The sequence below is a fragment of the Vulpes lagopus genome, chromosome 17 (genome assembly GCF_018345385.1).
Source record: "Vulpes lagopus strain Blue_001 chromosome 17, ASM1834538v1, whole genome shotgun sequence".
Classification (NCBI taxonomy): domain Eukaryota; kingdom Metazoa; phylum Chordata; class Mammalia; order Carnivora; family Canidae; genus Vulpes; species Vulpes lagopus.
Window position 1 is genome coordinate 37,546,706 of NC_054840.1, and position 72,089 is coordinate 37,618,794.

The 72,089-nt window shown below is 42.0% G+C and overlaps 1 long non-coding RNA gene across 2 annotated transcripts; it reads left to right on the forward strand.

The window, feature by feature from the left end:
- Positions 1 to 16,819: 16,819 nt before the first annotated feature.
- Positions 16,820 to 38,466, forward strand: LOC121477518. 2 transcript variants are annotated; one of them, XR_005984270.1, is made up of 8 exons: positions 16,820 to 17,019; positions 20,692 to 20,800; positions 23,693 to 23,867; positions 26,246 to 26,368; positions 27,948 to 27,989; positions 28,675 to 28,846; positions 34,261 to 34,380; positions 38,300 to 38,466. It is a non-coding gene; the product is annotated as an uncharacterized LOC121477518 (long non-coding RNA). The 2 variants fall into 2 exon arrangements; XR_005984271.1 differs by lacking the exons at positions 34,261 to 34,380; positions 38,300 to 38,466 and adding an exon at positions 29,394 to 29,697.
- Positions 38,467 to 72,089: the final 33,623 nt, after the last annotated feature.

A 72,089-nucleotide genomic window follows, 5' to 3' on the forward strand; every position in this document is an offset into this window, starting at 1 on the left:
GCCAACAGTTTACATCTACCAGCATCTTAGTGGAAGTATTTACAACAAGCTTTCCAGAGATCATGAAATAAATGAAAGACATTTTATACTCTGACTTTGGCAAAAGTTAACAGTGTGTAGTCCTGGATAGACAATGAGCCCTTGTGTGTGTGTGTGTGTGTGTCTTTTTACAGTCACTGGAATCCATGCCATTAAACCACACAGCATTTACAAAATGTAAAGTTAATACCATTTACATGAATAAGATTATTATATTTTTTATTACAAATGCATAAATGATCTTTATAGGTTTTTCTTCTTAAATAAGCTGACTTAAATATTAACAGAAATAAAGACCAAAATAAAGGATTAGTATAGATTATTTTCTCTTCAAATAAATTTCAAATATAGTAAATATCCCCAAATGATGTGTGTTGTGTGATGGGACTTAAATATTTCAGGAAGACATCCTGATATTATGTAGATATTTGTTGTGAATTCATCATTCCAAATGCAGTTAACCTTGGAAAACTCTTTTTATGGGGCAGGAAAATCTTTATCACTTATGTCACCAATAGGTATAATGGCATTGTGGTTAGAACCGAAAATTTTAGAACTAAATCCTTTGAGTTCATGCTTTGGATCTACCACTACGACATTTGTTAACTGAAACAACTTACTCCTATGCTTTTGAGTTCATTTTATACAATGGGACTAATGGAATTATCTATGAGGTAATACACCTAAAGCATTTAAAGCTGTGCTTGGAAAATAATAAATGTCCCATAAGAGTTAGCTATTATCATAATTATTTATTTCTAATAACAAAATATTAACTTGAAAATAATGAACAGAACACAGTAGTTCATAAATAATACTTAAGATTAGTTGAATTAGGAATTTTACAATATTTCTTTATTATGTTTATTTTAAAATATTAATTAGTACTATTAAGTTACTTTTCTAAAGCTGCTGTAACAAAGTACCAGAAACGGAGTGGCTTAAGCAACTGGATTTTTCGTGGTATCTCCTAGTTTAGGAAGCTAGGATTCAAGATCAAGTTGTTGCCAGGATTGGTTTCTTCTGAGGGCCATGAGGAAGAGTCTGGTCCATGATTTCCTCCTGGCTTCTGATGGTTTGTGAAAAATCTGTGGTATTCCTTAGCATATGGGAACATCATTCTGATCTCTGCCTTCATCTTTCTTTTTCTTTTTTTTTTTTTTTTGAGAAAGAGAGAACAGAGACAGAGACAGAGAACATGAGCAGGGCAGAGGGAGAGAGAATCTTAAGCAGGCTCCACTCTCAGTGCAGAGCTGGACTCAGGGCTCGATCTCAGGACCCTGAGAGATCACAACTTGAGTTGAAATCAAGAGTTGGTGGCTTCACTGACTGAGCCACCCAGGCGCCCCTGATCTTGCTTTCGTCTTAGCATGGGGTTCTCCCTGTATGCATGTCTATCTCCAGGTTCCCACCTTTATGAGGGAATAATCTCCAAGTGCTCTGGGTTAGGATGTCAACATATGGATTTTTACAGGACACAGTTTAACCTGTAACAACAGGGAATTTGTACAATTCCATTTTCACTGTGATAAACTACCTATTTTTCCAATGTGTGTACCCCATATTAATTTGTTAGTTACTCATAGGCTGCTTATCCAATTTGAAAACATTTTCTTCTTTTGAACTTGGCTGTTTGCTATGTTACTACTTACTAGTACCTCACCAACTAAGTAGAATAGGAGAAAATCAATCCGCTTTTGAGCCAATTGACTCTTCAGTAAATAGATTGAAAATTGCTAGTTAAAAATTGAATTTGAAAATCAGGTTTAAACAAATTACTCATGCCATGTTGTTCTGAAGATTATTAATAATCCAGCCTTGATTATAAATCATGAAGTATTTATTCAAGCTGACAAGCCATTTTTTTTAATTAGGCAGTAACTCCTTTGTGTACAGACACACTTTTAAACTTGATGTTTAAAACCACTGTTTGGGTTATCCTTGAATTTGTCAATGTTCTCCAAAGAAACAGAACCAACAGGAAGTGTATGTGTTGAGATTTATTTTTAAAGAATTCATTCACACAACTGCAGAGGCTGGCAAACGTGAAATCTGTGTGGCAGACTAATATTCCACAGACTCACAGGACTGTCGACGTTGCAGCCTTAAATTCAAAGGCAGAATTACCTTTTCCTTGGGGGCTTCAACCTTTTTCTCTGGAGACCTTCAACTGATTGAATGAGGCCCACCACTTATGAATGGGAAAGTTTTATAATAAGTTTTTTCCGTACTACCATAATGTTTTGCATAAATTTATGAGTGAGCACATCACATTAAACTGTAACCAACTATACACTTAGTGATTTAAATGCTAATGTCATCTAAAAAATAGTTTCACAATGATATCTAGGCTGGTGTTTGACCAAAAACATATGGTCATATGTTTGACCAAAAACACATATGGTCATATGGTTACCATAGCCTAGCCATGTTAACACATAAAATCAACCATCATAGTTCTCTATTATTATGTTCTGTTAAGACCCAAGAAAAGACATACTATGTGGTCCACAGACAGGAATACAAGTGTTGGTTTCACAGGTTAGTAAGTGATCATCATCCACCAAAAATGTCCATATCTAGTTTTATATTGTTCTCCCAAAAGTAAAAACAGAATATAACAGCATGTATTCAGAAGAAACAAAGGAAAGGAAAATAGTTAATAAATTTATCTAAATAATTAATACAATAGTATTTGACCATTAAATGTTATATTATGGTTTTGGGAAAAGAAATAACTGTTAATTAAACTGTCACAGGGTCTCCAGTAAAGTATTTCCATTAAATTAGATCAATGGAAAGTATGGAGGCAATACTTAGGTTCCATTTAATTCTCAATGTATGTCTCCTATTTTGATGAATTCAGGTTAATAGTTATCTGGCTAATTTGTTTATAAGCCTAAACTATCTTTATAAAATAGGCATACTACTTCTAGGCTAAATACTGTTTTTTATACCAGGAGGAAAGAAGTCACAGCTAGCCTCCTCTCCAGTAACTACCCTGCATGTGCTGAATCATGTGGTCCAAACATGGCAAACAGCTCTCCATTGCCAGATGAGTCCTACCTGAGGAATGGGGCCTCACATATTCCCATCTCACAGCCACTGCCTTTCGTCCTTCTGAAAATTAGCTCATAAACACTCATCAGCTATCCTCTGATTCCCCTAGAGTCCTAAATTCTTCTGTACTACCATAATGTTTTGCATAAATTTATGTACGAGTCAGCACATCACATTAAACTGTAACCAACTATACACTTATCTATCTTTTGCTGGGTTGTGTTGTTACAACCTAAGCTTGTGAACTATATTTCCCAGAGTCCTGTTACTTGAGTAGCTTTCATTATACACCTCTAAATAAAGGGTATTAAAAGCAGTTTGTTTTCAGCTGGCAAGATCAACAAAACTGTATTAACTCTCCAGCCCTATGTAAATACTCTAGTTCACAGGGATCTTGGTGGTCTCTATGTCCCACAATAGGTTTATGCTGGCCGTCTATATTGATATCATACTGACCTGACCCAGTGAGCAAAATGTAGCAAATGTTCTAGATACCTTGTCTAAACTCATACATGCCAGAGATGAGAAATGGATGCCCCAAAACATAAGGCCCTACTACTTTTGTAAAACATCTAGAAGTTTAATGCTCTGTGGGTGTGTTGAGGTATCTCTTCCAAGGTGAAGACCTTTGGGATTCATAGTGTGCTACTCTGACTTATATAAAAAGAAACCTAAAAGACTATCAGTTTTGAATGAAGACCAGATCAAATTATTGTTCTGCAATAGGTCTAGGCTACCAAACAAATTGATCCACCACTGGGGCCTTATGTCCCAGGAGGTCCAAAAGTGCTTTTAGTGTTTATTACACATGGAAATACTATTCAGAGCATTTGGCAAGTTTCTACAGAATCACATTGCAAAACTTTAGGATTTTGCAGCACAGCTTTTTCGCCCTCTGCAAATGTGTTCTCTGATAGCTCCAGCTTGCACCCTCGCAGAGACACGATATCCGAATATGCGCCATAAACATTCCATGTGCTCTGCTTTTCAGGAATGGAGAGATGCCTGAGCCACCAAATAATAAAGTTGAGTGAGGGTAGCAGCACGCTACCATCAGGTTGAAATTTTACATAAGAGATTTGGCTTAACAGGACCTGAAGACTTGCACCTCTCCTCCTGCTGCATCGCCTCCTCTCTTTCAACCCACACATGGCCACATGGGGACTTGCTTGTGACTTGTTGGTGAAGGAAGAAAAAAAAAGTCAAGCAATTTTAGAGACAACTCTGCATAGTATGCTGGCATCACCCAAAAATGGACAGCGATGGCATGACATCCTACTCTAGGGGACCCTTTTGGGGCCCTGATTTTCAGGAACATAAAGTACTGTGACAAAAGGAAGCCCTTTCAGTGGGCAGACCTTCAAGCAAGGCCCCAGGTGTTTATTTTCTCTGGCGGGGGAAGAGGCTATTCAAGGTACATATCCATATTGACTCAGAAGCCTAGGCTAAGAGATTGGCTGGGGAATCATGAACTTCAAAGGAATAGCATTGGAAAATGTGTGACAAAGAAGCCTGGGGAAGAGGTGTGTGGCTAGATTTCTCCCAAAGGCCACAGTATAGAGATATTTTCATCCTGTTGTAAATGCTAGAAAGAAATGCAGGAGGATAGGATGGAGTATGTAAAAAAGTTTAAATCTTTTTAGGCCTTGGAGGGCAGTCACAGATGTTTTTAGAAACTTATATAGAGCTCTTCTCCAAAAAACCCACACACTGTAATACTGTATGATTTCTAGAAGTTCAGGAACCTTCTAACGTAACTGTATCTATTAACTTCTTTGACTCAAGGTCAAAAAAATCTTTTAAATAATACAGATCTGAGAGGGAGGGGCAAGATGGCAGAAGATTAGGCTCCCCAAGTCACCTGTCCCCACCAAATTACCTAGAAAACCATCCAAACATCCTGAAAATCTACGAATTCGGCCTGAGATTTAAAGAGAGACCAGCTGGAACGCTACAGTGAGAAGAGTTCGCGCCTCTATCAAGGTAGGAAGACGGGGAAAAAGAAATAAAGACACAAAAGGCCTCCAAGGGGCAGGGGGGCCGCGAGGAGCCGGGCTGAGGCCGGGGCGAGTGTCCCCAGGACAGGAGAGCCCCGTCCCTGAGGAGCAGGAGCTGCACCAACCTTCCTGGGCGGAAAGGGGCCCGCAGGGAGGTGGAGCAGGACCCAGGAGGGCGGGGATGCGCTCGGGCTCCCTGGGACACTAACAGGCACCTGCGCCCCGGGAGATGCGCCGAGCTCCCTAAGGGCTGCAGCGCTCGGCGGGACCCGGAGCAGCTCGGAGGGGCTCGGGCGGCGGCTCCGCGGAGGGGGCTGCGCGGCTCCGGGAGCAGCTCAGCGGCGGCGGCTCGGGCAGAGGAAGAACCTCCGCGGAGGGGGCTGCGCGGCTCCAGGAACAGCTCGGAGGGGCTCGGGCGGCGGCTCCGCGGAGGGGGCTACGGGGCGGGAGCGCGAATCCAACAGCGCAGGCCCCGGAGCACAGGGCGCCGGGACACAGCCCAGGATCCGGCCTCCCCCTGGGACAGGCAGAGGCCGGGAGGGCCCAGGACAGCGAGGACGCTCCTGCCTGGAACTGAGCAGATCAGCGGCCCCGCCCGGGAGCCCCCAGGCCCTGCAGACGGAGAGCCCCGGAGCTACTGCGGGAGCTGACTCCAGGGTCCCAGAGCTGCCCCCGCCACTGTGGCTTCCTCCCGGGGCCTCACGGGGTAAACAGCCCCCACTGAGCCCTGCACCAGGCAGGGGCAGAGCAACTCCCCCAAATGATAACACCTGACAATCAGCACAGCAGGCCCCTCCCCCAGAAGACCAGCTAGACGGACCAGTTCCAGGGGAAGTCAAGGGACTTAAAGTACACAGAATCAGAAGATGCTCCCCCGTGGTTTTTTGTTTTGTTTTGTTTTGCTTTTTTGATTTGTTTGCTTCCTGCACCCTTTTATTTTTGCTTTCTTTGTTTTTCTTTCTCTTTTTCTTTTCTTTTTTTTCTTTCTATTTCCTTTTTTTTTTCTCTTTTTTTTTTCTCTCTATTTTCTTTCCTTCTTTCTCTCCTCTCTTTTTCTCCTTTTCCCAATACAACTTGTTTTTGGCCACTCTGCACTGAGCAAAATGACTAGAAGGAAAACCTCACCTCAAAAGAAAGAACCAGAAACAGTCCTCCCTCCCACAGAGTTACAAAATCTGGATTACAATTCAATGTCACAAAACCAATTCAGAAGCACTATTATACAGCTACTGGTCGCTCTAGAAAAAAGCATAAAGGACTCAAGAGACTTCATGACTGCAGAATTTAGATCTAATCAGGCAGAAATTAAAAATCAATGGAAAGAGATGCAATCCAAACTAGAAGTCCTAACGACGAGGGTTAACGAGGTGGAAGAACGAGTGAGTGACACAGAAGACAAGTTGATGGCAAAGAGGGAAACTGAGGAAAAAAGAGACAAACAATTAAAAGACCATGAGGACAGATTAAGGGAAATAAATGACAGCCTAAGGAAGAAAAACCTACGTTTAATTGGGGTACCCGAGGGCACCGAAAGGGACAGAGGTACAGAATATGTATTTGAACAAATCATAGCTGAAAACTTTCCTAATCTGGGAAGGGAAACAGGCATTCAGATCCAGGAAATAGAGAGATCCCCCCCCCTAAAATCAATAAAAACTGTTCAACACTTCGACATTTAATAGTAAAGCTTGCAAATTCCAAAGATAAAGAGAAGATCCTTAAAGCAGCAAGAGACAAGAAGTCCCTGACTTTTATGGGGAGGAGTATTAGGGTAACAGCGGACATCTCCACAGAGAACTGGCAGGCCAGAAAGGGCTGGCAGGATATATTCAGGGTCCTAAATGAGAAGAACATGCAACCAAGAATACTTTATCCAGCAAGGCTCTCATTCAGAATGGAAGGAGAGATAAAGAGCTTCCAAGACAGGCAGGAACTGAAAGAACACGTGACCTTCAATCCAGCTCTGCAAGAAAATTTAAGGGTGACTCTTAAAATTCCCCTTTAAGAAGAAGTCCAGTGGAACAATCCACAAAAACAAGGACTGAATAGATATCATGATGACACTAAACTCTTATCTTTCAATAGTAACTCTGAACGTGAACGGGCTTAATGACCCCATCAAAAGGCACAGGGTTTCAGAACGGATAAAAAAGCAGGACCTATCTATTTGCTGTCTACAAGAGACTCATTTTAGACAGAAGGACACCTACAGCCTGAAAATAAAAGGTTGGAGAACCATTTACCATTCAAATGGTCCTCAAAAGAAAGCAGGGGTAGCCATCCTTATATCAGATGAACTAAAATTTACCCCGAAGACTATAGTGAGAGATGAAGAGGGACACTATCTCATACTCAAAGGATCTATCCAACAAGAGGACTTAACAATCCTCAATATATATGCCCCGAATGTGCAAGCTGCCAAATATATCAATCAATTAATAACCAAAGTGAAGAAATACTTAGATAATAATACACTTATACTTGGTGACTTCAATCTAGCGCTTTCTACACTTGATAGGTGTTCTAAACACAACATCTCCAAAGAAATGAGAGCTTTAAATGGTACACTGGACCAGATGGATTTCACAGATATCTACAGAACTTTACATCCAAACTCAACTGAATACACATTCTTCTCAAGTGCACATGCAACTTTCTCCAGAATAGACCACATACTGGGTCACAAATCGGGTCTGAACCAATATCAAAAGATTGGGATCATCCCCTGCATATTCTCAGACCATAATGCCTTGAAATTAGAACTAAATCACAACAAGAAGTTTGTAAGGACCTCAAACACGTGGAGGTTAAGGACCATCCTACTAAAAGATGAGAGAGTCAACCAGTAAATTAAGGAAGAATTAAAAAGATTCATGGAAACTAATGAGAATGAAGATACAACCGTTCAAAATCTTTGGGATGGAGCAAAAGCAGTCCTAAGGGGGAAATACATCACAATACAAGCATACATTCAAAAACTGGAAAGAACTCAAATACAAAAGCTCACCTTACACATAAAGGAGCTAGAGAAAAAAACAGCAAATAGATCCTACACCCAGCAGAAGAAGAGAGTTAATAAAGATTCGAGCAGACTCAATGAAGTCGAGACCAGAAGAACTGTGGAACAGATCAACAGAACCAGGAGTTGGTTCTTTGAAAGAATTAATAAGATAGATAAACCATTAGCCAGCCTTATTAAAAAGAAGAGACAGAAGACTCAAATTAATAAAATCATGAATGAGAAAGGAGAGATCACTACCAACACCAAGGAAATACAAACGATTTTAAAAACATATTATGAGCAGCTCTACGCCAATAAATTAGGCAATCTAGAAGAAATGGACGCATTCCTGGAAAGCCACAAACTACCAAAACTGGAACAGGAAGAAATAGAAAACCTGAACAGGCCAATAACCAGGGAGGAAATTGAAGCAGTCATCAAAAACCTCCCAAGACGCAAAAGTCCAGGGCCAGATGGCTTCCCAGGGGAATTCTATCAAACGTTTAAAGAAGAAACCATACCTATTCTCCTAAAGCTGTTTGGAAAGATAGAAAGAGATGGAGTACTTCCAAATTCGTTCTATGAGGCCAGCATCACCTTAATTCCAAAACCAGACAAAGACCCCACCAAAAAGGAGAATTACAGACCAATATCCCTGATGAACATGGATGCAAAAATTCTCAACAAGATACTAGCCAAAAGGATCCAACAGTACATGAAGAAAATTATTCACCATGACCAAGTAGGATTTATTCGTGGGACACAAGGCTGGTTCAACACTCGTAAAACAATCAGTGTGATTCATCATATCACCAAGAGAAAAACCAAGAACCATATGATCCTCTCATTAGATGCAGAGAAAGCATTTGACAAAATACAGCATCCATTCCTGATCAAAACTCTTCAGAGTGTAGGGAGAGAGGGAACATTCCTCAACATCTTAAAAGCCATTTACGAAAAGCCCACAGCAAATATCATTATCAATGGGGAAGCACTGGGAGCCTTTCCCCTAAGATCAGGAACAAGACAGGGATGTCCACTCTCACCACTGCTATTCAACATAGTACTGGAAGTCCTAGCCTCAGCAATCAGACAACAAAAAGACATTAAAGGCATTCAAATTGGCAAAGAAGAAGTCAAACACTCCCTCTTCGCCGATGACATGATACTCTACATAGAAAACCCAAAAGACTCCACCCCAAGATTGCTAGAACTCATACAGCAATTTGGCAGCGTGGCAGGACACAAAATCAATACCCAGAAGTCAGTGGCATTTCTATACACTAACAATGAGACTGAAGAAAGAGAAATTAAGGAGTCAATCCCATTTACAATTGCACTCAAAAGCATAAGATACCTAGGAATAAACCTAACCAAAGAGGTGAAGGATCTATACCCTAAAAACTATAGAACACTTCTGAAAGAAATTGAGGAAGACACAAAGAGATGGAAAAATATTCCATGCTCATGGATTGGCAGAATTAATATTGTGAAAATGTCAATGTTACCCAGGGCAATTTACACGTTTCATGCAATCCCTATCAAAATACCATGGACTATCTTCAGAGAGTTAGAACAAATTATTTTAAGATTTGTGTGGAATCAGAAAAGACCCCGAATGGCCAGGGGAATTTTAAAAAAGAAAACCATAGCTGGGGGCATCACAATGCCAGATTTCAGGTTGTACTACAAAGCTGTGGTCATCAAGACAGCGTGGTACTGGCACAAAAACAGACACATAAAAAAAAAAAAAAAAACAGACACATAGATCAATGGAGCAGAACAGAGAACCCAGAAGTGGACCTGAACCTTATGGTCACTAATACTCGATAAAGGAGGAAAGACTATCCACTGGAAGAAAGACAGTCTCTTCAATAAATGGTGCTGGGAAAATTGGACATCCACATGCTGAAGAATGAAACTGGACCACTCTCTTTCACCATACACAAAGATAAACTCAAAATGGATGAAAGATCTAAATGTGAGACAAGATTCCCTCAAAATCCTAGAGGAGAACTCAGGCAACACCCTTTTTGAACTCGGCCACAGTAACTTCTTGCAAGATACATCCATGAAGGCAAAAGAAACAAAAGCAAAAACGAACTCTTGGGACTTCATCAAGGTAAGAAGCTTTTGCACAGCAAAGGATACAATCAACAAAACTAAAAGACAACCTACAGAATGGGAGAAGATATTTGCAAATGATGTACCAGATAAAGGGCTTGTTTCCAAGATCTAGAAAGAACTTATTAAACTCAACAGCAAAGAAACAAACAATCCAATCATGAAATGGGCAAAAGACATGAACAGAAATCTCAGAGGAAGACATGGACATGGCCAACATGCACATGAGAAAATGCTCTGCATCACTTGCCATCAGGGAAATACAAATCGAAACCACAATGAGATACCACCTTACACCAGTGAGAATGGGGAACATTAACAAGGCAGGAAACCACAAATGTTGGAGAGGATGCGGAGAAAGGGGAACCCTCCTGCACTGTTGGTGGGAATGTGAACTGGTGCAGCCACTCTGGAAAACTGTGTGGAGGTTCCTCCAAGAGTTAAAAATAGACCTGCCCTACGACCCAGCAATTGCACTGTTGGGGATTTACCCCAAAGGTACAGATGCAATGAAATGCCAGGACACCTGCACCCCGATGTTTCTAGCAGCAATGTCCACAATAGCCAAACTGTGGAAGGAGCCTCGGTGTCCATCGAAAGATGAATGGATAAAGAAGCTGTGGTCTATGTATACAATGGAATATTCCTCAGCCATTAGAAATGACAAATACCCACCATTTGCTTCAACGTGGATGGAACTGGAGGGTATTATGCTGAGTGAAATGAGTCAATCGGAGAAGGACAAACATTATATGTTCTCAATCATTTGGGGAATATAAATAATAGTGAAAGGGAATATAAGGGAAGGGAGAAGAAATGTGTGGGAAATATCAGAAAGAGAGACAGAACATAAAGACTGCTAACTCTGGGAAACGAACTGGGGTGGTGGAAGGGGAGGAGAGCGGGGGTGGGGGTGAATGGGTGATGGGCACTGAGGGGGGCACTTGACGGGATGCACTGGGTGTTATTCTGTATGTTGGCAAATTGAACACCAATAAAAAATTTATTATTAAAAATAATAATAATACAGATCTGTGAACAACTAGAAATCCACTAAATACAAGATTTCAAAAGGAAATTAAAATCATTGGGGCCTAGCCCCCAAGTAAGCAGGATACCTAAACATATCAGAATCTATTCTGTCTCCCACCCAGTGTATTTTACTCTTTTTGCCTTGCTCTTTAAATAAAAAACCATAAATTTTGTAAATGATCTTAGAGATCAACTAACATAACTTCCTTTGACTTAGGTTTTATTGATGAAAAATCAAACCCAAAAGACAATGTGAAGTACAATCATGACATGTTAGAAAAATCAGACATAAAAAATTATAAATGATATCTACACTGTACTTAATTTCTTTATGCCAGACACTTTTTTCTAAGTTTTTTATATACATTAAATCATTTGATTCTGATACCACCCTACTACCACCTACAAGGAAACTAAGGCTTGAGAAAGAAATTAACTTGCCATAAGCCACTTGGTTAGCATGTGATCAAAGTTCTAGATATGGGGTCTGACATAAATAGGAGTTAGGTGCATAATTAATAACAGGGTGGGTATTTTTTTCTTTTCTTGTTCTTTCTCAATAGAAGTATTTGATGGCAGAGGGACTAGAACTCCATTTTCCTAACTCCAGAGGGTTTTTTATACCCACAAGCTTGCCTTCCTTGATGTCTCTTCTCATCCCTCAACCTGACCACCATTAGACAATAATGCATGTATATTTGACTAAATGCAATTCACTCCTTTTGACTTAAAAATCAGAAGCTTCCCTTGAGTCCATTCCAGCTCACAGGTTCCCTTTTATCTCTTTGTATTTTTATCCTCCCCAATTTCACATTAGTAGAGAAATTCTTTTGATACTAGTTAAAATAGTTTTCTGTACCTTTCAATGATTATAAATGCTAATTTATACATTTTCATAAATTTATATTTATATAGCAAAATTATTATGGTCTATTTTTCTTTTTTCTCACTATTCACTCCCTTTATTTTTTTAAAAAAATTTTTTTTAAGTTTTTATTTATTTATTTATGATAGACATAGAGAGAGAGAGAGGCAGAGACACAGGAAGAGGGCGAAGCAGGCTCCATGCTGGGAGCCTGACATGGGACTTGATCCAGGGACTCCAGGATCACCAGGATCACGTCCTGGGCCAAAGGCAGGCGCTAAACTGCTGAGCCACCCAAGGATCCCCTATTCACTCCCTTTAACTGAGATCTAGCCACCCAACATATTTAGGTGCACTTGAATTGATATGAAAAATAAACTAATCCTCTCGAAGAAAATAAAGCAACTCTGTCTCTTTCATCAGTGATTCTAATATCTGTTATTATGGTTACTATTCATCACCATCACCCCTAACAGAATACTGCAACTGTTCCCCCAGGTCAGTAAAGAGCCTGCGCTTCCAGAAACTGCCAGCTTCCCTTTCCATGAAAGGGTTTAGCATTCTTAACCATTTTCTTATAATTCAAGTACTCCACCTCTTTGGGATCTCTTCTTTAGAGCATTATGGAAAAGAGGGAAAAACACTGCTCATATAAAGTCTTCCTAGACTCTAAAACATCAAGCTTCCAAATGTTTCTCTGACCTTAGAAGTTATAACCAGCTTACCTTGAGAAGAAAATAATGTTTATCATAAAGTCAAATAGATGAAATTTTATCAGCAATATGAATTAAGGAATTTCAATAGTATTCTGGGCTGAAAGCAATCAGAATGAGGAATAGCCAATTTTCTAGTTTTCTAAACAAAGTGTGGGTCTTGGTAGCAAGTAATTTAAGCAAGTAGCAAATAAGTTTTTCTAAGTTTACTGATTAACTCAGAAGCTTGACTGGGAGAAAGTTTTTGGTTGCCAAGTAGGCGAGAGAACTTTCTGCCATTACATCCAAAATGGGCTTTGAGGGAATCCATTTTCTACTGAGTATCACAGAATGGCTCGCCAAGTACATGTTGCTCTAGGACTTTGTAAGAAAATGATTATTGTGCCCAAGAATCTGAACATTTCTGAAATTTTATCTAGGTCTTCATCAGAAAAAAATAAAAGGTGTGTTTTTATAGCACCTTTACGCATTTCTATAATTAGAGGTAGTGTCTGATCAAGAAGCACCAGCACATTGCACCTTGGCTTACTAACATCGGCCTTAAGTTAGAAACTATCAACTGAGAGATGTTGCTCATCTAATTTTTAAAAATGGACTGTATATCCACTTTTTCAGCCCAGAAAAGTGTATAAAATGACACAATACCCTTTGTAATAAATTCCTCCAATTTTTCACTTTGCATTCCAGGGCTGCATATCTGGACTTTGGGAGTTCAATCATACTTTTTCCAATACAGACTGTGAGTATCTATGAACTCTTTCAAGCCAATCTCGGCACTCTGCCATGAGGCTCACTGACAGGTTACTTTAGGGACCCATAAGCAACAGAGTCAGGCTTACAAAGCAGTTACCAAAGCAGTATTCAACAGTTTTTGGGATTCAAAATGAAGTTATAAACACTAAAGATGTTATTCCCTAGAATCCCTTTTTCTTCCATTTCCAAAAATTGTAAAAAGATTTCCACTGCAGAATTTTCAGCAGTGTCTCTGGTGATTTTTTTGTTTTAAAGTCTACTGTAACACATCTATTCATCCATGTGTTTATTCTCGTTTGCTCTATCCCCAGTAGTGTACTTGCAAAAGCAGCAGCACACCAACTCCATGAGCTCCTTTCCATTTTCTGTCCGGGAACTTTTAACAGCAGGTATGAAAAATTTGAGCCTGAAAGATGTTGGGCGTAGAGAAAAGAAGCACGGACAGAGCTGTTTTCTGTGAACATGACTCACAGGTTGATTTTTCAGAGCAGCCAGATGTCCCCATGGGGCAGGACTACCTACATTTAAAAGATTCCTGTACAACGTCATCAGAATCACGTTGTTCTCATTTTCTCTTGAAGAGTACCTAAAGGAAAAAAAGAAGAAAAAATGTATATATATAGTATGGTTACCTACTGGAAAAGATTCTAATTCAAGAACATACCTCGTTCAACAAAAACGATCAGGACTTATGAAATACGGGTCTGTATCTAAAAATTGAGCAGAGTCCGCACTGGGTTCTAAGCACCAGGACAGGACACCAGGGACTTGGATCCCCACATCCTAAAGCCTGGAGATGCCTGGTACCTAGTAACGACACTGACTTCAGGCACAAGTGCAGTCGTCCAGCCCCGAGGATGCTCCCGCCGCGGGCTGCACGTGACCCGGGAAGCACGAGGGCCCACGTCGGGCCACCCACCCAGGTCGCCTGCCTGTTCCTTCAAGGAACCAGCGCTGCTGCTCAAGAGCGAACTTAAGGGAAAAGGTGTCTGCAGACACCGATGGCTCTTTGGGGAGCGCGGCCAGGCTTCGCGGAGGTCGAGGGGGCGCTCCGAGGTACTCCAGCAAGCAGGGGTCGCCCCAAGTTAGAAAAACGTCAGCCTCAGCCAGCAGGGGAAAGAGAAGGAGCTCGGGGCCGCGCGTGGGGCCGGGGCGGCGGCCAGTCCGGCCCTGGAGAGGCAGGGAGGGCCCCAGCCCCGGCCCCGGCCCGGCGCCCAAGGGCACCCGAGCCCGCGCCGGGAGAGGAGCCCCAGCCGGGAGAGGAGCCCCCGCGGCCGCGCAGCCCTGCCCCACGTCCCGCCGCCGCGTGTCCCGAGCGTCCCGGACCCCGCGGCCGCCCAGGCACCGCCCACACGCGGAGCGCGCTGTGATTGGCTCCCGCTCCCCTGGGGTCACGGGCCCGGATTCTTATTGGTCCCGGGCGCCGAGTGGGCCTCCCGCGAGATGTGCGCAGGCGCGGCGGTGGGGCCCGCCGGCTCCGTGCTGTCCCCGGGCGCCTCCGTGGGCGGGTCCCCGGGCGGAGGGTCAGCTCAGCTCGGCCCGGGGGTCCGGTGTGTCGGGAGCCTGGGCCCCGGGGCGCCGACCCCGCAGGTGCTGGGGGCCCCCGGGGCCGCTGGGAGGGGGTGCTGCTCCCTGCCTCTCCGCGTGCGCGGGCCCTGCGGGGGCCGGGGACCGCACACCTGCTCGGTGCGGGGGAGGGGGGGGCTGCGGGGGTGGGGCTGGGGGCGGTGATGGGGGCCTGCGAGGGGGGTGGGAGGCCTGGGAGTTGTGGGGGACCTGGGGGGGCGGGGGACCTGCGGGGGTGGGGCTGGGGGCGGTGATGGGGGCCTGCGAGGGGGGTGGGAGGCCTGGGAGTTGTGGGGGACCTGGGGGGGCGGTCGGCTGCGGGGGTGGGGCTGGGGGCGGTGATGGGGGCCTGCGAGGGGGGTGGGAGGCCTGGGAGTTGTGGGGGACCTGGGGGGGCGGTGGGCCTGCGAGGGGGGGCTGGGGGCGGTGATGGGGGCCTGCGAGGGGGGTGGGAGGCCTGGGAGTTGTGGGGGACCTGGGGGGGCGGGGGGCCTGCGGGGGTGGGGCTGGGGGCGGTGATGGGGGCCTGCGAGGGGGGTGGGAGGCCTGGGAGTTGTGGGGGACCTGGGGGGGCGGTGGGCTGCGGGGGTGGGGCTGGGGGCGGTGATGGGGGCCTGCGAGGGGGGTGGGAGGCCTGGGAGTTGTGGGGGACCTGGGGGGGCGGTGGGCCTGCGAGGGGGGGCTGGGGGCGGTGATGGGGGCCTGCGAGGGGGGTGGGAGGCCTGGGAGTTGTGGGGGACCTGGGGGGGGCGGGGGGCCTGCGGGGGTGGGGCTGGGGGCGGTGATGGGGGCCTGCGAGGGGGGTGGGAGGCCTGGGAGTTGTGGGGGACCTGGGGGGGCGGTGGGCCTGCGAGGGGGGGCTGGGGGCGGTGATGGGGGCCTGCGAGGGGGGTGGGAGGCCTGGGAGTTGTGGGGGACCTGGGGAGGCGGGGGGCCTGCGGGGGTGGGGCTGGGGGCGGTGATGGGGGCCTGCGAGGGGGGTGGGAGGCCTGGGAGTTGTGGGGGACCTGGGGGGGCGGTGGGCCTGCGAGGGGGGGCTGGGGGCGGTGATGGGGGCCTGCGAGGGGGGTGGGAGGCCTGGGAGTTGTGGGGGACCTGGGGGGGGCGGGGGGCCTGCGGGGGTGGGCTGGGGGCGGTGATGGGGGCCTGCGAGGGGGGTGGGAGGCCTGGGAGTTGTGGGGGACCTGGGGGGGGCGGGGGGGCCTGCGGGGGTGGGGCTGGGGGCGGTGATGGGGGCCTGCGAGGGGGGTGGGAGGCCTGGGAGTTGTGGGGGACCTGGGGGGGCGGTGGGCCTGCGAGGGGGGGCTGGGGGCGGTGATGGGGGCCTGCGAGGGGGGTGGGAGGCCTGGGAGTTGTGGGGGACCTGGGGGGGCGGTGGGCCTGCGAGGGGGGGCTGGGGGCGGTGATGGGGGCCTGCGAGGGGGGTGGGAGGCCTGGGAGTTGTGGGGGACCTGGGGGGGCGGGGGGCCTGCGGGGGTGGGCTGGGGGCGGTGATGGGGGCCTGCGAGGGGGGTGGGAGGCCTGGGAGTTGTGGGGGACCTGGGGGGGCGGGGGGCCTGCGGGGGTGGGGCTGGGGGCGGTGATGGGGGCCTGCGAGGGGGGTGGGAGGCCTGGGAGTTGTGGGGGACCTGGGGGGGCGGTGGGCTGCGGGGGCCCTGGGGGTTGGCGGGGGCCTGCGGGGCGGTGGGCTGCGGGGGTCCTTCCGCCCGTCGGCGGGGAGGGCGGTGATGGGAGTTGGAGGCCGCGGAAGTTCGCCGGAGCCCTCGGAGCCCTCGGAGCCCTGGGAGCCCTCACAGCAGCGGGTGAGGCGGTACCGCCCTGTCTGCCTTCTCTAGAGAGCTACAGTGTCCTGCGTTCCTTCTGCTCCAGGTGCTGTCCTGACGCCTCGGAACAGAGTTCAATTCCATGTATTTTTTTTGTTTGTTTTTAATGTGTTGTTCAACATGATGATTGTACCAGTTATTTTCTTTAAGACTTTATCTGCTTTTAGTCCGGTGTCCAGAGGAGCATAAACTTAGTTCCAACTCCTCCTGGAAAAGCCTAAATTTTGCTTTTGAGTTTCAGCCTAAACCTTTCTTTGTGGCTCTTACCCGACACTCCCCAAGATACAGGCGCCGTGATGAGTATGAGAGTTCTGTGAAAGAGTTTTACTTCAGTCTTGATTATCTGCTGTGGAAAAGCAGAATTGTTAGGACATGTTTCAAATATTTTTCAGCAAAAATAGCCTCACTCTTGGAGAGTAGAGGCGAGCTCATTTGTGTACTGTGATTACTTCATTCAGCGTTAGAATGGAAGATCCATCAAGAAACGTATGCATTTTAATTGAATTTTTCTTAATTTAAAAATTTTACTTATTCACGAGAGGCACAGAGAGAGAGGCAGAGACACAGGCAGAGGGAGAAGCAGGCTCCTGCAGGGAGCCCGACGTGGGACTCGATCCCGGGTCTCCAGGATCACTCCCTGAGCCACCAGTAGAAGCTCAACTGCTGAGCCACCCACGTGCCCCCCCCCCAATTTTTTTCATTACCACGTGGCTTATAACAAGCAAAGTCTCCTGGCATGCTATGACAATTTTTAAAACTTTCCTTAAGGAATGGTCACTTGTGATCTCATGTTTATGTCTTTGCTAGTGAGGAGCTGTTTCTCCAGTCTCTGGATAGTCTGTTCCTACTATTCATCTGATGCCTGGTTCTTAATCAGGGCAAGTTGTCCAATTTTTCATGGGAGCCTTTATAAATTATACATGTCTAAGTCCTACCTTCCTAGAGAATCTAATTCAGTACCTTTACTGTGGAACCCAAAGCCTTTGCATTATTTTGATAAGCATTTAGGGTTGAGGACCAGTGATGTAAGTTGGTGCAGGGAATTTGCCTCCTGCTCTTTCCTGCTAATCATGTGACTTTGAATCCATGTTTAATTTCGCATGTCACGTAAAGTAATTATTTTTTTTAATTTTTATTTATTTATGATAGTCACACACAGAGAGAGAGAGAGAGACATAGGCAGAGGGAGAAGCAGGCTCCATGCACCGGAGCCCGACGTTGGATTCGATCCCGGGTCTCCAGGATCATGCCCTGGGCCAAAGGCAGGCACTAAACCGCTGTGCCACCCAGGGATCCCACATAAAGTAATTATTAACGAGATACTTGGCCCGTGAGAGACCACTGGAATGGGACCTAAGATTGCTTATGAATGTACATGTTTCTTACCAAAGGAGTTAGTGAGAAAATAGGCTGAAGGAGAGAGTGGTAGTAAACCTGGGCTTGAAAGTGTAGGTACACGTGCTGCTGTGGTGTTCTGGTGGCTTCCCTGGACTATTGTCCAGTCAAGCCTCTGCAAAAGTTACCGCCGGCAGATACATAGGACCTACAGCAGTTTCATGGTCTACATTGAGCCAGTTGTGTTTAGATTTCCACGCTGTACCATTTTAGACATTTCAGGCTCCAACAGCCAGCAGACGCTTGTGTACCACAGATGATCTGTGAGCCACTAAATCACCCACAATACTTCAAAACTTATCCCATCAACACTCCTCCAACACAGATGCCAGGAGAAATATGTCTTAGGAAGACAGTGGTCAGCTGGGTTAAATGCTGCCAAGATACGGATTTGGCAACTCTCAGGCACTGGAGACTTGGGAAGGCCAGTTTTAGCAGAGGAGGGATAAACATCAGAAGGGATGAGGAGAAGGTAAATCATACAAAACACTTTGCAAAGTACTTTGCTAAGAGGTGCCAGGTTAAAATCAAATCCATTTATTCACGCATACAAAATACCAGGCACCGTTAGTGAGTTAGGAGGAAAAAATGGGGCTAGGCAGGGCTAGGTAGGGGGCCACAGAAGTAGGCTCACAAAAATCCCAAAAATGTTGAAGTGTAAGGAAGCCAGGGAATAAGCCAGACCAACCTGCCCTAAGGTAACCAACAAAATCATGGGACTCTAAAAAGGGAGTGGCTCAGGTTGTGATCCCAGGGTCCAGGATCCCACACTGGGCTCCCTGCAGGAGCCTGCTTCTTCCCCTGCCTGTCTCTGTCTCTCTCTCTCTCTGTGTGTGTGTGTCTCTCATGAATAAATAAAATCTTAAAAAAAAAAAAAAAAAGGGAGTAAGCCATTAAAGATGTTATCACTAGTCCCTACTCAATGGTGATATAAATGGAGATATTAAAAAGGATTAGGTTCCCTGAATTAGGCTTTCAGTGAAATATGAACCCTACAAGCCTTCAGTGGCAATCCTGTCAGGACCCCTCTCACTTCTGAGAGCTTCCTCTAACTTTGCTTAATAAACTTCTAACCCTTTACTCACTCTCCTGTGTCCACGAGATTCATTCTTTGACTCCTTGAGACAAGAACCAAGGTCTCCCATGTCATCAGGATATTGTGGGATACAACGATACACATGGTATATGTCCTACCCTCAAGGAGCAAAGTTACAAAACACTTAAGGCAGTGTTTTTTGGAGGGGCTGCCAGAACTCAAAGTAGAGGCCCTTTACCTTAAGACCCAAGACATGTGAAACCACTAAGAAAAGGGCGAGACATCAGGGCATCTGGGTGGCTCAGTCGGCAAAGTGCCTGACACTTGATTTTGGCTCAGGTCCATCCGGATCACAGGGTTAGGAGACTGAGCTCCTGAGTTTGGCTCCATGCTTAGCAGGGTATCTACCTAGGATTCCCTCCTCCTCCCTCGGCCCCTCCGCCCACCGCTCCCACACACACTCTAGAGAAAAGAAAAAGGAATAAATGAAAAGGGTCAAGCACATATAAGTCCTCAATGTGTCTATTAAGAGGTATAGCAACATTTACATGGCACATATACTGTATTAAACATAATTCAAGTCATTAAATCTTTACACTCTTGGCATTACTCCCATTTACAGATGAAACTGAGGCATAGAGACCTAGGTGCCAAAGGTCTCAGGGCTCATAAGCGGCCAAGCCAGTGTATGTATCTGTGCAGTCTGGATTGAGTCTCATTTCCCTGCGAGAGAGTGTGTGCTTGTGTGCAAATGTAATCACTGATGGCTTTTCCTAGCGATGCATCAAGCTGAGAGCTAAAGCCGGGAAGTATTCCAAGCTGAGGGGCAAGAGTGAAAAGGCATTAAAGGTGTAAGAAAGCTTGATACTTTGAAGATGAGTAAGTCCTAAATGTGCCTTGAGAGATGAGGGAAGGGAGTGGAAGCCAGAGAGGAGGGGACAGGCTAACTCGATCCAGGCCCCAAAGTCCTTAGACTCCTATTAGATAAAAGAGGTTTCATCCCAGGGCCAGTAAATGGGAAGTTTCTGAAAGACTTTAAGTAAGGGCAGGACTTGATCAGATTTGCATTTTCGAACCTTCTCTGTGACTGCAGGCCTAAGGGTGTGGGGGAGGAGGAGTGGAGAAACTGGATAGGAAAGGGTCCTTTTTCCAAAGAAGGCCTGGAAAGAAGTCAAGTGGTGATCTTGGAGACAGCAAGAGACAGTTTAGTGAGTTCAGGACGCTTTGGTAAAAGATTTGTGGTAAGAATCTTTGCATCCTCAAATATTCCTTTCTTTTCTTCTCTAGGTGATAAATAGCCAAGGATTTAAATGATGGAAAGTCGGAGCTGGAGAACTAGAAGCACTGAAAATGCTGACCACTTAAAGAAAGGGAATCGGTATCTTCAGGACATTAGGTCAGAAAACCAGAAATTAAAGGAAGAAAAGAGGCCTTTTTGGCTCAGAAACTCTGTAACTAAAACTCTGAAACTCCATTTTCCTGAAGCTAAGACTTTGTTTTGTATGTATTTGTCTGGAGGCAGGGATGGTAAACACTGAATGACATAAAAAGAAACCCTCATCTGATATGACATGGCACCTGTCAGGCAGGTCCCTTCCTGTGTCTCTGACCCTACCCCCCCCCCACCCCTACCCCCCTGCCCCACCCTGCCCTGCTGCTCCAAGGCCCCTGAGCTAAGAGACAGCTCTCACTCCTGCATCAGCACCTCCCTGGGGCTGCCTGTACTTCCTGGAGGACCTGGCAGGGTCCTTGACCAATTCACAGGGAATCCATATCCCTATCTATATGTGTAAAGGCTTCCTGGTGTGACATAGATACCAACATTGACTGGGTAGGTACTTAACTCTGTGAACTTACACTACCAAAATTATGTTGATAACTTAAAAATAATTTAGAATTCTTAGGAGGAGTCTCCTTCATTATATATTGAATTTTTGGATTACTGCATTTAAATGCACATGTATAGCATAGCAGATTACATTTTAATATAACTTTCAAACAATTATTATCAAAGCTGTGTTTCTGATAACATTTTAAAGTGCTTATAAAGTTCATGTTTTATGAGGCTGCAAATGTGTATTTTGAAATTTCCTTGTGATTTTTTTTTAATGTTCACTTTTAACATGGATTTAGGTTGATGAAACTGACATTGTCAAATTTTACACATTATATGGTTTTAAGGCAGGTATGAAACAATGCACATATGCTTGGTAATAAGTGGATTTTCTTGTATTGATTACTTAAAACACCCTTTACAAGTGTTTTGGGATGAGTCCAGCAAAGAAGCTAATGCGTCAAAAAATGAAGTAACTTGTCTGAATACACAGCGCTGGTTATGGGAGAAGGGAAAACACAAATTTAGGGTTTAGTCCCACTCTACTGGGCTGTGCTGCCTGTGGGAACAGGTTACCTGGGAGTTCTTCTATTTAAGACCTAATGGCTATAAATGGTCTTCAAGCCTGCTGGTATTCAGAATACCCTCACTCCATTTCCTCCTGAAATGAAAACAATTCTGTGTAGTATTCTAACTTGCCAATAAGTGTCAGAAATAATAATGTTTGTTAAATGTTTATAGGATTTATTTCAAAGAGCTATTTTGTAAACATTAATTTTTTAAATGAACTCTTTTTTTTCCCCATTGTTCCACTCTATTTGCTAACTTTATTCCAGGAGTCCCTGAAGTCATGTTCAGAGCCCTGTGTGTTATCTGTCAAAGCTAAAGCTTTAAATAGGTAATGAGAAAGCAATAGTCTATGTGGAAAAGCACTGAGTGAGAAAGCTGGGGATGTGGGTTAGTATGGATCAGGAATGGGCTCGTCAGCCTTTTGAATTATTTTATTTTAATTCTAAGGGTGAATTCTAAATTCTTATCCTGATGGGGGCATGTTACTGAAGGGGGTAAAGTAAAAGCAATGGTGTTACATGAGCAGTGATGTTAATCCACGTTAAAAGTGAACATTACAGTGATGTTACATGGAGGACTATTAATCAAGGAAAGGTGTTACTACTTGAACCAAGCAGTGATAGGGATAGGAGTGACGGAGGGAGAAAGGGGCAGATTTTTGAGATAATTAGTTATTCCTATCAGAATATCTAATTAAGAAATGTGGAGTTCAAGCCTCACATTGGACTCCATGCTGGACGTGGAGCCTACATTAAAATATGTGTGTGTGTGTGTGTGTGTGTGTGTGTGTACATATATATATATATCAAACAAAAAACCCAGTCCTTTGGTGGGGGTGGGGGATGGTAAAAAAAAAATGGTGTAGCTGTTCACTAAAAACAAATAGCAGGCAGGAAATATTTTGTCAGAATCGTAAATTTTGTCTCCAAATATCCGTATGGCTTCCCTCTTTGCTTTATTAAATTTCTGGTCAGATTTCACTGTGTCAGAGAAGATTCCTTGAACACCAGTGATGGAGATGTTGTTTACTCATGGGACACCCATGAATGAGCTCCCCTAATTTCTCAGCCCTCTTGCAGTAGGAGGGAGCACGACACTAGTCCAACCAATTGGGTATGGAGACTTAAGGGCCACACATGACCCTGTGGTTGGTGTCTACCACTGCAACAGCTATGGAGGGACGATGGGGATATCCCAACCCAGGCAGTATGATCTCCATTTATCTCTGTCCCTGAATGAATCAGTAGAGCAGAGCCCACTGCTGACTTGTGGTGGACAAAGAGTGTGAATAAGAAATGAACTTTTGTCATGCTAAGCCAGTGAGCTTCAGGGGTTAATTTGTCAGCACAGCATACCCAACCTAAGCTAACACATGGTTCTGAGTACACAAGCAGCCCCACTCCCCTGCTGCCTGTCGGTCTCTTTACCCTGCCATAGTGTCCTGTGTTGTACTCATCACCACCTGACAGGTGTTCCCCTGTCTTCCTGCATCACCTCCTCGCACTCCCCACCCCCGCTAAACCTTCAGCTCCTGGCCAGGCCAAAACCCATGTTGCATGAATAAAGCTGCTACTTCTATTTGCAATTTACTAGAGACAAGGAAATACTGCATCAAGTTTTGTCCGTGTTGTAACAATTCTCAGTTGGGGTGAGTTTATACTTTTGAAAACTGGCTTTGTATTTTTTAAGCTAAACACAAAGTATTATTTAGCAGAAGTGTCTTCCTTAACATCCTTGAGTTTGCGGCAAGTACGTAGTAACAGGTATGGAAAGTAGTGCAGGAAAAGTCATTGGCCAGATGTAATCTTCATTACGCTGGACTCTGAGGACCCTACAGGAGATTTGTGCAGAGATGTGAAAATGGGATTTCTCTTTCTGCTTCAGAGCTGTTCCAGGTGTTACTTACTCCACCGCCTATTTTTTGCCCTCTCTTAACCCTGGAAGTTACCTCTATTCCCTTCAAAGAGGACTTTCTGAATAAGAGATTTACGGATACCAGTATGCATGGGAAGGAACTGAAGGCAAAAATCAACAGTCATTTTACTTTGAAAATGTCCAAGTAAGTGATACTAAATGATAACTGAGCACTAGGATTTTTATAACTTCCTGTGGCCATCCTAACAGCATCGTATTTGGAGATATTGCAGATGGCACTGGTCTAAGATTCACTGGTCGTGAGAGGGGTGAACCTCCCTGACTCTGAATGGTGACCCTGGTGGGAGCACCGCATTACAGACAAAGAGAACAGATAGCAAGTACTTGGATGCTGTCTTTCTATGTGCCAACATAAGCTTTTTATTTAAGTTTTAAAACACTATGAACTGCAAATTGTAAATTTTTGTTTGGAAAGTACAAATTTTCATTCAAACATGAAATATTTTTCTAAAATTATTTTTCTGAATTTGAATAAAAATTTTAAATTGAAATCTTTTTGTTATTTTAAACACGAATGAATCAAGAAAATAATGGTTATATACATGATTATTACCTGCTATTACATATTCTCATTGTATATTGAGAGAATGTTGATTGTAATGCTCTGGGGACCAGATCTGCCAGATTTTTGGTCAGGAGGTTTGGGGGATGAGAGGTTTGTTACTTACCCAAAGTAACAAGTGAGTTTGAGGAGATGGCCAGTTAGATTGAGGAAAGGGATGCGCTGGAGAACATTGAAGTGTTTCAAGGGGAATGCAGGTGGCAATGGATCCATCCCTATCCATACATAAGGTAAGAGGCAGGTTATCTGTGGGAGTTAACAAAATGCAGGTCACGGGGGCTAAGGAGCAGCTTCCGTGGAGTGGCAGGCACAGAGCCCGACTAGAGTGTTGTTTGTTTTTTTAAAAGATATTATTTATTTATTCATGAGACACACACACACACACACACAGGCAGAGGCAGAGGCAGAGACAGAAGCAGGCTCCATGCAGGGAGCCCGACGTGGGACAAGATCCTGGGTCTCTACGATCACGCCCTGAGCCGAAGGCGGCACTAAACCGCTGAGCCACCCAGACTGCCCTAGAGTGGTTTTAAAAGGGATGTGGTGAGAATGGGTGTCCTCGTTACTGTAGGTCACTACTGTAGGCTTGAGTGCTGGAGGTCAAGGTCAAGACCCTGAAAGTCAATAAACAGAGCTTGATAAAAGAATAATGAATACAGCAAGTAGAAGGAAGAAGATAATGAGGAAAAATTAGGCAATGAAAGTAGAAAACAATTTGAGGTTAATCAATACAACCCAAATCTGTGTTCTTTGAAATGATTAATGAAGACATGAAAAAAAAAAAAAAAAGAGAAGCAATAAGCATGATCAAAATAGAGGATATAACTGGAGATACAAGAATTTTGTTTATATCTAGAAGAATATACATTGCTTGATATGATTTATTGGCCCCATTTCTACATCTCGGTGATATACAGGAAAAATCCTGAGGTCTGGAGTCAGAAAACTTAGGAGCCATGTCTGCTCGAAGGCTCTGGAGCATGTGGACATACACATCAAAATAGCTTATTACCTCAGAACCATAAAAGTAAATACTATAGGGATCCCTGGGTGGCGCAGAGGTTTGGCGCCTGCCTTTGGCCCGGGGCGCGGTCCTGGAGACCCGGGATCGAATCCCACATCGGGCTCCCGGTGCATGGAGCCTGCTTCTCCCTCTGCCTGTGTCTCTGCCTCTCTCTCTCTCTCTGTGACTATCATAAGTAAATAAAAAAAAAAAAAAAAAAAAAAGTAAATACTATAAATGTATTTGAAATACTTCAGCCAATATGGTAAAGTCCCCACTCGAATAGGAACATTAACACAATTGGTTCTAAAAGTCCTGTTGCAAATACATACTGATATTAAATCAATTCCAGATTTTCATCCATATTTATCTAATGTGGCCATTATCCAAATAATGGGTATCTTTGATATCCCGCAGATATCCTCGACTATAGGATTTGATGGGTTTTCTCAGGACAAGAAATATTTTAAAAGGATTTGATAGAGCAAGACAATGTTAAAGTAGATGAACTTAAGTCTGACCAATCTATCTTTTGCATTGCAACAGTGTGATCACTTTAGTATGATTAGTGGCAAAGCCAGAGAAGAAAAAACCCACCTGAGATTCTGGAAGGGGGTGCAGTGGCTGATGTTTGCCTGGTCTACCCTGATCAAGGGAGCTAAAACACTGTGCCAAATGTTGATGTTGAAAACTAACAAAAACAGCCCCTGATATTGGCAACTGATCTGAAGATCATAATTAGACCTCAGTGTTGTTACAAGATAGTCTGAGGCCCACATCTAGACGGTGGTTCTCTCCACTTGGACATCGATGATCACAGAGTATTGACGAGGTCACTGTGTGACATGAACCACCAAACATGGCTCTCACTCACTGAAAGGGTGTTAAGGACTCTGCCATCTACAGCTTTTCCTCACACTGATGTTCCTCCCTGTAGGTAGGATTTGTCAAGATACCCAGTTGTAGTATCACCCCAGCTTCGTGACACCATCCAATCTAGGGCAAACTCCACTTCCTTAGATCTTCCACCAAATGCTGCAACCAAAGATCCAATTCTCTGGTAAGTTCTTTCTTACACCCCCTGCTGGGAGCACCCCGTGGCTCATTATGATGTACATTCTGCCTCATTTCATGGAGTAATTAAGCCTGTTTACATACAAGTGTATTTCCGGTAGGCTTTTGCTAAAGGACATTAATAGTGTATATTATCACTGAATCTTTACAGCAGTTCTGTGGTTAATTATTCTCATTCTCCAGATAAGGAAGCCTAAGCTCAGCAAGCTTAAGTATCTTGATCAAGTTGGTGTGGGTAGTAGTAGTAAATGACACAGCAGATTTCAAAGTCAGATCTGCTGTGCTCCAGATCCGATGGCCTTTAAAACATAAGATCTTGGGATCCCTGGGTGGCGCAGTGGTTTGGCGCTTGCCTTTGGCCCAGGGCGCGATCTTGGAGACCCGGGATCGAATCCCACATCAGGCTCCCGGTGCATGGAGCCTGCTTCTCCCTCTGCCTATGTCTCTGCCTCTCTCTCTCTCTCTCTCTGTGACTATCATAAATAAATAAAAATTAAAAAAAAATAAAACATAAGATCTTAAAATCATTATAATATATAATATTTTATAAACACAAATATTAAATGCTACATATTTGTAAATTATGGCACATAATAAAATGAACACCCATGAGGTCACTTCCCAACTTCAAAACAGAGGATCATGAGATCTATCACTGCAGCTACTTGGAAGCTCCTTCTTATCCCATCCCCTTCTTTTATCACCACAGGAAACCAGTAACCTGAGTATTATGTTTATCATTACCTTTCTTCTTTTCTTTCTTTCTTAATTTTTTTTAAGGATTTATGGAAAATTTCAGGTACAACACAAGGAACTTTCTTCTGAATCATTTGAGAATATTACCAACCAGATCCCCCATTAGTGTGCATTTCCTATAAACAAGAACACTTTCCTGCTTAACTGCAAAGCAACCATGAACCTCATGAAATTAATGTTGATGCTTTACTACCTTCGAATCCTCAATCTCCATTCAATCTTTACAGATTGTTCCAGTAATGTCCTTCATAGTGAAAGGAATCAGTTCAGAATCTTACATTACCTTTGGTTGTCATGGCTCTTTAGGCTCCTTTGGTCTAGAATATTTCCATGACCTTTTCTTGACTTTCATGAAGACAGTTTTGAAGATTGCAGGCCTGTTATTTTGTGAACCTTTTCTCAAGCTAAATTGGATGTTTCCTATAGATTAAGTTCCAGTTATGTATCTTTGATGGGAATGTCATAAAATGATTACTATATTGTACTGTCTGCCTCTCTCTTCCTCTGCCTCTGCTCTTCCTTCCACTCGTGGGCTCTCTCTCTCTCAAATAAATAAATAAATCTTTTAAAATTGTATATTTTGAAGAGTTATGTTTTATAAACCATAATTACTGGTATATATAAATATGATGGACTTTTCTGAATTAATCTTATATAGCTAGCAAACTTGCTCATCAATTCTAATACTTCATCTACAGATTATTTATGCTTAACCCATAGAAAAACATTGCATGTAAATGAGTTATATTTCTTGCTTACCAATACTCACATACATTATATTTCTCTAATTTTTGTTTGTGATGTTACAGCATTGTGTATAGCTCCAGTAACAATGAATATAAATGGTAATGGTAAGTATGTATATCTAATTTCTGATTTGAAATATTTCTGATGTTATACCATCAAGAATGATGTTTTCAATAAATACTTGATAGATTTTATCAGATAAGTAGATTCTAATCAATTCCTGGACTTGTAGGATTATATATCTTAGCAAAGTCATGAATAGGTACCAAATACTATTTTTCAATCTGTTGAAATAACCATGTTTTTTCTCCTTTTAATCAGTTCATCTATAAATGTCATTTATAGATATTTCTGGTTATAAATTTGCATTCCAAGTAAAAAAAAAATCAGTTCTTTTTTTTTTTTTCTTTTTTCTTTTTTCTTTTTGTAATAGATTCTGGGAGTTATTTTGGTAAGTTTTGTATTGAATGTTTACAACCTTATTCAAGAATGAGACTGACCTGAATTTTTTTTTTCTCATTCTGTTCCTGCCTAGTATCAAGTTTATTGCCTCATATGAGCTGATTCAGGGAGTGCAACCTGTTAACTTAAATTTTCGGAGGAGTTTGCATGATATTTGACTGATCTATTGTAATGATCTATTCTTTGAAAGTCTGGTAGAACTAAAAACTATCTCTGCCTGGAATTATTTTACTTATGGAAATACTTGGAACCACTTATCTAGTTTTGCTTTGTTTTGTTTTTAATGGTTACATAACCATTCAGGCTTTCTGTTTCTTTTTGAGTTAGTTTCGGGACATAATTGTGTGGAAAAGTTACTGTAGCAGGCCTGAGATTGCTATCCTAGCAAAGAAAAGCTTGCTTGGAAGATTGATCATTGGTTGTCATCAGAAACAAGGATTTGAAATACCCACCATTTGCTTCAACGTGGATGGAACTGGAGGGTATTATGCTGAGTGAAGTAAGTCAATCGGAGAGGGACAAACATTATATGTTCTCATTCATTTGGGGAATATAAATAATAGTGAAAGGGAATATAGGGGAAGGGAGAAGAAATGTGTGGGAAATATCAGAAAGGGAGACAGAACATAAAGACTCCTAACTCTGGGAAAACGAACTAGGGGTGATGGAAGGGGAGGAGGGCGGGGGGTGGGGGTGAATGGGTGACGGGCACTGAGGGGGGCACTTGACGGGATGAGCACTGGGTGTTATTCTGTATGTTGGCCAATTGAACACCAATAAAAATAAATTTATTATAAAAAAAAGAAACAAGGATTTGGGGAGGATTTCCCTCATTCTACAAACTGTTCAGAGTGGCTGATTGTACCCAAGCTGTTTGTAGAAACGGTGTGGGTTCAGTTGCCCTCCTTCAGGGAGTCTGGAATTTTGGTTTGTGCCAGGTAGAGTGCCAATGTTACAAGCAGCAATTGCAAACCTTGGGCGTCGGGTCTCTCCTAAGCTCCTCTGATGGGGAGCAATTCGCCCGTGTTCTCACATCTCCACTCTAGAGGAAGGAACCACTTCCTGTGTGGCTCCACTGGGAGAAGACTCTGGAAGTTTGTGTCTGGCTGCCTCCTGACTTCACCTTCTGCTGATTTTGCTAAAATAAATTCTAGCCAGGAGTATGGCTGTATGCTGAGTCCTGCAAGTCCTTCTAGCAAACCGTCAATGCGGAGGGGGGTCTTGGGACCCTCAGATCAGTAATATCTTCTTAGACACTTTTCCATTTAATCTACAGTTTCTCATTTACTCTTGTATGAGTGTTCATAGCACACATATATGATCTTTTTAATTCCTTTTTGTATATAAATGTTCCTTTTGTATTAAATGTTTCATATTTAGTATAATTCCATTTGTTTTTTGTTTTTGTTTTGGTTTGTTTCCTAATGCTTCTACACAGTTTATTCATTTTCTTCAGTCTCTTTAAAGAAACTTCTTTTAGTTTTGTTGGTCCTCTCTATGGTGTCTTTGTCTCCTATTTCATTGGTGTTTGCTTGTATTTTCCATTTCCTTCCCTTTTCTTTGGCCTAATTCTTCTGTTTTTTAAAATCTAGCTTAAAGACACTTAGTTCATTAATTGTCAGATTTTTCTTTTCTGACATGAATATTTTAAACTATTAAATAGTATTTGCCTCTAAATACTCCTTTTAATATTTTCCACCAGTTCTGATTTGTGATTTTTTTTATTACTGTTGAGTTATTAAAGTTTGCATCCTTATTTCTTCCTGGGCCCAGTAAATATTTAGAAGTATATGTTTCAATGTCTACATATATGAGATATTTTTGTACATTTTATGTAATTAAACTGATTTAAGTTACAAAACTTTTAGAGACTAAGCATATATAATACCAGTTCTCTGAGATTTTCTGTAATCTAATTTATTGTCAATCTTTTTATTTTAAGCTTCAAGCATTTTTATGAGTACTCGCTATTAGTCAGAGGACAGTTCTGTATATACCTATTGAGTCAAACATTAATTATGTTATTGAAATCTGTAGTTTGTCTAAATTTTGGAGTACTTAACCTATAAATGATTAAAATACATGTTCTATTTCCCACTGTAATAGTATATTGTTTTAAATCTCTGTAGTTGTCTGAGTCCAGAACTTTATCTCCCAAGAGTGTCACTGATACCAAGGGATTGGACCATGGGGAAACACTGCATTTGGCATGTTTATCCCCGTCCCCACAAACACTCTTCTTAAGTTTAGGCTCACTTTTCCTTTTTCCTTTCCTGAAAGGATGTGGGGATGGTGGTGACAGGGAACCTGCTTAGGGCAAGTTTAGTGTGGTAGATTGGATTTTTGGTTCTAAATCTTTGCTCTGGAGAATGGCCTTACTTACAATAGTCAGAGTGCACTTGCACACTCCTTGACTTTGGGCTTGCCCATGTGACTTGCTTTGGTCAATGGGATAGTAGTAGCTCCGATACAGTGGAGGTTGGGTGACACTTGTGTGGTCAAGCTTGCCCTCCTGAACTCCGGTGATCTGTCATGAGAAGTATACACACCTCAGCAGCCATTGCCCCTTCCACCTAGACCCCAGAATGAGTTATGTCTTAGACCAGTTGCTGTGAGTAGAAGCTGGTTCAAGGAAGATGAGAGAGATGTGCAGTAAAGTTGACCCTTTCCTCAGCCTAAATCTTAGAACCCAGAACCTGGAGTCTGGTCTTCACTGGCCAAGGTGAAGTCAACTCATGGATCCATGAACAGAAGAATAAAGAATTCTTTGAAGCCATTGATTTTGGGATGGTTTGTTAAATAGTGCAATTGGGCACATACCTGGCTAATATACCCAGCAAATCATTAAAAATGTATTTTATACAAGTGCCTGGGTGGCTCAGTTGGTGAAGCATCTGCCTTCAGCTTAGGTCATGACCTCAGGGCCCTGGGATCAAGCCCCATATCAGGGTCCTTGCTCAGCAGGGAGTCTGCTTCTCTCTCTCCCTCTGTCCCTGCTCATGCACTCTCTCTCTCTCTCTGTCTCTCTCTCTTTCAAATAAATAAATAAAATCTTTAAAAAAATGTATTTTATCTAGGGTGCAGGTATTTTAGTAAGGAAGGAGATTTCGTAGTATCTGCCAGGAGCAAAAAAAAAAAAAAACTTTGTTATTACCTCATCCTGCTTCCTACAATGATGTATGCTCTTTCAGTAACATAACAAAAAGTTAGTTGGAAAGGCCTTAACCGACACATCAAATGATGTAATAAAGTGTTAATAATTTACACAATTACATATGCAGAAAATTAAAAATAACACAGAACATGGGCACAGTATGTTTCTGCTATTGACCACCAACCAGTGCACTAACCAGGTGTTAGATGCTGTCTTTGGTCTTAACAGCAATCACCCAAAATGCTTCAAAATACCAGGATTCTCACAACAGAGTGAATTGTGATTAGTATGCATCAGTGTCAGTAATTCAACCCTGGCCAGAGACTGATTTAGAAATCAGTTCTTGCCTACGACATAGTAACTATCATTTGAAGGATATTTACCACGTACCAGGCACTGTGCTAAAGACATTTCATGGATTGAACTTCTCTCCAAAGCAACTCTTTGAGATTGGCACGAATCTTATCCCACTGCCTTGGCTTACATAGCAGTAAGTGGCAGATAGGATGTAAACCTACGTTACTTTCAAGGACAGCACTAGTAACCATGATTTTATTTATTTATTTATTTATTTATTTATTTATTTATTTATTTATGTATTTTATTTATTTATTTTTTTGCTATATCCACTGATTCATTCATTCAAGCAACACACACCCATGGAGATGCTGCCTGCCATGTATATGCCATGGAAAGAGAAGGGGGAGTAAGAACACAAAGTCCCCATCTTCCTGAAATTTACATTTTAGTCAGAGAGAAAAATATGTGTTCACAAGTAAACAATTTGTGTGGATAATATAGAAAGGGTTGAGAGAGTGTCTGAGGATGGTAATATATTTGGAGTTTATTTTATTTTTATTTATTTTGTTTTATTTAAGATTTTATTTACTTATTCATGAGAGACACAGTGAGAGGCAGAGACACAGGTAGGGGGAGAGCAGGCTCCCTGTGGAGAACTCGATGCGGGGACTCAATTCCAGGACCCCAGGATCAGGCCTTGAGCCCAAGGCAGAAACTCAACCACTGAGACACCAGGCACCCCTGGAGTTTATATTACATAGTATTGTCAGGAAACACTGAGTAGATGTCATATGAGCACAGATTAGAGTCAGTGAGCCTTTTCAGGACCTTAAGGCGGAGCATTATGGAGATTCTCTGTGCTGTACTGTGTGCTTCTTAGCAGCAGATGCGATTCACAATTACAGAGACCTTTATCCCCGCATATACTATTACTATATACTCTGATATATACCATCTACTATATATTATCTATCCTCTCTGATGCGGCTGGCTATGGCACACAGTTCTCGCCAACCCAGCGCATCTGTGATGGCCGGACGAAGTTCTACAGGCTGCCATGGCTCTTGGAAAAGATTGTCTTTCTGTCTCAGGCATGATTTGAACATTCTCTGCTTCTTCTTATTCCAAGTATGTAACTGATGCCAGAAGGAAAATGCACATCCACACAATTTTTTCTTAAAATTCTAGGTCCTCTGTGAAACAGTTTTTGTGAATTAACTCCCTTATTCCTTGCCAACACCCTCTGATGCATCTAGAATGAAAACTCTTTGAGAGTTGGCTATTTCCTGTCCCCACCACACCGGACTCCAGCCATGTAGCAGTGACTAAAAGGCATCTCCAGTCTTTGGCTTTTTTTCTTTCAGTGTTCGCGCCTGCTCCACGGACCTCAGGGACAGCTGGCACATCTGTTATGGATGTATTTTAGGCTGATGTGAACCAGACATGCTTAGGAAAGATTTTGGTTTGGGAAGACAGTATTTTGGCAAAATTAGTACTTATCTGCACCATTCTTAGGGTAGACAGAGGGAAGCTGTCTGCCCAGAAGAATTAGTGTATTGAGGATGCCAAACTTAACACAGCGCACAATGGTAGCATAAAGGAGACCTGGGCAAATACAGCTTTCCAGATCCTTCTATAGCACAAGAGGCATAGAAAAAGGCATCCTTCCCAGGAAATCAGCCTTGTGGTGCTGGTGTCTTCCAGAGGATTACATCCAGGGATAAAATATCAGCATTCTGTTTTCATATGGATTACCTTCTTAGCAAAGACTTTTTTTTTTTTTAATTTCCTTAAGGCTGTTCATTTTTCTTTAAATTTCTTTAATTTCTGACAGTTATGGTCTCATTCAGCTTTGCGATAGCTCAGCTTGTTTCACCCTTAATATTTTTTAAAAATATTTCTTTTTTTATCCATGTTTGCATTTGGGAGGATATATTTTTTATCATCACGACCATCCTTACTATCATTTTTAAGTGGCCACATAGATATATAAACTGGCCTGCCTCATAAACAACAGTGTCTTCTTTTATTGATGTTGCAGGATGGGCTTCTCATTTTCTCTGCTGACTTCGTAGAGTTGTTTGAGCAAACAGTAAATTCAGTTAGTGTGGATAGACAGGTATGTATGCACAGGCACAGAATCTTCTTATCCAGTAAATTGTTGCATTTAAGTTAGACTCAATTCCACTTCCTTTACCTAAGCGACCTTGATAACTCAGGATAATGGCAAATGATAGAGGTATTGATAGTGACTAAGTTTCAGATCTTGATAACTTTACAATAACTTCTTTCAGTTTCATGCTGTGGGAAGAGAGAGCTTCGTACTTGGAATCATATGACCTATATTTGAATACTGGCTCACCCTTCTGTGACATTGGACAGGGACTATTTTTTTTTCTTTCAATTCTGCAGATTTCAGCGTCCTTGATTATGAAATGAATCCCTAACCTTTCTTCCAGCACCACAAACTCAGTGGTCAGCTTTTCCTCAAGATGATGCTTTCTCTCTTGGTGACTCAAGAGTCCAGTTACAATCACACCCACCTCCTTTCACAGATTATTTGAGAACATCTTTGAAAGGTACGTGAAATTAATACCATGGGTCCTCTTTAGAGAGAAGAATGTCAACACTGGAAGGTAAGAGTGGAAGGGAGATTTTTCATTGCAACCCACAAACTTTATCAGTTTTGTCCTTATAAATAGACTACCAATTATTTCAAATAAATAGAAAACAAAATTATAAATAAGGAAAGTGACTTGAGTGGGGGGGGACCTCTGTTACGCTCTATTCTATGGCTATAGTGATTGAAAAAAAAGAAAACTTTATCAGAGCCCTAAAGATAGAAAAAAATCATTAGATTGTTTTTTGTTTTCCTTTACTACTTTACAGTAGAAAGATTAATGAGTAATGTAATAGCCAGAAGGAAGACTAGAAAATTGAATAAGATGTATTGAGCCTCCCAGCATTGAAACTTGCATTTATTCAATATTTATTTTAACTTTATTTTGTATTTCAGCTAAGAAGCATGATAACCCCACAGCTAACACCGAAGATGCTAACATTCTCTGCATGCCCACCTAGCAAAGATGTTCCACAAAATCTTTACTTCCTCAGGTGTTACTGCACGTTAACTGAGCTCTTACTACATGCTAGGTGCTGTTCTACCCTCTGTTAGTAAAGACATTCTAAAACATTCATTTAAGATAAAGATATAAGGCAGAAAATGAGCGAACTTGTCTTCAGCTCTTGGGAAACAAAATCCAATTCGACACTCACTTTTCTTATTGCTTTGAATGAATAGACAAATTTTTAAGCATTTTGTATGGTTTTGACAAATAATCATGAGTATTTTCAAAGCATTTCGGAAGAAAGTGGTGTTTGTGCTCTGTTCAGTGGAATTAACAGATGGTAGCCTAGACTGCATAGCAGCTATTCTGGTCATTACTTATTCTGGCACAGGGCATGGAAACGTTTTGTTTTGTTAAAGCTAATTAATCTGTACTGATACGCACGGAAGTGAATACATAAAAATCATATTTTAAAATGCACTTTAATTCTGGAAAAAATATCTCTTGCTTTCTGCTGTTAAACACATGTTCTTTACGTATAAATAGTACAAAAGTTACAATACATGAATTCTGTTCCATGAAATTTTCTTAATTACCTACACTGAGATTTGAAATTCAAAACAAAACAAAACAAAACAAAAAAAACCCCTTTGTTGTGACATATAAATCGAACTCCATAGGTTTGCCACCCAGACCCTCTGCAACCTCAAAACCTCAAAACCTGCTTTCTGAAATCCCCCACCTACCCCACCTTTGGAGAAAAAAAAAAAAAAGTTTTGGCGTTTACTTCAGACCCAGACAAGATAAAGTGGGCCTTCAGTTTTGCAAGAGCAGACAATTGTAGGTTTCCAATTTAGATAAGGTTTTGAAGAGAATGATTTAAAAATGGGTATTTAGTGAGAAAATCTTAATGAATGCTCACTCTTCTTTCTGACCTTGGCTACCGCCCCTGCCCAGCTGGAGATTCTCGTTTTAATGAGGCAATATTGTATTTCTGAGCAGCAGGCCCTGCTTTGAAACAGTTCTCTTCTCTTCGGAAAGCTCAAAGCTGCTTTCATGCAAGTACTATTGATTAAGAAATTATTCCTTTAAATGAAGGGAAATAAAAGTTCCATCAGGGGCTTACCAGTGAGAAAGTTTAATTTTAAAAGGAAAAATCCTCCCCATCCCTATTCTTCCTGGTTGTCTTGACTTTTAAAGCATTTCCATTAACAGCAACCATTGTTCTATACTGTATTTTGAGTCACCATTTACTTTTTCGGAATCTGTAATTTGCATTTCATAAAGATAACAGGCAAAGGGCATTTCTGGCTTTCTGAATAATTAATCCAACTTTCCAGTGGTTCATTTCAAAAGGCCAGGAGGGAATAAGTATTCACAGTAGAAACTGAAGAGTAAGCATGGTACTTAGTGCGTTCTCTGCTATTCAGACACTTTCATGTATCACCTAAAGTTGGAGGTTTATCTAACCCTGACCCTAACCCTAACCCTAATTGAATTCTGCTTCATCGTTTTGAGCTTGAATCATAGCTAGCTTTTGTATCTGCTTAACAGGAGAATGGTTTAAGTGTTCTTTTAAATGCTTTTTATAGTGTAATATTTTATATCGGTCATGTATATAAATGGCTGGTTCAGAGAATGGCTCCAACAAAAATGGTCGAGACCATTTAGGTTCTACTTTACTCTGGTGCTACCCATTATAATTATTTTTAGACTCTGGAAACAAGTAAATTCTATGCTTTCTTTTTTTTTTTTTTGAAGCTTCTACAAAAGCAAACATTATATTTTAAATACGTTACATGTATAAAAAATAATTCCAGCTTAACATTTAAATATCTTTGAAATATCTTTGTTGAATTGTTATTCCTACCGCTTCCTCAGTGCAAGGATGATAGAAATAAAAAGCAAAAGGTTTAATTCTCCTTGTTGGAAGTAAGGAAAGAGACATCTCCCCTCATTTCTTTGATCATTTACTTAAGATAACCTAGCTCCAAGTCCTTTCTCTGTCTCTTTGAAATGTATGCAAATCTTTTTAAAAGCTGGGTAACTTTCTTAGTAGCTTTCCAACTCTGGACTGTCTTTCTCAAGGACCTGGGAGCCACCTCTTGGATACAATCATCTATGATGGTATGTGCCTACCTCCCAGTTTCAGGTCTAGGGTAGGAAACCTAACTGGTGGGCACCTGACTCCGAGTTACAAAATTGCTTCCTGTCATAAAGAAATGATGAATTTATTTTCCCTCTGAATAAAGCCAACTAACTCACATAGATGGTCACCCCCATACCAAGTGTACTTAGGATGAATTACGTGTGACAAATAGTACAGTTCACTTGAGGACTACTTATTGTTTATCTTGAGAACAAGTATGTAATGGGTTGTATCTGCTTGGCGACATAAAAGGGTAAGATTCTTTGCAATCTCGGAGCAGATTGCCTGTGATGTACAACATATTCTGGTTTAGTGCTAATTTAGTTATAAAACTTTTCTTTCTATGACCTTTATGGAGAGGGGTTTTATGTGAGTTGGGAGGAGATTTTGTCATAATCAAAAAGACAAAACAGAGAAGCCCAACTTTTTTTTCCCCCTCCACAGTTATTTTGGCACATGTATCCCCTTTTCTGTTTCAGGTGAGATCCCAGCAGAGGTATTCTGTGTGCGCCTTCAGGATGAGGGCGATCCCTGATAATGAAGCGGAAATAACAATGTCCCTTTGCCAGATACGCTGGCTGTGTTAGGATGTGTTAGCCAGGGGGTCTGTCTCACCAAGAGTGGGAGGGAGGAAAATCTTACAAGTCATTATTTTAGGAAGTCTTGGAAATGCCAGCACAGTCATTAAGCCCAGGGAGGGACAATTTTCCTTTATTCTGTACCAAATAGATTTGTTTTCTTTCTGTTTCTTTTCACAGAAGTCAATAGCTTGATAGCTCCTCTTTTGGATCCAATTTTAAAGAACTTGTGTCTGCTTTAAAGCATTTTAAGTCAGGCTCAATTATTAAAGCAGATGCTGACCACTCTGAGACTGTCAGATGGAAACTACTTAAAGAAATACTACTCACCCCATGGTGAGCCCAATTCCTCCAGAGATAGAAATTTCTTTTTTTTTTTTTTTTTTTTCAGAGAGAAATTTCTGGAACAATGTCTGGCACTAGCCGCTAATGTGCACTATTAAGATACTAAATAAAAATCATCTGTTTCTCATAGGTTTAAGTTTCACATATTATCAATTCACAGATGAGAGTTGTTCTGAAATGTGTAGTCAGCTAGGAACATTTAGGAAGAAATACTTTATCCAGAGAATCCAATTATCTATCATTTGGCTTTCAAAATACCAGGGTCATAATAAATCCTAGTGTACATACTCTTAGGAGAAGAAGGCTGTTTGGAACTCTCTTACCATAATAGAATCATCTGGTTCTGATTTTCCCATAGAATCTCAATAGAAAAAGAAGTCTGAACGTTGTATCAAATCTGAGGAGCTCTGCACTCAAGCATCTGAGAAACGTTATCAAGGGCTTCTGTGCCTTACAAATAATAGGAAGATGGTTACCTGCCCGTTCCAGCTCAACACTAACTTCTTCTCAGAAATGTTGCATATAAATCTATCTTTACTGAAGCCCTGATTTAGTGTTGTGATTTCACGTTGTAATAAATATATTGGGGATTATTTCTGGTAAAATGATGAGGTTTAATTTAGACCTTGCAGTAACAAGTTCAAAACCGGTTTTGTTACCAGGGTCTTGATTGTGTTCTGTTCTAATGAAAAGATGGGGGAATAAAGTGATGATACACCTGACTCTTCTTCTTTCAAGGGCCAGAGCTAGTATGACGGAAACCCCATTGTATTTGAAGAGCAACATACCCCTCAGTTAAAGTTGTGAAGTCATTTGTCCATTCCACCAGTCAGCGAGGAATGGGGTCCCATGTCCCATACAAGTCCAGAGGGTGAGGTACAGAGATGCAGTATGGATGGATGGCCTTGATAGTTGAGGGAAGCACAGAAAAAGCACAGGAGTTTGAGGACCCAAAGGGAGGGTATCTGGGAGAAGCTGCATGAGGTCAAGTAGAATAAACAGGTAATAAGGATATAGGGCCCCTCTCAAGCAGAGGAGATCAGAGGTAGAAGGGGAGGTGCAAGGTATTCCACAGAGAAGGAACTTGCCACATTCGGCAAAGAGAAGGTGGCATCCTCTGAGAGTACAGGGGCTGTGTAAGGTTCTGGCGGTCAGTCTCAAGTAGGCAAAGCCCAGGCCAGAAAAACATGATGCGACATCCAAACCCCTATGTCCAGATGATGCTTTGTTTTATAGGTGTTATGTGAATAAGTGTATTAACTTTAGTAATGTGCCCTCTTCACAGCTGATAATGAAGTGATAATATAATCTTTTAAATGTTTTAAGATACTATGTGTGTATATTATATACATATTTATGATTTAGTCCTCACAGCTCATACTAGTGCAAAGTCAGTTTACATACATATGTATTTATATTTGCTTTAATGATGTACAGAGAAATAAATCTTGTAAACACTAAATGAACACAAATTTCTTTTTTTTCCTTTTTGTTTAAACCAGATGTAAGAAACTTGCTTTTTGCATATTTGAAAAGATAGAATTCTTTTTTGCTTTTGACTTTTTGAAAAAGCATAGTATGAGGCTGAGTCATGATTGGGCAATGTCATGCATTTCATCTGAGGGCTTCTGACTCTACTCAAGTCCACCTTCACAACTACTGCTTTTTTCTTTAAGATTTTATTTATTTGACAGAGAGAGAGAGAGAGAGAGAGAGTGCACAAGCAGGTGGAGCAGCAGAAGGAGAGGGAGAAGCAGGCTCTCCGCTGAGCAGGGAGCCCAACGCGGAGCTCGATCTCAGGACCCCGAGATCATGACCTGAGCCCAAGGCTCACTCAACTGACTGTAGCCACCCTACAACTCCTGCTTTTTGTTTAATAGTGCGTTGAGCCACACTTCAGTAAAGCGACTCAGAGTTGGTCTTTGAGTCTGGCTTGTGCTTCGCTGGCAACACAAGGGCTTTTCCTAGACAATATCCGATGGCTGACCCCACTCAGAGACAGGACCATGCAGTGATGTCCAGCCCTGGCTGCCCACCTGAATCGGCTGGGGGGCTTTTAATATAGCATCTAAAGCAAGAGATAAAAAGTAAAAAAAATTGTTTACTTTTTTTGAAAATAATGTTCTGGGGGTAGAAATATTGCTGTTTTGAGACACTAGTTAGCAAATTTAATCTCAAGTTCTACTATTTATCATTTCTTGCCTGTATCATCTTTTTTTTTTTTAGAAAACAACAACAACAACAACACACCTGGCAGATGGAACTCTTGAATTATCATTTACTTATGCCAAGACCTAAAGGAAAATTTCAAAGTCTTGGGAGGCAATAATAGCTTGCATACTAACTTACAGGATATTGGATCAATGGAATTCACAGTAAATTTACACTTGAGCCACAAAACTACATTGCATTCAACAAGATTCATTTATTTCAATGTCCTGTTTTGAAATTTTTCATCTCTTATCATTAGACTTCCCTTTAATGGATAGCCTGAAATGAGTTAGAGACATAGAGGTTTGTGAATAATTAAAAATAAAAATAAAAAACCTTGTTCTTCCCAAAGCTTTATTATAACTACTTATTTCTTATTGTTTAAAATAGATCATCTTGGTCATGTCAACTCTGAGTAAACTCTTTAATTCATTTCAAAAATAAAAAAAAAAAATCTGCAGGACAATACAGCTACTACTGAGCAGATTGCTTATTATGCTCTTTAGAAATGGAATGAGTTGATAAATAACCTGCCATTGATAAATTTGTGTTGACTTTTTAAAAAGGAAGAAACACCATGAGACTCTAACTCTAGGAAACAAACTGAGGGTTGCTGGAGGGGAAGTGGGTGGGTGTGTGGGATAACTGGGTGATGGGCACTATGGAGAGCACATGATGTGATGAGCACTGGGTGTTATATGCAACGGGTAAATCTGAAACTAACGATGTACTATATGTTGGCTAATTGAATCTAAATAAAAAAGTCTTTAAAATGCAATTTTATTTGAGTAACTATTTGAAATCAAGGAGAAGAGGATTTTGATTAAGATGTTGGAAACTAAAGTATAATACCCATTACTAATTCTACACGTGATCTCCCCTTCTCTTGGCAGTAATGGTACAGAAGGACACCGTCAATGGTAATCCTTGACTATTTCAATGATAATCCCTTACAGCCTCCAGAGGTTGGAAGACAAGTTCAGATTCAAGTGCTAAAACAATACACATTTAATACTCTTCCATTGGGACTATAACAATTAGGATACAGTCAATTGCAGTTAACATCAAACCTAACAAACAGTGGCCTGATCCTAAGGATACATTGTTAATCTCAGCAGAAGCTGAAGGCATGTGGTCCCTATGGTATTAACTCTTGTGACAGGACTGTCATCGGTGGCCAATGTCTCCGTGATTCCCTTCCCTGTCAGGCTTCCAAGATGGCTGTCTCCCCTGCTAAGCATCATTTCTCACATGCACATGCATGTCAGGAAGCAGCACAGGCAGGCGGTAAGAGATTCTCCTCGTGATTAGGATGGAATGTGAGGCTCCCTGGCCTCGGTGGCTGGAGGTTGGCTGGCCAAGAGGGAGTGGGAGAGCCTGGTGTCAGCCATTCCTACAACGTGTACTATGGAGCCTTCTGGAAAGAAGCATGCTCTGGAGAACAGTGAGACACACCACCATGGTGTGAATGAAAACAGTAACTGGATTAGCAAAACTGTTCAGTTAAACATATCCCATGATTCCCTTTTTCTGCAGCTGCTTCTAACGAGCATCTCTCCTCCTGTTGGTACCTCCTGATCCGTCACCCTTAGAGTATACAATCCTTCTTAGAGGATACAATCCTTCTTTTGAAGGATACTTGATGATTTTCTTGGGCTCCAATACATCCAGGTTTCCTTGAATGCTTGTTGGAGAAACTTGCTGTTATATGTCTGAGGTCTCGTGTAATAGGGACTACATCTCTTCCCACTCAGCATGCCCAGGGAAGGCCACTGGAGGCCCAGTTCTGGGTGTGCAAAGCCCAGCTGGCTGGCTGATCTGGCCATAAATTGAGGCAACAGATTAGATGCCCCAATTCACTTGGGAGGAGAAAACTTTTACTTTCCTCATAGTGAGGAAATTTATTTTTAGTACCTTCACTTCCATGACTTCACTACCCCTTCCTGAGATAATTGTCACAGTCTCTTCAGAGATCACTCTCACCCATCCTTCCTGCCTGCACATGATACTGCAAAAATCTACCAAAATAACACAAGAGTGAAGATGATCAAATACCTTCAATGTCTTTCCATGTCTACAAGATGAAATCATAACTTCTTTCCTGGCATTGATATTCTTGTCCACAATTTGGCTCCAATATGCAGTTTAGCCTTATATCCCATCATGCTCCAGGCCACCTGGTCCCACCATCCCCTTGTCCATTTATTCCTTTGTCCTGGTTCCTGGAAGAGTATCCACCATGAGTACAGAAAAATTCTTCCATCCTGAGTAGGAAACTGTCATTTTTCTATGTCCAATATGCATTTCTATTTTTCAGAGAATAATACCTAATTCTGGTTTGGAGAATGCTCAGCTATTTACCATTGGGGTTATGATCAATCACGGTGAGGTCACTACCCTGGCAACAGGTGGTGTAGGGCCCAAGGCCGACTTGGGGACCCTCCCCAGTGTCTGTTCAACAGGTGGCACCTTGGACAAACCATGTTCCCTCACTGAGGTGGACCATCCCAGTGGCAGCACCCTCATGTAACTCTGTTGATTTTCCTTTCACTGCTGGTGACTGAGCCCAGCCCCTTGCCACCTCCTGGTGGTTTATTCTCTGAGCTGCCTCACCCACTTCCCATACTTCACCTTCTGTTTGTCATATTTATTACCTAGAGGAGCCTTTCGTTTCATGCAAGCAAAGGCTCTGATCCTCTATGTCACAGGCCGAGTCCTGGGTCACCTCTTGGAGTGCTTCCCTTACTGCTCTGGACGAACATGCATATCTTCCCACTCTGCATGGTTTTTCTTTGTGTGGCTACTTTTGCTTCTCATTGTGGCACTTACTGGTACACTTTATTCATGTTTTCTGGCAAGGATGTGTTGTGTGTCTGTCGAGGATGGAAACCACATTTTAGTTGCTTCTGAGCCACAGCATCTGGTCACCACCATTGGTGCTCTGGAGCTCATGACAAAAGGATGAATAAGGGCAGCTTTTGCCAAGAGTCTTGTGTTTTGATACATTTCCTCACAAGCTTATTTATTTCCTGAATGTGCCATGCCTTGACAAAGTATGCATGTGCATGTCCATCGCTGCTAGAATGAATTACCAAACTTGGTGGCTTAAAACACACATGGTGCTGAGGCCAGAAGTCGGAGATCAGCTTCTGTGGGCTAAAGTCAGAGTGTCAATGGGGCTGATTTCTTCTAGAGGCTCCAGGAGAAAACCATTTCCCTGACTCCTCGGCTTCAGTGACTGCATTCTGTCTTATGATCCCTTCTTCCCCTCACTCCAACTTCTTGTTCAGTCACCAAGTCTCCTTCTTTCTTTACTGACCAGGAGTCTTGTGATTTCATTGGGCCCACCAGGAGAATCACAATGAATCTATCTCTTCACTTAATCATACCTGCCAAGCTCTGTTTAATCTGTAAGGTCATACTCACAGATTCATCTGGTTATCTTTGGGATCCAGCATTCTGCTGCCCTCATGTACATGTAGAGGAGTGGGGCCAGAGGAGTGACATGCATAGGAGGAGAAGAGGTTTGGGATCCAGGGAAAAGCAGACAGGAACCAAAATCAGGCTATTAGAAGCTGCCAGACATACTTTCACTTGTATTCTTTTGACAAGATTTTGGTATCATGGCTGCAGCATGCCCATAAAGTGAGGGCTGTCATCATCATCCAGATGTCAAAACTCAAGCACAAAGAACTTAAGGAAGGTGCCTGAGATCCTAGAGCCACACTCCACATTGCTTCAATGTGAGTGACTTCTCTGATGAGTCTTCAGTGCTTGTCTGTTCTTCTGCAGATTATCAAATTCTGTGTCAACAAGCTGAGATCTCTTATGAGCAGAAAACATGTTATTCATCTTGTCATCCTGGTGCCTAGCCCTGTATGTGCCCATTTATATCCTGAGAAGTGGTTCTGATGTTACTGTTAGGAAGACAACCCCTTCTCTCCAAAACAGTGGTTTCCCAACCACCCCACTGTGTGAAAGGCAGCCTTCAAGGCTGGTGTTATTGCTGCCATCTTGAACTAGGTGGCTTGGAATCAAACCTTTGGGCTGTAGGACATCAAATGTGAAGGAGCCCAAGGACATTATAAGGTACAATTGCTCTACCTATCCAGGTCACCTGCTTTGGGGCACTTACATGTGAGAGAAATAGCTGCCCTTTTAAAAGCCATTTAATTTGGGTTCTCTGTTCCTGGTAGAGGAACCCCATCCTAACTGTCATGGGGGATAGGGTTGAATTGGTGGTGGGTGATGAAGGAAACTAGAACTAAGCTGCCAGGTGTTTTCTTGTCATCTGGGGGAGTTTTTATTTTAACAGACTACCAATAATGTTTTCATGATTGGCTCAGAATCAGAGCTTGATTTGTTTATTCAGGGAAGACAACTTTGGGGCCACTTTAGAAGACAGGCAGTCATGTTGTTCATGGAACTGAGGAGGCACTGGTACAGTAGCACATGGGAGAGAAAGTAGGGCTAGGCCCCCACAGTGTTCATGTGAAGAGAGGACACAGTCCAGGGCCCAGTAATTCCTGAGGTAGAAACACAGGTTTGGAGAACTATTACTTGAGAGAGGCAAAGGAGAAAGGGTAGTCATTGTGTGATTGATGTTTACACTGCAAGCACTGGGAAAGAGCTGACTAAGGGCCAGCAGTCCCAATGAGGGACTGGCATTGGGCAGGCTCCTCTTCTCACCATGGGGGCTGCTGTGGCTGAACTGTGTCCCCTTCAAATTCATATGTTGAACACCCTCCAAATATGATTCATTTGAATGTAGAGCCTTTAAAGAAGCAATTAGGGCAAAATGAGGTCACTAGAGGAGTCATAGACTCAACCTGACTGTAAACCTTATAAGAGGAGATTAGGACACAAACACACAGGGAAAGAATACACGAGGACACTTGTGTCTGTTAGCTGAGGAGAGAGGCCTCAGAAGACACCAACCTTGCCAACAACACCCTTATCTGAGTTCCGGTCTCCAGAATGGTGAGGATATAAATTTCTATTGTTTAAGCCACCCCATATCTGATACTGTGTCATGGTAGCCCTAGGGCTATAGATTGAATATTTGTGTCCTCCACCCAAATTCATATGTTGAAGCCTAATATACATTGTACTATTATTTGGAGGTGAGGCCTTTAGGAGGTGATTAGATCATGAATAGGATTAATGCCCTTATAAAAAAGACCCCAGAGAGCCCCCTTGCCTGTCTGCCATGTCAGGACACAGTGAAAAGATAGCCATCCCTGAACCAGGAATACATTCATCACCAGACACCAAATCTGTTGGCACCTTGACCTTGGACTTCCAGCCTCCAGAAGTGTGAGAAATAAAATTCTGTGGCTTTTAAGCCACCAGTCAATGGTATTTTGGTAAAGCAAACCAGGCAGGCTAAGGCGTCTAGCAAACTAATATAGGGCCATCGTGTGCTCAGCAGAGAAACTCAGTCAAAGCCCGGTAGCTCCATTGGCTGAACTGGAAAACATCTCAGGAAGGTCATTGAAGAGACACGATCCCTGATTGACCAGTGAGCTGAACCCTGGGTGCTCAGAGGCTCCTCTGCCCCCCTCCTCATCCTTGCAATGTGGGTTCCACTTGCCTCTCCTGCTCCCAGAGGTGGCTCCAAGGACACAGACTTGAGACGGTGATATGGTGTTGAGAAGACCTGTGCACTATACATGACTGAATCTAGTTAAGACCTCTTCATAAACTTTTGGGGTTTGGTGTATGGATGTGGGGATCCTCATTCTTGCTACTGCCCAAGACAAGCCTCATATGTCAGTTCCTCTTGTTTATTAAAACTGCCACCTGCCATCCCGGAGTGGCCTGTCTGTGAGCTCTCTCCTGCCCTAGTTTCAGATCACACTTGGAAAACTCCCAAGGAGCTTGCAAACTGACCCATGTAGAGGGAAGTCTCAGCTTTGCAGCCACTGGGACACAAGGATCATCAAGTATCCTTCGTTCAGGAACCCAAAGATTTCTAGAACCTTGGTCAAGGTTGATTCACATTTGGTTTGGGCTCAGCCTGCAGGTAAAATTCCCAGAGCTTGCAGATTTGTACAGGCTTCATGACCAGTAAGTATAAAATGCTTTTCTGTTTCTTTGTATATCTAGAAAATAATAAAAAATGACAGCGCTTATGATGGGACATAAGTAAAAGAGACATTGCTCAAAATTGTATCACCCATAGGAAATGAACTTTTAAAATTCATTTTTAAATGAATATTTTAAAAGTGTGTGCATAGCTTTGTAAGATTGTATTTTAAGTTTTCTTCAATTTCTCTCATAATTGTTTCCCAGGGGTTTAGGTGGGTTATGCATTTGCCAGCACTTCTAGAAGAGCCTACAGTTTACAAGAGCATACAAAAATCCAGAATTCTATTTCAATGTAAGTTGATATGTTTTTAAAAATTCAGTACATATTAGTATATGAGTGTTGAGAAGGAGATTGGGAAGAAAAAGAGACCACCTTGATGGGAAAGAAAATACCATCTGTTCCCTGCAGATTCTCACCTCGTCATAAATTATCAGGCCAAACTCGAATTTTTACTCAGTTTTGGATCGGTGCCTCCTATGTCATCTTTTGCTCCTTTCATGAGTCTGTAAGAAAGAATGCAGAACCACGCTTCCTTAGACAAGATTTCTCCAACAAGGAGGTTGAGGATAGTTTTAATAAACATGCATTCAAGTCAATGAGCCACTCCTGACACAGTCAATGTGGCCAGGAATGCATGCCTCTTTCCTGCGTTATAGACGGTGAGCTAGGATCAAGGTCTGAATGAGTGTCCTGAGCCTGGAAACATCTTTAAAGACTCATTAGGCCTGAATCCCTTAAGGTTTCCACTTATAGCCATGCAGTACAACAGATTATATGGACAAACAGAAAACAGGCAGCCTCTCCAGTTCTTCCTGACGTCAGTGCACCTCTCCAGACTCTGTTTGTACAGTGTCTTCGTGGTAAAGGACTTCAGCAAATGGGTCCAATATCTGGATATCTTGTCCCCTTCCCCTCATGATCTCTTCATGTCTGTCAGTGAAAATAGGCCTGGTCAGCTTGCCAGACATCAGTGGGTAAAACAATGGAATAAAACCAAAGTGCTCTGAGTACTACTGGCTATAACTTTTTCAGTGTGGACCCTATGTTAGAGAGCATTCTGGGGACTTTCCATACGCTTTATGTTCACCAGAGTTCAGTGAAGTAAATATGAGTAGATCCACTTTACAGAAAAAGACATGATGAAATAATTGGCAAAGGCACATTTTGAGTTGATATGTCTCCCCCACATGGCACTGAATCTAATTGAGGTTGGGGTGCCAGGGAATTGAGTGGATTGTGTGCCACCATGATCGAATCACATGTAAATATGTGTCTAATTAACTTTCTCTCTACTAGGCTTGGGCTTCATCATGAATGATCTTTTCACCATTGTATCCCCCACATATGGTAGGAACCCTGGGACCTAGAGAGGCTCAAGCCTTATTAAAGAATGAATGAGTATATAAGCTTTCAATTCTCCTAACACCTCTACTGAGAAGATTGCCTTTCATAGCAACTTCTATCATGAAATGAGTCAAAATCTATTTACTCTTCTGTTAGGAGCTGCTTTACTCTTATTTTCTCAACTCCATACCACAGTTGGCTGCTCTGTCTCTTTTATTCCCAGGGATGTGCCTTCCCATCTTGACCTACAACTTGCTGTAACATTTGGGAGAGAGGAGAGTGTCTTCTGTCTGCTTTCAAGACACCGAGTATCTGTTCCATGACTGGCCCCAACCTTCTTTGAAAGGCTGTGGGCCACCGTCTTCGTGACTGGTCATGCAACCTTCAGACCTCAATCTCCCTTGTGTGATGTGGTCTCTTGAAATCAGACATTGGAGATCCTTGACATTCCAGGTACTCACACATCAGGCCCCACTGAGCATTTCTTGCCCACAAGAGTAGCAGGCCTGGCCTATTTGGGGCCCAATGTCCAGATGGTCATTGGTGGTAAAACACACATGTTTTCATTGGACAAACCAGGATACAGCAAGATAACTGACTATAGCAAGAAAGAGGAGCCTCTCCCTAAAAGTCCCGTGAGGTTAATGGGTGGCTCATCCTTGCAAGGTGAGGATTCATCAGAAGACAGAGCAGCATCTTCTTACTCCTCCTCCACTTTCAAATCCCAGCCCACAGACCTCCTGGGGAATTGTCACCACCAGGAGCCTCTGAAACCCAGTGTCACGTGTCTTCCTGTAACAAGGAGCAATGTTAACCTTACAATGTAAAATTGAGTGGCATTAGTTCAAGATTCAAATTTAAGCTTGCTTATAGCCATTTTACTGACCTTCTCATGGAGAAGGCATGTTTCTACCAACCATCTTAGCCAATGCTACTGGAAAATACAGAAAGATTGATAAGGCTAAAGAGAAGAAACAATGCCAAGAGATGATAATAACTTACATTTTAGACACAAAAGACTAAAATCAACCCAACTGCTAATTTGAGATTTCTTTTCCTGAGTTCTGTTATATACAAGCAGGTCAATGATATACAAGATATTACTGTGTGAGTCACTTTCTGCAAGAACCCTGGAGGAGCCCAGAGTGGATGGAGAGTTGGTGACACAGTTATGCTGGAGAAGCCTGAATGACAGAATGGCATCGCTATAATATTTGCAGTGATAAAATCCAACTCTTCTCATTTGGAAATTATTATTTGTTACAGTTTTGTACCTTGTGCTTTAAATATCCTTCAAGGGATCACATCTGTTCTTGGGGATGTTGGGCTTATTTAGAGCCCCTTACCTCCCGAGTACGTAGTCTATAAAAGGGCTGTGTCCCTGTGGCTTACTAAAGTCCAAATGCTATTAGGTGTAGTTATTTAATTCCTTAATTTCCCTGCCTCTTTTCTTAAGGGCTCCTATAGTTTAGCATCCTTAAGCAACCAGGTTAATGAGATACTTTGCCCTTGGAGACTACTGGCATTGTAAGGAGCAATTCTCTCTCTCCTCGGTGGGGTTACTGTCCTCCATCAACTGACACATTAGGGTAGGAAATGCAGGGCTGCTGGTGGGGATGGGCCTGTGCCAGATCTAGAGAAAGCCCTCAAGAAACTCGTGAAGCCTGCTCTTGTTTTGTTTCTATGTATCTTCAAAGCTGATCTGGTGCCAGCATAGTCTGAGTAAGTGCCCAAGTTCCCTTAAATCTTTGCAGAGGCATCCCCAGGTAAGGGAGGGCCTCAGAAGCCTGTGACCCCAGGGGTGCCCAGGGCCCCGTGTGCAGAAGGACCCAGAGCTGGTTTAATGCTCTGTCGTTGCTGGCTTAAGTCTTAGCAGTTTTTAAAGAAGGGACCCTGCATCTTCATTTTGCCCTGGGCTCCACAGATTCTGTAGCTGGTTCTGCCTGGAGTCCAGGCCCAGGTAAGCTCCTGAAGCTTAGAGTTACTCCTAATCACTTCTACCCTGACTCTGCAGGAATCTTCAAGTTTCTCAGTGGCTTTCCCTCTGGAGCCCATGTCTTGCCTTCCCTGGATGTCCACCTCCTGTGGGTGGCATGAGCTGGGAAGGTCATACTCAGATGGGAGAGTCTCAGGACTGGGCTTTCAGGCTAAGGTGGTGACATCTCTCCTGTGTGATGCCTGAGCCTGGAAAGACCTGTCACTGGTGAGGACTAATTCTGGAACTTCAGATGTTCTGCACGAAGGCCACAGTATTTTGAATGCACTGCCCACAGTGGTAAGCGATGAGGCCAGGAGCAAGTACCCGCTGCGTGGCCTGTCCCCACCCCTCACTGGGCTCCTTCTCCCCTGGTCTCTCTTCCTCCTGCCCCCCCCCACATGTTAGTGAGCCCCTGGGCTCCTTAAAATAAATATAAAATTCTCTATGTCCAGGCTACTCTGCAGACATGCAAGTGAGTCGATGGCTACACAGACTAGGGAGAAATCAGAAGAGGAGGTCTGACTTCTGAAAGTACTGGTGTCTCTTCCTCTGCTCATTTAGGAATCCTCTCTGTGCTGCTTCTGCTTTGACTCAGTTTCTCTTTTCTTCTAGTTACCTTCTTCTGTCTCCCCTTCCTCTAGAACTCTGGGTAAAAAGTTGTCTCTTTCCTATGCGATGGGGGAGGAAGGGCCTGCTCTCCATCCCCATTCATATGTTTGTAAAAGTGGCTGTGGACTTTGGGAATCTCTCACATTCCACAGGCACATCCTATAAAAATGCTCATGTATCCCTAAGGCCCATACATCCCCTGGGACAGATGTACTTGCCTTGGAGATCCCACCTGAGACTAGAAATTATTATTATTTTTAATTTGCTTCTTCTGTTGCATCTTGGTCAAGACGAGCTCCCCATTCAGCACTGGCCTTGAGAAAGCGTTCACGTCTGGCCTGGTTTCTACTAATGACCTATTTACATCAACTCGCGAGGAAGCATCTACTGTCCAGATTGTGTCAATGGTTTAGGAAAGGAAATCTGAACCAAAGTATATGCCTTTTTTTAGTCTCATATCATAATATTAAAAGTGGAAACATGTCATCTCCATGTCCCTACATTAAATGCGGTTCATGGAATGGGCACCTCCCAAAGAAACCCCATGTTCTTGCATTGCCATTTACAACTTTGTACAATCATCTCGGATTGTCTGATTTCTGATAAAATAGTCCACTTCAGCTCCAGTAATGAGTCCTTCATTTATAGTGATTAATTTTTAATGCTTGAGATTAATATAAGAACCTGTTTAAACATTTGCCAGGAGCTAAGAAAAATAATTTAAAATAATTGATTCAAAAGCCTGTAGAGACACTCATTTCAGGGCCAGATCCCCTGGCAGATATTTGGCTGCGGCTCTGAGGTGTGGATTGGTCTTGGACACATGGGGTGGATCATTACAGTGAGATATGCTTTAAAGGGCCATAAAGCTTTGCACCCAGGGGTCTGCTTCACTGGGTTGCTGTGGAGGTTACTGGTGTCTTCTCTTAAAATTTCCACAGCTACTTGACTAGCTATTTTTTACCTGTGTAATACACATTTTTAAAAGCATAAGATAGAGCTACATGCCCAAGATACATGATTCTTTTTTTAAAAATGGAGAAGTGTATGGAGTTTGAGTTCACCTTTGTAACAATTTTGAAAACAAACCAAAAAAAAAAAAAAAACCAATTACATAGATCTGATCTTGCATGAAATATTTTTCTGGGAGGAGACATTAGAAATCCAGTAGTGGTTAATTTTATGAAGAGATTCTACATGGAGTTTAATTAATTAACTATAGTTTTTCAACTATTTGGAATTGTAATTATTAGAACAGGTAACTTTTTGTTAACATCAATATGGTTGCTTACTATGTCATTCAGGTCTTTGGATATTTCACTTTTTTCAAGGAACATATTCCATGTGGATTGGCAGGAGGTCTGGGCCCTCACAGTGGAGGCTCTGCCGTCCGACCACGTGGTCCTCTCATCATGATGGCAGAAGGAGAGAGTGGAGGCTGGACCCATCACAGGCTCCTCGCTATGTAGCCAGGAAGCAGTGAGGAAGTATGACACGTCTGCTCAAATTTCATTGGCCAGTGCTAGTTCCAAGACCCTATCCAACTGTAAGGAGGGCTGAGAATTATAAATGTCCTTTAAGTAACCCCCAACCTTAGAGATATCATTATGTTAGATACATAGAGACTTTCTGAGACTACAACAGATTGCATAAAAATGTTTCTCAGGAGCCGCTGGGATAACTGGCATTGGCTGTCAGTGGCTATGTAACTCTTTTATGTGCTATGTCTTATTTACCTATTTCAGTGAGGATGCTTCTTATTTCAGGTATGATTCCTCATGGCTACAAAATGGCTGTGCCTCTCTTGGGATCAAGTTCTCATGCTGCTTCACATTAAAAGGTAGGAAAAAAAGATATTTTACTGACTAGTCTCTATCTGCAGATTAATAGAGGTTAGGTTTAACTGCATGCATATAAAAACTAAGTCTCACGGAGGCTTAAACACACAGGAGAAAAGTTTATTGGGTTATCGGAATCAGGGATGTTCTTACAGTTGCATGACTTATCAGGATCCTAGATTTTTTCTGTTATTATGCTCTGTTATCCCTAAGGGGCTGCCCTGGATTGCAGGACCCATGGTGGTCATTGGAGGACCCATAGTCACATCACCTTCCATACAAGCAGGGGAAGAAAAAAGATTAATAAGAGAGAAATAGGTCTGCACATGCTGCCTTTTGAGGAAGATTCCCAGGAGCTTCCACCAACTCTTTGCTTACCATTTTCCAGAGCTCTGTGATATCATCCTCCTAGCTGTGAATACATTTATAAAATTACATAATACCATGTTTTTGCAGGCTGTTTAATAATATTACTTAAAATATTTCCTGCTTTCAAACATTAAGCTGGCTCTCAACTAGAGAATTGCTATAATATTTAGTGAAGCTGATTCTGGAGTTTTGCCTCTGTATTTCTGTGAGACTCCTAATACTAACAGTAACAAATACAGGTTTTGAAATAGAAATTCTAAAGATTTTCAATAATGAAGAATACACAATTAATTCAAAAAACATTTTTGCAAAAAAAAAAAAGGATCATCTAGATTTAAAGCTATATCAAATGTTGCAAACAGAGGAGAATCTCAAATGTCATGTGGTTTGTAGAGTGATTTCCCTTGAAGGTCACACCATGTCCGTTGTGTGGCCAGTTGTCTATGCTGCTCTCAGTAGTATCATATTCAAATGTAATAATGAGATTCTAGTTCACGGTATACTCAGTAGTAATAATACTCTTCACAGAAGACAGACTGGTTTAAATAAATGGCTTTGGTAACTTCAAAGGAAATACTATATAGAGACAAAGCAGTTAAGTCTAGAAACTTCTGATAATCCAAACGTAGTCGTATTAGCCAAGCATTTACCGAATATTGTGAAGACAGCATCAATACACAACTAACAAACGCCAACAATATAAAAGCTCCAGTACATTGACTTCATGTTTCCTGTAACCTCTAGTGTTTTGCTTTGTTTTTCGTCTTTACCTTACAATGTCACAGTAGTTGGAATGGGCCTTCTAAGATATGTCTAAGATGCTTGCTTTGTTCCTGGACTTTTCACCTTATTCCACTGAGGAGCAAAGAAAGTAAAGAAACTGAAACCTGACAGATGTCTGACATTACGAGCACGCTCATTTTTAAAATGTTGAGCCCAATTAAATCTAGTTATTGACTGACCCAAGGGTCCCGGATCATAATGATTTTCCAGCCATGCACTTCTAACAGGATCAGGACAATTCTTTTTTCATGTTAGTTTTCAAAACAAAATTACACATAACAGAGAATGATTTATCCTATAAAGTGTCCCCGTTATGTTTTCTTTTCAATCATGAAAAAAAGTTGAAACCTAATGTAGGTCACTCTTCCCAGATGTTTCTTTTCCAGCAGTTTTCACAGAATAGATTCGGACTTTTTAGAGGGCAGTTGAATGCGATCATAGTCACAAATTGAACCTTGGGAAACTAAAAATTAATATCAGTTGGAATAAGAGTAGCTTATCAGAAGACGTTATTGGCTAATACCCAAGAGACTGGCCTCCGTGAGCACAGGAGGAAGGGTGGAAGTAGCCTGCCATCATTCTGAAATTCCTACTAAACCACTAATAGGCAGCTGATCGCCATCAGTAGCCACTAGGAGCATTCAGAGAGCAGCTGAGGGTCATCTACGCAGTGGACATACCAGACAACACCAAGATATGCTAAGTAATTGTCATATCGCTAATGTGGGACAAAGAAAAATCATTTATCTCCTGAAAATGATGCAGCCAAGGAGCACTAATGGGACAGAAGTTTGGGATCATTACTGCCTGAATGAACCACAGGTATGGAAAACAGGGAAGGTGGTTCTGGCAGAGTATGAGCGCCAGATGTACCCCCGAACTGATGTCTCCCCAAGATCGTTATTTTGTTGGAGCTGGGGAGCTACCTGTTGCATTGAACCCACACAGCCATGATGTAAATGGGGAGAATGAGACGGTCCCGGCAGGCGTAGTCACAGCCAAGTTAGTAGAAACTATGAGAAAATGCAAATATTAATCTCTTGCGATTGAATTTTGTAGATAATGAAACCATTCATCAAAAGACTGCAATTTTTTTTTTGAAAATATGTCTCTTTTACATTTAAACCACATATGGGACAGAGATAGAGAATGTAAACCACTTATGGGACAGAAGTAGAGAATGAGAAAGTTTCTTAGGGTTGCAACGGACCAGGTCTCTGTCAGATTTCTTAAGTCAAATGGGACGGTCAGGACATACGGTGGGAGTTAGTGGTGGTGGTGACCCTAAGAGGAATCTGGAAACCTTCTCATGCCCAGACCTCATGGGAAGCCACCATAAAGTCGACTAAAGTGTTTCTCTGAAGCACTGGCCAGCCGTGCAGACAGACTGCACAGCACTGAGAAATGTGGTTCATGTATCACAATCCCCTCAGTCCCTTCCTAAAATTCACCAGGGCCTCCCTTGCACCCAAGATGGAATGCACATGATCTGCATCATCTCAGTGCAGGGGTCTCTCTGAACTCTGCACTGGGCATGCGCACTTTCTCCGCCTAGCACTCCCACTGCGGGTGGGACGGGTGCTGCACTTGCTGCTCCTTCTGCCTGGAAGCTGCCTCCCACATCAGTGGGAGGCCCCACACTTGGCCCCCTTTTCCTGGATCTCCTCCTTGGAGATCCTGGCTACTCTCACTAATCTCTCCTTTCCTTTCCTGGGGCTCTCACTAGCACACATTTGACACCTAGCACACCTCTCCTTCAGAGTTACCAGTGGGGTTTTCTTTTCCCTGAACCTGAGTTGGTGTAATCTGACAGTGCAAACACAGCCTGAGTGGAAAAGAACCCCAAAATAAGTTGAGAACCACCGATGAAGGAGCAGGGATGCAGCCTGCCATCATGCCGTGGGTTATATAGCAGGAGTGTGGAAAAGAATGAGCATTTAGCTAACGGGAGTAAATGAAACTTGTTCCATGCTTTACAGCTGCTTCTTGTGAGTGGCATCTGGGTAGATCTCTAAAGTGTAAAGCATAAAGTGAAAGATGTGATCAGAAATAATAGTTCTGCAGTAATCAAGAGGGAAAGGCCATAACAGCCAGCACGTCCCATGAAGGCTAGATTTAATAAAAACCTGCATGTGCACAGTAATAGTTAGCTTTTATGGTTATACATTTATAGCTACTAAAAACATTATCAAGTAATTTCCCACAGAAAACAACTCTGTTCCTAGGAGTCTGAAATGCTTTTCAAACCCATTTCAAGCCACTGATCTTATCATTTTATTTGTGTGACTTTTTATTCTGCTATAATTTCGAATTTATAGAAAAATCTCGAGTTTAGTGCAAGGAACCTCAGTTCAAATTCAAGAATTGTTTGTTTTGCCACCTTTGCTTTCCCTTTCTCTCTCTCTCTCTCTCTCTCTCTCTCTCTTTCCCTCTCTCTCTTTCTTTCTCTCTCTCACATATATGTACACACATATATTTCAGTTTTTTGGAACCCCTTGGAAGTGATTTGGGGACATTCTGCATTTCCTTACTGAGTACCTTTGCTTGTTGTGATTCCTGCCTGGTGGGGTGACCCAACCTGATTCCTGAAGGTCTGGGCCATCCACAGTCCCATCTGACTGAATGGTCACAGTTTTCTGTTGATTTTATTCACAGTCCATGAGAATACTGAAAGAGGCCCTAGATGATCAGCATTCCAGACATTCTCTTCCCTCCCTGCCTCATGTAATAGCAACCCACCTACCTTCTGCTTCATAATCAGGACATCACCCCAGCCAGCACAGTGCAACTGTCTTCTTTGTCACTTGAGTCAGAGGCAAGAGGAGCTCCAAATGCCCAGGAGACAGTCTCAACTTGTAGCTCAATGGACTTATATTTTGTGTCCCCTGATGAAATCATTTTTCCCTTTAGACTTAGGACCTCTAGACCAGCAGAACCTAAAATCACAGAAAATCAGGCAAATAAACCAATATCAAAGTCAAATGAAGAGCACTTCTTTCTACATAAGGTAAAGTAATGCATGTCAGGGTGTGCTGATGCATAATGGTAATGAAATTCTCAGGGCAGTGGACCCAAAGAAAGGCAGCTGGGAGTTGCAAAAAGCTACATGTCAAGCAGTGATTAAAATTAGTGGCTGCACTTTCTAGACAGAGAAATCAATACTAATGAATGTAAGATTTGCCTTCCAGGGAGGAAACAAATGGTTCAGACCACTGCAGTTGACGTCCTCCAGACGCCTACATGAACTGCAAAGGGCCCATGTGTGGCGTCTACTGTATTCTTTTTGATGCTTATGCCCCAGAGGCAATCTTTAGAAGCTCCACACGAACAAAGTCAATCTGGAAACCCACTGAAAAAGCTACAGGGATTTTTCGAGGATTAGAGCTCTGTTGTTTCTAATTTTTAATCTGTCCATTCACTTTCATTTTCAGCAGAAACTTGTGTGTTTCCATTTACAAGACAGAGTAACCAAAAATGATCCAAACTTCAGTAACAATAGTACTTTCTGAATTAAAAATGAGTAAACCAGGGTGCCTGGGGGGCTTAGCCCATGAAGTGGCTGACTCTTGATATCAGCTCAAGTCTTGATCTTGGGGTCATGGGATTGAGCCCTGTGTCAGGCTCCTCATTTAGCATGGAGTCTGCCTGAGTTTCTCTACCTCTGCCCTTCCCCCCTTCTCATTCTCTCTCTCTCTCTCTCTCTCTCTCTCTCTCTCTCAAATAGATAATAAGTCTTCCAAAAAGAAAAAAGCTTTATTATCCTACAAAGACAAGTATCAGTGAGTATAGCAGTATGTACTAGTAGCACGGAGAAAGAGATGCAAACATGTTTCTAATTTACAAAATATATCCAGAGGTCTTGAAAATTGATACTTTTTAATTGAATTTTTATTTAGATAATGGTAGATTTGCATACAGTTGGCAGAAATAATACATTAATATACTTCAAACTCTTCACTCCTCTCAGTGGTAATCATTTTGTAATTTTGATTGTGTAAATTATTGCAACCCAAGTTTTAATACTGATAGAAATCAGTGATCTTATTTGGATTTTCTAATTTTATACATACTCCTGTGTGTGTACATGCCTCTGCATACATGCCCATTTTATTTCTGTAAAATTTAATCATGTGTACAATTCTAGCCCAGTCAAGATTCTAAGCAGTTCCATCATCCTGAGGAGCTCATGGTTGCCTCTAATAATCTCTGCACCATAGTCCCTAACCCGTGACAATCACTGATCTATTTTCTACTCTAGAATTTTTCCATTTCAAAAATGGAACCTTGAGGGCAGCATGTTAAGTGAAATAAGCCTGTCAGAGAAAGACAAATACTGTAGGATTCCACTTAGATGAGATATCTACAGTAGTAAGGTCAAGAGAAATAGAAAGTAGCACAGTGGTTGCCAGACGTTAAGGAAGGGGTAATGGGAAGCTCTTGTTTAATGTGTATAAAATTTCAGTTTTGCAAGATGAAAAAGTTCTGAAGGTTTGTTGTGCAATAACTTGAGTATCCTTAACACTATTGACTGTACACTTAGAAATCGTTAAGGAAGGGGCGCCTGGATGGCTTAGTCAATTGAGCATCTGACTCTTAATTTTGTTTCAGGTCATGACCTCAGGGTTGTGAGATAGAGCCCTGTGTCAGGCTCCATGCTCAGTGGGGAGTCTGCTCGAGATTTGCTTTCCCTCTCCTCCTACTCTCTTACTCTCTTTCTCAAATAAATCTTTTTTTTTTTTAAGAAATGCTTAAGATGATAAAATTATGTTATGTGGTTTTCCTTATCATGATTTAAAAAAATTAAATGATCAGTTAGCATACTTGTGTGGGTCTATTGCTGTGTTTTCTCTTCTGTTCCATTGATCTATGTGTCCTTCCCTCCACCAACACCATATTGTTGATTGCTATAGCTATTTTCATGTCTTCAAATCACAGAGACTGATTCCTCCCACTTTATTCCTCTTTGTTAAGATGGTTTTAAAGTATTCTGTGGCTTTAAATTGGAAAAATAGGGACAAAGGTCTTTACTTTTTATATTTATATGACATCAATACTATTTTTCTTTGATTGCTCTGTATGCATTAGCAGAACTTCATGTGCAGGAGACATTTAGTAAATATTGCGAACATTCTTCTCAGGCTTCATATTCCCTGAGGACACATCATATCCATGCACTAGGTTGGCAACAACCTCAGCTAAGCTGCCTTAGTGAGGAGGACCCTGTGTTTGCTTTCTGTGGACAGCCAGAGTTGGAGGAGAGGTGGAAATGGTGTCTTTGACCTCCATCTTTACACAGCGACCAGCCAATAGGTTTTGTTTTACTCTTAATGAGTGACTTCTCCTGTCTCAGGGGAAATTTAACTACACTATTCACAATGGCTAAGATATGAAAACTACTTAAGTGTTCCTCAAAGAATGGATGGATTGATATAATGTGGAATACATGTAATGAAGTATTAGTGAGTCTTCAAAATGAAGAAAACCCTGCCATTTGTGACAATGTAGGTTCTCCTGGAAGGTGTTACGCTAAGTGAGGTAAGCCAGGCAGAAGAAGACAAATTCCGCAGGGCATCACTTATATGTGGAAGCTTGGACAAAATCAAACTCATAGAAACAGAGAGCATAAATGTGGTTGCCAGAGGCTGGCAGTGTTGGAATTGGGGAGAGGTTGGTATAAGTGTATGCATTTTCAGTTATAAGATGAATAAGATCAGAGAATCAAATCTAAAACTTGGTGACTATAGTTGGTATCACCATAACATATAACTGATATTTTCTAAGAGAGTAGAACTTAAATGTTTTCACACCTGAAATGATAAATATACAAGGTGATGAGTGTGTTAATTAACTTGGGTGGGATTCTTTCACAATGAATGCATACATCACATCATCATGTTGTACACTTTACATATCTTGCAATTTTATTTGTCAATCATACCACAATAAAGCTGGAAAAAAACCAGAAATTAGAATTACACCTGAGGATAATTATAAATTAGTCCTTGTGCTGGTGGAGAGTTGAGTTTTCTACTTCCTAAGAGTTACATTCAAAGGTGAAAATTCAGGGAATGAAAATTCCCTGGGTGAGGATGCATGGATAAGTTAGTTTTAAAGTAACTTTATTCTCTGAATGTACTATTCCCTCTCTGCTTCCTCAAACTTGTAAGGGTGGGTCACCCCATTGCCATTTCAGGAATTCTTTGCCTGCTAGGATATTCACCTTGTTGTTGTTTTTTTCCCAAATAAATAAATAAATAAAAGATAATATGTATCTTTGGTTTTCATCACATCAGATCATAATTATTTCCTGAATAATCTGATAAATATTTAAACAATCTATTTATTAAATCCATACTGTTGATTACACATTGGGGGGGGGGCTCCCTTTATTATCTAGCCAGTTCATGTCTTGCTGGCAGAAATGGAGTCTCTTCCCATGTCTGCTCCCATCTCATGAGCCAGTTTTGGAAGGTTGCTTACTAATGTATAGGGAACTATTTGTTGATCTGTATGATCAGAGAAAGATCTATTTGGTCTGTACCTCTGCCCTTCCTGGGACATCTCTATAATATATTTCTCTGACCAAAATTTCATTGGGAGCATGTAAGCTCCTGGGAAGGGAGAGGCCCTGGCATCTACTCTTATTTCCATCTGGGTTCTGCACAGCAGCTGATGTGGAAGGAGGACCAATAAATCCAATGGCTGAGTGATCAAGACCAAAAAAATCCAAGATGAGAAACAGGAAAATAGATAAGACCTCAAAATATATGCTCTCCAAGATTTCAGATTTCTTGACAAAAGGGAGCAGAGCAGTAATCTGTGCTGATCGGTGACAGTGGCCATCAGTTTGCACTGAAACCTTGGAGTGATCATAACCTTCCTCATACTCGCTGTCCTCATCAAAAAAGCGTAAACAGCTGGGTCATTCAGTCGAAGGGAAACATAGATCTATATTTTATACATAAAGTATAAAAAGCTGACTCATATTACTACTGTTAATTTGAAATGTTCTAAGCTTGAGATTGATCCTACTAACATCTTTTTTTGTGGGTAAAATACATGCTTATTCAGTTAGTTACCGAGCATATGTTGTGTCCCAGGCATTGTTTCCAGCCCTAGAGATATAGGAGTAACCAAACAGATAAGAATTCCTGCCACCACACAACTTGCATTGCCAGATTCTGTGCAAACATTAAAACAAAAGAAAGATAAAAACATGCAATATGTTGTATGTGGGATGGTAGCTTTAAGGAGGAACATAAAGTGGGGAAGAGGGTAGGGTTGTGTGTGTTTGGGTAGGAGGATGAAACCCAAAGAAGGTGGTCAGGAAAGTTTGACTTGAGAAGTCAGCATTGGAGCAAAGATTTGAAGAAGAAAAAGAGTGACATGTGGGTGTCTGTCTGGAGGAAGAGTATTCCAGGTAGAAGGAGGAGCCAGGACCAGGGCCATGAATCAGAGGTATGTCTAGTTTAGGAAAGCAAGAGGCAGAATAGTGTAATTCCAAGGTGAAGGGGTCCTCTGAGGCCATTATCAGGCTTTGTTTTATTCAGATTGGGGTGAAACCGCTGGTGAGTCTTAGTTTTAAAAATGGTCTACAGAGCAGAGGAATTGAAGCAGAGACACCAATCATCCTGAGTAGGTGTGGTTATAATCCAGTGAGAGATGCTGGTGGCTTGGACCCGTGTGGTAGTAGTGGAGACGGTGAGAAGTCGTCAGGATCTGGATGTGTTTGGAAGGTAGTGCTGACAGGAATGTATAGCAGTTTGGTTGTTAAATACGAGAAAAAACTGAGTGGTTAGGATGCCACCAAGTGTTTGGGATGCCTGAACAACTGGAGGAGTGAAATTGTCATTCACAGATAAGGGAGGACTAGAGAGGGAAGATTTTCTGAGGAAGACTGAGAGTTCCATTTTGAATTTTTTATGTCTCACCCACCCAGGAGGAGAGTCATGCAAGCAGTTATATTTGCAAATCTGGGGCTATGGGGAGAGGTTCTAGGGGGATATATGATCTTGAGAATCCTCAGAACATGCTGTAGGTGATACAGACCGTGTTTTCGATGAGTTTTTTTGAAAGTTTGTCGTGAGTGATGATACGATGATATAGACATCAATAAAGAGGGAGTAGCCAGTCAGAAAGCAATATGCCATGTGCGAGAGGCCTATTACATCCTCCTGGCGAGCCTTGGAGTGAATCAGAATTTGATTCTGTATCAGGATACATCCACACAATTTACTTTATGTGCCCTCAGGATGGAAATACATTTCTCTGAGGCATACGTCGCCTGGGAAAGCACAGTGTGCCTCTATCATTTTGGCCATGATATAGCCCTCAATAGAAGATTTACAAATCCCAGTCCTCTACTTCCAAATTTCTCCATCAAACTGCCCCCTCCCTCTATCCTCCAGAATGCACCTGAATAGGGAGGAAAGAAAAGAAGGAGCCAATTGGATAACTTGCCCACCACTTCCTGATAAAGACCAAAACTGGAACTGCAAACCCATCTGTGAAAAGCAGCACATTTCCTGTGGGAGGAGCAGAGATAAGTCCAGAAGCATGGATGGACCTTCTCTCTCCTTTTTAGTTCTCTCTCCCATAACTCCTCTTTCATCTACTCAGTGAGTCCTAAAATCACTGAGTAGAGCATTCAAGGATGTATGTCACAATTAATTAGGTCTGGAGTTCAAATCTAAGGTGGTGCTGGCTGTGACAACACATAGTGCCCACATTTCACGCATAGAATAAGTGGTCATTGGGACGGGAGATGGAGGTTTGTGGACACAGGCTGATGGAGGCTCTGCCTCTCTAATGCATGGTTTCTAAGGCCCCACTGGTACTGTCATCCAGACAGGGGTCAGAAAAGAGAGCATGGAGAGAATAGACTGCTTTTAAAGCTCTTAACCTGGATGGGATACCTTCCATTGAAGAGCACTATTTACAGAGTTCTTCCAACAGCATAAGGAGCATCAAAAGGTGGGTAATAAGGAACAGTGAGGACATGGGGGTAAAAAGACCTAACATACCAGTGCAGTAAGATAGAGTAGGTGGACAGGAGGTGAGCCACCCAGGCCACCATCTTGTCTGGGCATCTTCTTATTTCCAGGCATAGGATTCGTAAACTGCCACTCATTCTTTCATTGTAATCTTATTCACAGGTGAGTAGAATATATTCCCTGTGTTTGTGGGTTTGGAGAAAGTGCAGGGCAAGTGTCACAACTTGATGAAGTAACTTTGGGGCATGTGGGTGGTGGGGAGGTGGGGCGAAGGCTTACCTGACTCTTCTGCAGAACCACTGAGCCTATTTTCTAAATGCAAAGGCACACTCAGGGGGAAAAAAGGAGTGCAAATAAGAATGTGTTCTTTATCCTATCTGTGTAACTGGAAAATTGTTCCTATATTATCAAATCAGATTTCATTCCCTGACCAAGTAAGGGCTGGTCACAGGAGGATGTTGAGAGCAAACTTAAGCCTGGAAATGATTCTGAACAGACAAGAAGGTGCCTCTGGATGTGATTCTGGTGAGGAAAAGGTAGTTGCTTCTTTTGATTTTTAGAGTTGGTTTCCTTGGATTTTCTATCTAAACATAATATTTTTCTCTTTTTAAATATTCTCGGAAATACTTCATTGTTCGGTTTTATTGTATTTGATGGGATTCTTTTTTTAAGGATTTTATTTATTTATTCATGAGAGACACAGAGAGAGAGAGGCAGAGACACAGGCAGAGGGAGAAGCAGGCTTCCTGAGGGGAGCTTCATGTGGGACTTGATCCCAGGACCCCAGGATCATGACCTGAGCCAAAGGCAGATGCTCAACCACTGAGCCACCCAGGTGCCTAACCACTGTCTGAAGTTTCTGGTGTACCATGCACCTTTCTCCCTTCTGGACCACACAGCCTTTTCTTTTCTTTTCTTTTCTTTTCTTTTCTTTTCTTTTCTTTTCTTTTCTTTCTTTTCTTTATTTATTTTATTTTATTTTATTTTATTTTTAAGATTTATTTATTTATTTAATCATGAGAGACAGAGAGAGAGAGAGGCAGAGACACAGGCAGAGGGAGAAGCAGGCTCCATGCAGGGAGCTCAACGTGGGACTTGATCCTGGGTCTCCAGGATCACACCCCGGGCAGCAGGAGGCGCTAAACCACTGTCACCAGGGCTGCCCCACACAGCCTTTTAAAGAGAATGACATGGGAGATCTTTACATTTTCTTGTTATCACAATCCATGGAAAATTTATTGTAGGTAGAAATTGTTTTATAGATATCATGAATTTTAATGTGTTGATAGGGATTTTTCTGTCTGTTTAGAAAAAGGATTGCAATTTTTATTGAATATTGAATGCAATTCAAGGAGAGAGAGAGCCTTCCTTTAAACCAGCATCAGAAATATCTGAAGTTCTTGATAAACAGGCAAATTTCTCACTCCAAGCCTTTCAAATCAAATTATCAGGGCTTGGAGTCATAGTGTCTCCAGTTTTTCTTAGACTAGGTTTCTAACACACAGTGAAGTTGAAAACTACTCTAAACCCATGGGAATGGATGTAGTTGTTAAAGGTATATATTTATGCCACATTTTCAGGATATATACGAAGCAAGTTTGTTATGTGTAGAGAACTTTGCTAGTGTAGAGAACTGTATGTGGCATTAGGATTCACCACACAAAACCCCGCACAGAGATGTGTACAACAGCTTTGCTCATTGTTGCCAAAACTCAGAATCCACCAAGATGCCCTTCAGTAAGTGGCTGGATAAACTAACATATCCATACAAAGGAATATTGTCCAGCACCAAAGAGAAATAAGCTATTAAGCCACGAAGCACATGGAGAAAACTTAAATACCCATCACTGAGTCAAAGAAGCAATCTGAAAAGGCTACATACCATGATTTCCAACTGCGACATTCTGGAAGAGAGAAATCTATAGAGACAGTAAAAATACCAGTGGTTTGCCAGGGGTTTGGGTGAGGGACAAGGGATGAATAGTCAAAGGCAAAAAGATTCTTAGGGCGTGAAACTACTCTGTCCAGTATCATAATAATGAGTACATGTCATTATACATTTGTCCAAACCCATAGAATGTACAACACAAGAGTGAATTCTAATGTAAAGCATGGATTCTGGGGGATTACAATGTGTCAATGTAGATTCATCAGTTGTGACAAGTGTACCTAGGGTAGTCTGGTGTGGGATGCTGACAATGTGGGAAGCTGTACACATGTGAGGACCACGGGCATATGGGAAATTTCTGTACTTTCTTCTCAATGTTCCTGTGAACCTAAATGATCCAGGAATCTCACTCCTGGGTATTTACCTAAATATAAAAACAAGAATTCAAAGGGTTACATGCCTCCTCATATTTATAGCAGCATTATCTACAACAGCCAAATTATGGAAGCAGCCCAAGTGTCCATTGATATATGAATGGATAAAGAAGACGTGGTATATATATATATATATATATATATATATATATATATATATATATTCAAACATTACTCAGCCATATAAAAGAATGCCACCTTGCCATTTGCAACAACATGGAGAGAGCTAGAGAGTATAATGCTAGGTGAAATAAGTCAGTCAGAGAAAGACAAATACCATATGATTTCACTCATATGTGGAATTTAAGAAACAAACAAAAAAGAGCAAAGGATGGGGCACCTGGGTGACTCAGTGGTTGAGCATCTGTCTTTGGCTGAGGTCATGATCCCAGGGTCCTGGGATCAAGTCCTGCACTGGGCTCCCCGCATGGAGCCTGCTTCTCCCTCTGCCTCTCTCTGTGTCTTTCATGAATAAATAAATAAAATCATTTTTTAAATGAGCAAAGGAAAGAAAAAGAGAGAGAAAGAAACCAAGAAACAGGCTCTTAACTGTGGAGAACACACTGACAGTCACCAACAGGGGGTGGGGGCGGTGAGGAGATGGGGAAAAGAGGTGATGGGGATGAATGACATTGTTGAATCATCATACTGTGCACCTGAAACTAATATAACACTGTATGTTAACTATACTGGAATTTAAAAATTTTAAATGCTCTAAAAAAAAGCCTTAAAAAAGTGTAGAATTCACATACAGAGAAAGACTATATAATAAGTTCAAGAGCATATGAACTGATAGCCATGGGGAGAAGGGAAAAAAAGGAATGTGGAAGCAGAGAAAGCAGATCAAAGCAAGAGGAAAAGGAGAGGAAGTGTGAATTAAAAGACCAGTGAGATGGAGAGGAGTCCATGTCCAACCTAATTAAGGGGTACAAAGCAGGTGGTCTTCCCTGGGTGCTTCTCTGTGGCCGCCCAGCAGGGGCAGACTTCCGCTCATTTCCATCTCCATTCTCCCGTCACAGAGCCTTCTCAGACCCTAAATGATCACAATTGTCCATTATGTCTCTCAAGATTTTTCATTGGCATCCAACTATTATTGGCCTGATATAAATGGGGCCGGCTGTGTATTTGCAGGCAGTCATCTGTGGTTTATGCAGAAGTGGATACCGTATATACATTTATAAGGTGCTATTATCTCCTTGAGCACCAGGAGCAGCCTCCCCCAAAGACCTAGATAAATCCGTGAGCATTCCTTTCCATAGCTGACTTTGCACATGTTCCAACCTTTGCTCTGGGACTAAATAAAGACTCCTTTCTGCCTGTGGAAAAGGCCTGGTGAATGGGATAAAGCAACTCAGAGCAAATAAAATTCGAGGGGTGAGGTGGGGAGCGCTACTCTGGGCAGAGAATACATCACAAATTGGCCACTAAAGAAGGAAACTAAATGCTGCCCTGCTGGACGTTAGAGAGGAAGAGGTGGGCTGCAGCATTCTCCTAATAGGAGCACTTAGATGGTGTGGTGTCAGCCCTCACAGTTTTTGTTTTGTTTTGCTTTGTGTTTGCTTTTTGTAATGGCAGTGCCTGACTTAAGCTTTGACGCCTAAGGCAATCGTTTCAAACGGGGCTGTCCCCAACTGTCCCCAGTAAACACACAGCCAGCCACGCACTAGACAAAGAGCCTCCCGCCTGCGGCCCCTCTGAGGGATCTTGGTTGATTTTAATAACTGACCATTCAGACTGCGTGCTTTTTTTCTCTTCCTGCACATTACATCCCTGCTCTTCTGTTTTAAATTCACTAATAAAAAGTGAGCCCGTGAGACCCTTGGCCCCACTCTAGATCCCAGTAGATGCAGAAGCCCAGGCCCAGGCCCCCTTCTCTCTCTACCTGTGACCTCACTGTGTGGCCCCAACTGTGCCAGATAACTTCCAGGTCTTATAAGTAAGAAACCTCGATTTTGTCACAGTTTCCTGGTGGTTGTTGCTGGGGGCAGCTTGCCATCATAGTGGGAACCACAGCGGCTAGTCCAAACACAGCATTGGTTATTGATAGGCCGAGACCAGACACAGCAGATGGTTGCAGAAAAAAATAAAAGGGAAAGAAAAAACAAGACATTGATTTTTCCCTCTTCTATAATAGTAATAGAATAGGAATGACGCAACCTCCAAATGGTAATTTAGCAGTTTTACTGAAAGATAAAGATGAAGCAATTCCAAAAGAGAAGTGAGACAGGGACCCCTAAGTGCTATTTCCTTCCTAGCTGCTGTGCAGATTAGCAAGCAAATGGTACCCGGATCGTTAGGGATGCTTTCATCATCTCCATAAACCCTGAACTCAAGAAACAAGTCTACAGAGCAAAGCATGACACTGTCCTTTATTTAATGAATAGCACATTCTCTTCCTCCATGTATCTTGAAAGGAATGGAATACAATTTTATGCCTTTCATTCGCTAAATTAATGCTTCCACTGTGCGGTCTCCAGATCAACATCATCACGTGAGAACTTGGGCAAAGTGCCAACTCTGTGCCCCTGTCCCAGGCCATTTGAATGAGAAGCTCAGGACAGCCTCTCAGGAATCTGTGTTAACAAGCCCCCGGTGTTGCTGACACCTGCTCAAGCCAGAGAAGCACGGCCCTACATAATGTCCATATTCCATTTTCAAGCCTTTCCATTTTCAAGCCATTTATGTGAGAAGGAAAATATCATAGAACCGGACCTGATGCATTTATAATTCACACTTCTAAGGGCTTTTTGCTATTCTAATTTGTCTGCTACTATAAAGCCCAGGGCCATGCTGACACCTTCTTCACGACAGGAATATTACTATCTGCACTGTGATGCCCTGGGAAACATTTCAAGGCATAAAGAAAATGGGTATGAAGAGCAAGAGGGAGTAATTTATTGAAAATTGTCGCATTGTTCAAAAAACACGATGAGTTTGCAGGACTTTTCTCTGGGGAATCACCTCTCCACTGAGAAGTGGGGCATGAAAGAGATCGTTTTAATCCAACACAGAAGAAAGGGACATGAATTCAAAGATTTTAGCCCTCTGGTTGACAAGACTGGGATCAGAGGCTAGCACATGGACCTATGTTTAACATAGCAACATCATATATATTCACTAGGCTATTTCTTACTAATGACTTTTAATGATATTCCCCCTAATGGTCTATCTGTTAAGGTTTGGTATTTCTGGAGCTTTCCTGCTCTTCTCCCTCTACGCCCCCACCATGTCCTAATATATTTCGATTTATTTAAAAATTTTTAAAAGGGTGGGTTTTTTGCACTTTGTGAGAACAATTTAATATCCTTTTAGATCCTTTTAGACTGAGATACAGTTTATATATCATAAAATTGCCCTTCTAAAGTGTACAGTTTGGTGGGTTTTATTCCACTCGCAAATCTATGCCAGCCTCACCACCATCTAGTTGTAGAACTGGGGAATGCAGTAATTTATCTGTGAAACACGGAGTGGAGTGAATCCGGGTCCATCCTGACAGCACCTGGGGTGCAAACTCACTAGGAGCAGTGAGTACATCCAAAAAGCACAACACCATCACCTAGATAATAATCAAGTTATACTTTGCTTCTTATTCCCTGTGGTATGTGGATGTAGAAATTTCAGTATGGTGACGTAACCTGTTCAGCATGATTTGTCAGCCTTCTTTTGATACAGGGCCTCAAGGATTTAGAGAAACGCCAATCTTCTCAGCTTCAGAGAAACAAGAGTAAAAAATAAAGAGACCCCAAACTTCCCACCTTCTCCCAGATGTTGATTATTACCTAGTTATTATCTATGAGACAGGAAAGCCACCAAGGAACCAGGGCATATGGGGAAATGCTGAGGCTGGAGCTGGCTCCACAGCAAGAGGGAGACCATTCACAGCTCTGGGCTTTCTGCCCACCCACCCACAACACACAGCCCACATCCTTCTGGAAAGCAGACCTGCAGATCCAGAATCCAGGCTTCCCTCTCTTGGAGTTAAGATCTGTGATCCTGCCAAGTCTCTTCTGACCAAATGGCTGCGAGCTTTGATCCTGCTTAATTGATGTGGGACTTCTCTGAATCCAGATGAGGCAATCACTCAAGGAGCACTGCAAAGTCAAGACTTTGGAGCATTTGTCTAGCCCTCCTGGGGGCTAAGCAGCCAGATTCTGTCCAATACATCCCCTTGAGAAGCTGAAGGGTGGGGGATCCATTTTGATAAAACACAGATCGAAGGGGTGTTGATATCAATACAAATGAATAGAGAGAGATACAAACCACGGCCAACCTGCTGTCTTGGCCTTGGAGGCATAAGTAAGAGCGATTGCTTCAAGTTGTCGATCCATACACCAAGCTGCAAGGTCACCCCAGATGTCAAAGAGCGCCCGGGTTGCTGAGGGCCAGCCAGGATCCTCTACAACCAGACATGAGTTCCAAAACCACGTGGAGTGCCTGAGCACTGCTGTGTTAGAGACACCAGAACCCTGCCTCATAGCCTGTGCCTCTCTCCTCAGGGAGCAGCAAACCAGCTTGCTAATGGGCCCAGCTCAGACACCCTGAGGCCACCGGGGCCTGCGTCCCTCTACTGCCAATCAGAAGAGAGTTTCAAAGGGGTTTCCACTATGACAGCACTGACGGCAATTGTCTGAACAACAGCAGGATTATATATATATATATATATATATATATATATATATATATATATATATATATATAATTTCACCACACACACACACACAGTAACCATGCCAGGAGGTGGATATGTTAATGAGCTTGACTGCTATATATATATATATATATATATATATATATATATATGGAAAATAGCCTTTTACTGGGTTTCCAACTTGATAAGACTGAAAATAGCATATGTGAGAGACTTAGGGAAATTACAAATTAAATACATTTATTGAGAGCCTAACATAAGTGCCAGATGTGATAAATGACCCCAAGTTCACATTTTTAGGACCTGATTGATTAAAATTCTGTTTGAAGATGCATTTTCTTTTATGATTTTTGGTTTAGAAGAGGAGTCTTTTTCTAAGACCTAATTGAAAGTTATTCATTTGATATGCAAGAATTATCATTAATGTTCATTCATTTATGTGCCCACTAACTTATTTATTCATGTTTCCATTAGATGTTTTGGTGCTTCTACCATGCTCTGTGTCCTGTACTGGTTGGTGGGCAGCAATGCGGCATGACTTTCTTTGTGGTGCACCCAGGGGCTAGTCAGCAGGGACTTCAGCATTACTTCCAGGAAATGCACGCAGATCCTAAAGTTCCCTTAGATTCTCCCCCTCTTATTTCTGCTGATTGACTTCTTCTCTACCCAGACAATTGAGGTATAATTACTGATGCTCTATGACAAAAGACAGGAATGATAAATTCACATTTTTCTTTCTTAATCCAAGGAACTAATATTCAATATATAAGTTCAGTTTTGTTTAGAAGGCAAAAAGATTGACTCAAGAAAAATATTTCCCCATAGCTCTAAACTTCCCAGTTTTTATGAACTCACAAGGAAGAAAATATAATATAAATACAATTTTGAAAATAAATGTCTTTATTAACATCATTCATGAGTCATCAAATTTCAGATGAAAAACAATTCTATTTTGAAAATTTTAGTATTGAGGCCCTGGCAATAAGAGATTTAAATATAAAACTGTAGAGGTGTCATTGTTATACATCTTTTTTAAAAAATGGATATGATGAGATTTGTGAGTGATTTAGCCACTGAAAGTCCATGTGAGGCATATTTTAACTTTTAGCTTTATGACAGAAGGAAACATTAACTGTAATATTACTCACGTCATTTTGCACGTGTTGGAATCCACCATAAAATCTGGAATATTCAATCAGCACTGAAGTTCACATGTCATATTTAGGCTCAGTCTTATGCTCTAGCCTTCTGTGAGTTGTGACTCTGGTAGGTGCTGTGACAGGTTTTCGTGTGTTCTAGCACTATTTATTTTAAAACCTTTTTCTTTGCTACAGCTACTAGACTAGCACTTTGATTTTTGAATATAATGTTTTATTTAGTCTCAACAGGTGAGACTATTGTGCCCCATGGCACAATAAGGTACGATTAACTTTCTTTCCATTCAGAATGTACCCAATCCTATGACACAGAGGATGAACATAAATATGAAGCGAGAAGTTAGATGGTCAGTTGTAGCCAATTCAAATACATGAACATTCCTCTGTGATCTATGCAAAATGGCTTATATCTGTAGGATGTTTGTAGGAACCATGGCTAGTTGATGTAATCAATAAAGCTTGCTAAATGACATTTGGAAAAACTAAAATTTTGGAAAGATTGGTGAAAATGTGAGAGAGAAACACAATGCCACCACATATCATGATGTTCAATTATGTGGGAGTTGCCATACATCCTCAAAGAACCCCTGGTCTTAATCCACTGTTAAGAGTAGACTTTGGTTGTGTGCTTTCATCACACACACACACACACACACACACACACACACACACACACACACTGTAACCATGCCAGGAGGTGGATATGTTAATGAGCTTGACTGCAATCAACATTTCACTGAGTGTATGTGTATCAAACTATCATGCTATACACTATAATATGTATGATTTTTATTTTAAAATTTTAATTCATATTTATGAGAAACATTTTATGTATATATTAAACATAATTTTTAATAGGTTTAAAGGTAGTCCAAAATGCTAATATCCTGAGTATCCCAAGGGATTCTGGGGCTTTGTATTGGAACTAAGTGGCTTTTTCACAGGGCAGTGTCAAAGTGAAGGTGTGCTCTATGACCATTGTAAAATATTCTGTGATATTTTGTGCAGTTTTGTGCCATTTTTAATGTATTATGTCAGGGGCTTTCACTCCAACATATTTCTTAAGTTTTAAAATCCACTACATTTGAGGAAAGAACCACACCTTTTTACACCTTTTTACCACTACAGGCAATCTCAGATTCTCCACTGAATGCCTATATAAAAGCCTGAGTGTGGGCAGCCTGGGTGGCTCAGCAGTTTATCACCACCTTCAGCCCAGAGAGCGATCCTGGAGACCTAGGATAGAGTCCCATGTTGGGCTCCCTGCATGGAGCCTGCTTCTCCCTCTGCCTGTGTCTCAGCACTTCTCTCTCTCTCTGTGTGTCTCATGAATAAATAAAATAAAATAAAAAGCCTGAGTGCATTTGAGAAATTCAGTTATTTATTGAACATTGGAAATGTCCCAGCAGGTCAGACTCAGAGTCCAGCCAGCCAGGGGTGTGCCTGTGTTGGATACCAAAATGGACAAGGCTGAGTCCCTGTGCAACACCCTATGGGGGCATCATGGCATTTCAACACTAATCGTGAAAAAAGTTATTTTGATGTTCTGCTGCAGTTTAATTAATTGAACTGACAATAACTGTATTACAAAAGTAAGGAGTTCTTTGGAAGACTGAAAATTTAATGGGAAATTTTATTAAATACATCATTTTGATTTGCAACCTTATTATGAAATTTTAAAAATTCATATTATACATTTGGATTGTCCATATGTTTCTTTAATAAGCTTCAATAAAAATAGAATTTAAAAGGAATGCAGCTTCCTGTCACTTTTATCTTTTATTTAATTAAACTTTCCTGGCTTG